The sequence below is a fragment of the Lynx rufus genome, unplaced genomic scaffold, assembly GCF_022079265.1.
Source record: "Lynx rufus isolate CCGP_SWC_20201006 ecotype Redwood Valley unplaced genomic scaffold, mLynRuf1.p SCAF_23, whole genome shotgun sequence".
Lineage (NCBI taxonomy): Eukaryota > Metazoa > Chordata > Mammalia > Carnivora > Felidae > Lynx > Lynx rufus.
Window position 1 is genome coordinate 16,434,114 of NW_025814838.1, and position 72,089 is coordinate 16,506,202.

A 72,089-nucleotide genomic window follows, 5' to 3' on the forward strand; every position below is an offset into this window, starting at 1 on the left:
CCCTGGGAAACATGATCTTCACAGGGAAGACTGTGCTCCAGAGAAGGAACAGTTTTTACAGGGATTATGTATGTATGTATGTGTGTGTGTATGTATAATTTTGGCATAAAGAATCATAGATCAATACGTCAGAAGTACATTACTGTAAAAGTTCAAAAAGATTATAGATTAACATGTAGGCAGGAGTCACAAGTTTTAACGTCATGGAATGCAAGGAATAGGGACATTCATCGATATCTGAAGGACAAGATGTTTTCCTTAGTCTCCTCATTTACAAAGCAGATGTACAATGCATGTCTGACCGGCCATAAATCAGGCTTTTGGTTTAAACAAACTTTATGTGCAGTCATGCTGACTTCGAAAGAAACCTAAAATGGCTTCCCTTATATATCAGGCCTTTAATGTGTTTTTTTTTCTCAGTGGATTCTACCCCAGTTTCCACTCAATGACCTGTGTCCAACGAGCCTGAGTTTGAATGGGATACAGGAATCTGCTGTTCTCCTAGACCTCGCTTCTGACATGATGCTTGTCACACAGTGTACATCTTGTAGCCTAGGATGTGGCTCTAGTATGTGAAAAGCAGCCGTTTCTGTTTGGCATGTCTCCAAACACAAACTGAGTACAGCCTAATGTCAGAGAAAGGACTTTCTGTGTTGATTATGTGAGAGAAGGTATGCTGGTCTCTAAGGTGGGACATCAGTCTGGAACCAGATGTGGAGGGAGAAAGTTGGCCACTGTCCCAGGGTCTGCTTCCAGCTCTCCTGGCCACTTGGCATACTTTATTGTGCTGTCCTGCCTGATGCCTGCCAATGAAAACACCAAGAATGGACCTAGGTCCCAGGGCCTAGTGGGTCCTTCAGAACACCTTGTCTTCTTTCCAGACCTGCATGCTCCCCACTCATAGCTACAGATTTGTTCTTATTCAACTACACTCAGAGCTTATACTCACCAATAGAAACACCTCTGACACTGACTACAAATGGCTCTGACTTCCTGGAATGGAACATGTGTCCTTGGACTGTTCTAAGAATCTAGACAAATAATCATCTCCAGTCTGCCTTTAGTGCATCTGATCATCACTCTGGGGTGACCATTCCAAGTTTTTTAGGACTCCCTCCTGGGATCTGCAACGATGCATCCTCAGGCCTGGAATCAGTTTTTGTACATGATACATGATACTACAACTTCATATGGGGCTTTATCTCTGGGTTGGGGAGGTTAATTATCGGGTGACATCCCTATGGGAACTCTTACCCTGCTAGAGCAAGTAGCCAGTGAAGTGGCTCAAGTCTTAGGGTCCAGGCAAGCCATTCTGGATGTCTTGGTTCAAAGTGGTCTTAGACAACAGAATTGTTCCTTACTATTCACTGTTGGCCAACCAAGGGGTGGACTGTACCCTGACCAAACTGTATTATGTTTAGGTCAACACTGATAGCAAGGTAGAGCAATGAGACTCCTATATGTAGAAACAGGTAGAACAGCTGACTAAGGGGCCCTGATCGGCAGCCTGGAAACTCTTCTCTTGTCTGCTCTGGAATCCCTTGATCCCTGGTTTTGGGGAGGACTTCAGGTGTTATGATCTTCCTTTTCCTACTTGTCCTTCTAATTATCTTTCATTGTCTCCTACAGCAAAGCCAGACACTGGCTCCACAGTCCTTATGGGCTCAACAGGCACAGGAAGAAGTCAGCTGGTGGGATAGAATATGACACCCAGCAGCTCTCCTCTGAAATCATGTAGACTGAGAAGCAAGGATAAACTTGCCCGGAGACTGCTCCCCCACAGACTGGCCTCCTAGGGAGGAAGTTGGCTTCCTTTGGAAAAGGTCTCTTTGGGTTATGGAAACTGGTTAAAGCTGAGCATGGAAAGAATGAACATTCTGGCAGGATGCTGATGTGGTGGAATAGAGCTGAAGGGGTATGTCCTATCAAATGGCTGTATCTGTAAGACTCGAACCACAGCCCAAGAGCACACATCTAGGGGAGGATAATGCATCCTCAGCCACAGAGCTGGTAAGCCTAGAGGCTAGGGTTCATCTGGACCCCTATCTGGCTCAGGTAAGTCGGTGTTCTGCTCCACACGGCCATGAGCACTGGAGGGGAGAGGGGGCAGATACCTCCTACCATCCAGTCTCTATGATCTCCTCCAGGCTTGGTGCATGTGCCTTCAGCCACCAATTCCTGTTTTCTCAATAACACCCATAAAATCATTTCTCTGCTTCATCCTGAATTCCTGGCATCCCAGGACCAGTCAAGGTACCATATCACCTTTTTAATGAATGAAAAGTGATCTGAGCTGTTCCCCAAAATAAGTTAAGAAGAAAAACAGCAAAAGGAGCCTGTCCACATGGCATCAAGACAGATTTAAGAGAGGAAAAGGGCACAGGATTAGCTGGGTCATTTGATGACTTAAGAGGCAAAAAAAAAAAAAAAAAAAAAGACTCGTGTTTTATTATTTGCATATTCTAAGGAGGAAATGAGGCAATAAATGGTAAAACAGAGACAGCATTTCTCCATCATTCACATGTGATAGGAACAGGAGGAGTTTTACAAAGCTTTCTACCAACAGTTAAGCTTTTTTTGTCCCACTGTGTTTCAGAAGGCAGAGATACAGTCTAAAGAACTTCACAGTTGTAAAAGTGAAGCTGTTGTAACTGAACCTTGTTGCTTGCTGCCCGGCACCCATTCCTTCCATTGGCATTTGTCCACTGGATTTCCTGGAACAAAAGCAGCTACAGATTTGGCAGGTGTACACGCTCAGTTTAATACAATCGTCAAGAACCATTTCATCCCCCAAAACTTGTGATTGTCTTAAGAATCTATATGTCCATGGGACCAGATTTGGCCTACACGAGGCAATTAGCTGCTGGTGAATTCTGGGAAGAAGATTTCTTCCCTTTCCCAAGAAAATGCAGGGGAAGAGGCTTCTAATCAGGATGAAATCTGTAGCCCTGGTTCTCCTGGCAGCCATTTTTTGACCACACTGGGAGGCAGATGTGTGGGAGGAAAAACTCCCCTCTACCCTCTTAGGTTCTGTAGTCGGGTATAAGTATTAAATTTGCATAAGATGGATTAACAGGAGAAAAACCTATGTATTTTATGTAATATTTTAACGTGTGCATGGGAGTCTTCAAGAGGAAAATGAAGACCCCAAGAAACCATTGGAGCCAAAAGTGTGCAAGGAGCAGTAAGTCATGGGGATGTGACAAGAGACCAAGGGGCTTGGGCTGGGGGCATTAAACTGTGGAACCATGACTAGGAAATATGTGGGGGGAGCTGATGGAAGACAAGGGTTATGTTAGCAGGTTGGTGTGTACAGATCCGTGTTGGAATTGACTCCTAGTCTTTGTGATAAGAATGTTCTTCTCTTCCTGGAAGAGCGAGCACCTCTCCCGTGTGAAGCTTTACGACCTGATTTTAGGTAGAAAGAGCCATCAGAAAGCTCTTTGGGTGTCTGCTGGCTTCTCAGGTGCCTTCAGCTCAAGGTAATCAATACGCCAAAGTGGTGAAGGAGGGTAAAACATACCACCTTCAAGTGTGCCACTTTAGCACGTGGATGATTTTGAGCCGAGGGCCATCGACACCCAGGAGACTCCAGAGAAACTTTTACCTCTTCCTTAACTGCCTACAGGAATTTAGATCGGGGGGTCTGGCTCAGAAAGATAGCTACTACCAGCGATAAATTTGTATCCGATTAAACCTGATGATCACACATCTGCTCTTTTGATCTTCCTGTGAATCCTCCTCTCTTGTGAAGCCCCAGGCCCCTGTTGCATCACTTAGATTAGGAAGGCATACTGCCGCTTACTCGTTCTTGTCGTATTTGGAATCAAGCCTGGTTTTACACTGAGCCCCTCCTTCTCCACCCGGTTGTAATAGTTACTGTGTAAAATCGGTTTTTGCCACCTCGCTGTCTAGCTCTGGGTTTTCTTCGATGGGTTCAATGGGTAAATGTATGAAAAGCACTTAAAATCCTACCCGGCACCCAGTAAGCCCTGTGTGGCTTAGTTTTGTTATTGTGAAACCCTTTTTATCAGTCTGTCAACTGATGGATAAAAAGACCCATCCCTGCTCCTGAGGTCCCAGAGCCAGCTGCAGACCTATCCCTTTCCCTTCTCTTCCCAAGTTGCTCTTCCCAGAGCACACCCACCCCCGGGGCACCTCTCCCTGCCCAAGAGGTGGGGTCCTGGTTTCCCTCCCAACCCAGGCTCTGAGTGTTCGCTTGTCTTGCTCTGTAATGATCTCTCTTTTCCCAAAGACATGTGATACTTTTCAGCTCCTTATTCCTTTTGCAGGGACTTTTACCTGCTCCACTCCCTTGCACCCAAGGCCAACCGGCTTTGTTATCCTCACAGGCAGGGCTCATTATCCATCTTCCCTGTGCCAAGCACCTGCCCCTGAGTAGAATAACTACACTCTCTTGCAGCTTTAGGGACAGAAGCTTGAGAGAAGTGGGGACTGAGAAGGCACCTAACTGGGGACCCCCCCCCCTTCGAATCGGTTTTTGAAGTCTGAGGTCACGGGGAAAGCCAAGGACTTTATAATGATTCTGTACTCCTTTTTGAGTTTTCACGGCTGACAGGGTCATAGATTTCTCTCCCTCCCCAGAGTGCACCCCTTCCCCCCACCTCCAGCTGTTTATGGCTACAGCTGTTTTTCTCTGGAGAAAATCAGAATTAATAAAAATCTGTAGTTATGACCTTCGTCAACAACCAGTTCTGGAGAGTGTCTGTGGACAGACCCAGTAACCAGACAAAAAACTTGCTTGCACATAGGGATTCAGTAGTGGCCATTTCAAAAGCAAAATCTATAGAAAGATACTAAAATTGAAGGATATTCACCACCACCACCACCACCAAAAATACATATTTAGAGTGATTTTTCAGTGGCAAAGGACAGAAATACAAGCCAGACTGGCTTAAGCAATAAGTATAGAATTTTTGACGCATGTAATTAAAAAGCCTAGAGGCACTGTATCCGGGCACAGCTGGATATAGGTGCTCCAATCATGGGATCAGATAACTCTTTCTCTCTTCTCTTTCTCTCTCTTCTCCATTTCTTTGCTGGCTGGACTTTTATCATCTATTTTATTCACCAGATATCTGTTGGGTTTAGTTGTGGCGGGCTCTGGGGATACTTCAATGAAAAAGGCTGACAGGGTCCCCATTCTCGTGGGAGTCATGTTTTATTAGGAGAGAAGGACAATAAATTAGTGAATGGATGTATACATAATATATTTCCAATTTGGGGTAATGATGATGAAAACAAATGGAGGCAAGGGCTGGGGGAAGACTTCCAGTATCTAGGGTGACAGGGAAGGCCTTTCTGTAAAGGTGAGATTTCCTGCCACCCTCGGGCATAGTAGAAGTCAGCCATGCAGGGATCTGGGGGGAGTGCATTTCAAGCAGAAGGAATAGCTACGCTGGGATAGACAACATCTTCCAGTGATGGGAAAACTGGTTCTGGGGAGACTGGCACAAAGTAGAACTGCTGAGGACCAGCTTTTGGGGTTAGGCTAATCCAGGGAGGCAACACTAATGGGTTTTGTAAATAGGGGTGTGACTTCTGTAGATAATGATTTATCATGTCAAAGATGGTGTTCATTTCTGCTTCAAGAACGGAATGGAGCTGGGTGGGAATAGTAGACCTTCCTGATTGTATCAGCAAAGGAGGCTGGTTTCTACCCACCTTAGCGTGTTTTGGTATTGGCTGAACTCACCAAATCATGGTGCAGGTGTCCATCCTGCAAAGGGAAGTGAGCCTCATAGCTACAAAGAAAATACAGTCTATCATCCTACTCTGTCAACAGATGACAAAAAGTATGTCACATTACACAGTTTTCTGCTCATGGAGTGTGCCTTTTCATGTTTATTGACGTGGTATAATGTGGCCATTTTTCAAAATGTCAGAGGCCATTATCTCAAACATTCAGGGTCCTAGCAAAGCTCCCTGCTCCTGTGAGCAGTACATGAAGTCATTTTCCAATTATAGCTTTTCTGAACGCCTTGTCTTTCCCTTTAAATAAAGTGTCTAGCCATATGTTCAATGAGTAGTATTCTAAGTTTTATATCTTGCCTCATTTTCTTTGGAATCTGTCAATGTCAGAGCTTTTTACAGGGTTACTGTAAAAATGTACTTGAACCTTGGTTGAGAGAATTGGCTTTTCTGAAGATAAAGTGATTTTTAAAAGAGGTCGTGTGGGAGTCTATGTCCTGTTTGCAAAAATAGTGAAATCCGGCCTTTCAACTAATTCCCTACTTGGAACCAAGCTCGGTTTTTCAGTACTTTGTTGACTGTGTTGCCCAAATTTAAACTCTGTGTGCGGTTCTAAATCATCTCATGCTTTTAAGAAGTAAGGTTATGGGATATTTTACCCAGAGACGGCCAGAGTTCAAGAAAAGCAGGGGCTCAGTAGAATACGTTGAAGGTAGAGAGAATGGAAACTGACATAATTTCCTGTCCTTGAATTAAACCATACCGGGAGCAGAAATACTCTGCTATGTTTATATTAAATAATACAGAGACCAGGCATAAAACATTTAGTTGTTGATTCCAGGAAATAGCCGCTCTTGCGAGATAAAGACTGTAAACCAGAGAAAATCGGTTGCTCATTAGGATTTGCCTTAAAACTTTCGAGTCACTGGGTCCGCCTACCCAGAGCAGTTCTGTCCTAAACTATGCCTATCCTTGATGGTTCCCTACCTTGCAAACCCCACCCTGAAATCATCCAGCCCGGGCTCTAAAATCCTACACATGCCCTTTGCTAACAAAGGAGATGAGAGTATGCCACCCTCAAATGTATCACTTTGGTGTAAGGACTATGGAGATACGGACTATGGAGATGGAGGTGCCTGGCTGGCTCAGTTGGTAGAGCGCACGACTCTTGGTATCGGGGTTGTGAGTTCGAGCCCCACGTTGGACACAGAGATTACTAAAAAATACAATAAAGAAAAAATCAACAGATGTAAGAAAAGTTCCCTGCCCTCCCCTAAACTGACTGAGTGCAGGGTGTGAATGTTCCTTTGAGGAGGGTACCCTCCCTCTCCACCTTCCCCCACTACCAGGGAGATAAAAGCAATTCTCATCATGATAGACGGGGAGTCTACAGCAAGATGAACTTGTAGAAACAGATCCTACTAAGATAACTGTTTTCCCATTGGTCTTCTCCATATATTTCATAGTTATTCCCCCATATTTTATTGTCCCTTGGAGCCCAAACCCATTTTCTTTTGTTAAAAGAGTATACAAGCCCCTGAGTCTAACTGCCTCTTGGAGTTTTCACTTCTTTCTGTGAACGCCCATGCATGCAAAGGTTAATCAGACGTGTGGCTTTTCCCCTGTTAATCTGTCTTGTGCTAGTTTAATTCACAGGCCCCAGATCAAAACTTAAGAAGGTAGAGGAAAAAAATTTTTCCTCCCCGACGCTAATGTCTCCACTTTGAGGTTCTACAAAGACCCTGTCAAGATGATGTCCTTCCTCATTCCAGTGGCTACAGTAAATTTAGCTTTGCTTAATCTGCGATCCTTGGAGAGGTGATGGCTGGCCTTATAGACCGTGTGTGCACAGTGTAAAAATGCAGTAAAACCGCCACCAAAATGCAGGGTTCCAAATGATAAGATTACATAAAATGTGTGTTTGTGTGTGTGTGGTGGGTGGTTGTCAGGATCGTGCACTTCCCCTTTGCACGATCAGTCTTTCGTCTCAGTTGTGATCCATCTACACTTATAAATATGGTGTAGCGTTATAAACATATGCAAAGTTTACTCTCTATAAAAAACGTTATGTGAAAAAAGTTATGTGAACTGATTGCACAAAAAGCTGTAATTCTTGCTCTCATTCTCTGACTCCCCTTCACAGTGTAACTTTGCAGCCCCTCCCATCAAGAGGCAGAGTACTTTCTCTGGCCCTTCCGTGTGGGCTGGTCCGATGTCTTGATTTGGCCAATGGCCTCCAGCAGAACTGAGGGAAGCCGGTTTTGGAGCGAGGTCTCAAGAGGGCCTTTTGGCTTTTACCGTTTCCCTTGGAACCCTGATCCCATCATGCGAACGAGCCCAAGTTAGCCTGCTGGAGAATGAGACCATGTTGGGAAATGAGTGAGGGTACCTCAGTCTTGCCAGCCCACTTCCCATCATGTGAGCGCCCAGCCTAGATCAGCAGAGCCACCTAACTGATGTCTGTGTGAGCCCAGCTGAGATGAGCGGAACCGCTCAGCCGAGCTGTATAGATGCGACTGCCTGTTGTTTTAAGTCACTGGGTTTTGGGGTAGTGTGTTGTGGGGCAGTTGCTAACCGATACGTAGAATGTGGTGGAGACTGTTTATTGCCTGGAAACATCTATTTCCTTCTCCTCTTCCCAACTGACAGAATATGAGTTTTGTTCAGATTCCTTGGCCTCAAAGAAGGTGGGCAGTAGCCAGTCACATTATCCCACGTTGCTGGCTACACGTGGGGACAGGCAGGCACATGAACCATCCTGGCTCCTCATGGGACCATCCCCCTGGTCAGTCACTACAATAAATCCAAATGAGCAAGTGAATAAAGATATGTGTCTTACTTCGTCCAGGTTGCTATGATAGAATACCAAAGACTGGGAATTCCTAGGCGCCACAGACTGGAGGAGGCTGGGAAGTCCAAGATGAAGGTGCTGGCATATTAGGTGTCTGGTGAGGTCTTGCTTCCTTGTTCATAGATGGCTGTGCCCTCGCATGGCAGAAGAGACAAGGGGGCTCTCAGGGGCTCTTTTTTTTTTTTTTTTAAATTTTTTTTTCAACGTTTATTTATTTTTGGGACAGAGAGAGACAGAGCATGAACGGGCGAGGGGCAGAGAGAGAGGGAGACACAGAATCGGAAACAGGCTCCAGGCTCTGAGCCATCAGCCCAGAGCCCGACGCGGGGCTCGAACTCCCGGACCGCGAGATCGTGACCTGGCTGAAGTCGGACGCTTAACCGACTGCGCCACCCAGGCGCCCCATCTGGGGCTCTTTTCATAAGGGCCCTCATTCATAAGGAACCCTCATTTATAAGGGTTCCACCCTCATGACCTAATCACTTCCCAAATGCCCTATCTCCTGTACCATACTCTTGGGGGTTAGGATCTCAACCTGTGCATTTTTGGGGGACGTAAACATTCAGTCCATAACACATGCCAGTCAGAATTCTTCCCTAGGGTGTTATCTGTGAGGGTAGAAATGAGAAAAATGTGACTGAGCTGCGGGCTCCATCGGATTGATCTGTTTTAGAATAAAGCATGAGAAGTGAGTGTTACATCTGAATATTTTAGAGAAAACGCATATCTGTGTCATAAGTTTACCATAACAATGAACTTAAATTCACCTCCTTCAACATACAAAGTGCACAACAAGTTAATATTGAGCCTTTAGACTTCAAGGTAGAGAAATGCCATAGGAAAAGATGATACATAATTATTTTTATGACTCCCACTGCAATGTTCCCTTTTGCCTGGATAAAACAGTTGAAGCAATGGCTGTTTATAATGGGTAGGAGAATCGGGTCAAATGAACTCATCTCCAAGGAGATTTAAAACCCTTTTGAAACCCTCCTTGATATAGACTGCATTTTTATGCATTTTCTTTGAACTTTATCATTCTGGGCTCTGTTTGCCAACTTGTCTTGCAGCCATACTTTAGATTAAAGCTCCATCTTCTGGAGAAAAACCGACATACATGGGCTAACAGACTCCATTTAGAAGTTACTGAGGCAATGTCTTTCTTAGTCATCTGAATGATTTCTCATTGGCAGCTCATTTTTCCCCCTTTCGAAAGCGTGTCATCTCGGCAGGCCAGTGAAAGTAGATGTAAGCTATTGATCACCTCCTCTTTTTCAAAGAGAGATTCATAGCACAATTTCATCTTTATATTTATGGTTTCTGCAGGAGGAGACCAGTTAGAATAATTTCCCTTCCTTAGCCATGTTCTTTTCTTTGATCCCTCGTATCGTAAAATAGGTCCTGGCTATTATTTTCTTACTCTCTAGAGAAATCAATTCCTCTGCAGCTTTTATTATATTTTATTCATGTGGTCTATTCTGAAGCTCCTTCTTGAATACAAATATTTTAAGGAATATTTTAGATCGATATGGTATTTTTGAGAGATTCAAAAAATAGTCATTAAAAACTAAACTTAACATTTTAAGAATAGTTTTAGATTTAAAGAAAAATTGAGAGGCTAATACCGACGGTGCACATATACCTTGTGTGGTGTCTGTCTCTCTCTCGTTCAGATGGCTTCCGCCAAAAGCGGGGCGACGATTGGGAGGAAGCTGGTGGTGGGGGCCCCCCCGAAAGGATTCACCGGAGAATAGAAGTTTACTGAATACGCTGCAGGGGAGTGGGCGGGCGGGCAGGACAGCAGAGGAGAGGCTGTCTGCTATGAGGCAATGGTGGGAACTGTTTTTAAAGGGAGAAGGTGAGGATGTTCCAGCAAATACTCGACGGCCAGGAGGAGACAAGCGACACGCACTCAGGGAATCAGAAAAGACTGTTTATTTCGCACCGGTGGGGGCCCAGCTCCACAGGCTGAGCCCTCAGCCCTGGTGCTGGCCTCCTTTTATGGGTGGGATTGCAGGGGCTCAAAGAAAAAAACGGTGGGGGGGGAGGATTTACCGGTTGTGCTACACAGGCAGTTGGTGGATGCAGGGGTGGGGGTGGGGGTGGGGGGTGGCAAGCAAGATTACGGAAGCCAAAAGCATGCAAGGGGAGTATCCGGTCTCAGATATCTGGCTGCCCCTCCCGCTCCCCTTTTTTTAATCTGCTCTTGACAGATTTCCTACCCATGAAGGTATGACAACTATGGAATTTTCCCTTTCTGGTAACTGTGCCTGGTTGTAAGGAGCCCATTGGTCACCTAGGGCTCATGGATACTTTGAGGGGGTCCTCGGATGGGCCTGTTTGTATTCAACCAGGGGGTCGCCATGGGCCCTTTTGTCTTGATCAAGTTTCCATTGCTCAAGGCTGTTGTCTAAAAGCTGCCTCTACGCCTCTGCTCGATTTTCCCAGTCAGTACCTTGTGTTAGTGTAACACATTTATTTCGATTAATGAACCAGTATTGATGCAGCACCATTCATTGGAGTCCATACTTTATGTAGATATCCTTAGATTTTACCTAATGTCCCTTTTCTGTTCCAGGACCCATGCAAGATACCACATTATATCTGGTTGTCATGTCTCTTTAGGCTTCTCTGGGCTGTGACAGTTCCTTAGATTCTCTTTGTTTTTTTTTAATTTTATATTTATTTTTATTTTTAAGGTTTATTTATTTTTGAGAGGGAGAGAGAGAGAGAGAGAGAGAGAGAGAGAGAGAGCAGGGGAGGGGCAGAGAGAGAAGGAGACACAGAATCCAAAGCAGGCTCCAGGCTCCGAGCTGTCAGCACAGAGCCCGGTGCTGGGCCTGAATTCACGAATCGTGAGATCATGACTGAGCCACCCAGGTGCCCCCAAAAGATTTCATTTGGAAGTAATCGCCACACCCACTATGGGGCTCAGACTCACAACCCTGAGATAAAGAGCTGCACACTCTACCGACTGAGCCAGCCAGGCGCCCTACTGCCATTTTTCATCCCATCACGACTCATCACGGTTGATGGTGACCCTGGTGTAGTATTTGTCAGGTTTTTCACTGTAAAGTTACTCTTGCAACTTTAAAGTCACTGTAAAGTCTCTCTGTGAACTTGTGTGACTTTTTTTTTAAAACGTCATTCATTCATTCATTCATTCATTCATTCGTTTTTTGGAGGTAGGAGAAGCCTAGCCCTCTGACCATGGTCTGTCTTCAGCTGGTGCTGTACAGCTGGGCTGCTCCCGGCCCTAGTGGAGAGAAGCAGTGGGTATCATGGGGTCCATTTGATTCCATCTATTTTATGCAGCCGTGGGGAAAGGATGACCTGGGAAGATGGTATGAAAAAGGGAGTCAAGAAGCCAGAGTTGGGATCTGTCTCTAGGCTTGGAAATTCTTTTGTCTCAGTCACCAGTATGCTGAAAGGTTCTTTGGGTGTCTTTGAGGATGAGATGAAATCAGTGTTCCAGAGTCAAGAAATCTGAGTTCTGTTCTAAAGAGTTAGGGTGCTTTGGCCAAGACAGACAGTGGGTAGCCAGCCTTCTCTGGACTTCCATGGAAAACGTATTGAGCAATCCTCATTAAATCCTCTACTAAATAACTTCACAGAGCTCATGTCACTGAATGATGAGGTAGACATTATACTCCTAATAAAAGAACAACCATAATGGGACGATTAATAACACCAGCAATTGTGTATTGATTTCAACCGTGTGCCAAGCGGTGGGAATTCCAAGTGACTAGACTCATCCCTTGGGCATTCAAAAGCCAGGGGTAAGAGAAACAGAGAGCCATGTGGTGGGAGAATAAGAAATATACAGTATTTGGATTTTGTTCCTGGTTGCTGACACAGAATTCCTAAAACCCTTGGACTTTCCTGAGTGATCAGAATGTCCTGTTATTTATAAGGAGCTCTTTGCCATCATACCTGAGATTATGCTAATAAGGTAATTTAGGATGCGGCCCCTAGATTGCCTCAGGATGGGGCCCTTAGATCGCCTCAGGATGGGGCTGGTCACCAGAGAGAGCAAGCAGTTTAGAAGATGGGGACTTTGAACCCCACCCACCAAACCCTGGGGAGGGGAGGCTGAGCTGAGACTGAGCTCTAGAAAAGCTCTTGAGAAATGAATTTCAGGAAGCTTCCGGGCTGGTGAACACTTCCAGATGCCAGGAAGGTGACACACCCAGAGAAGGCGTGGGAGCTCTATGCATACGTCTCCCATACCTTGCCCTGTGCGTCCCCTCCACTTGGCTGTGCGTGAGTTGTATCCTTTATCACAACTGGTAAACATAAATAAGGTGTTTTCCCGAGTTCTGAGAGCCATTCTACCCAATTATCAAACCTGAGGAGGGAGTCCTGGGAAGCTCTGATTTATAGCTGGTTGGTCCAAAGGACAGGCGGCCCAGGGCTTGTGACTCAACGTCTGAAATGGGGGCAGTCTTCTGGGATGGAGCCCTTTTAACTCGTGGGATCTGGAGTTAGTGTCAGAATTGGAATGAATTCCTCTGCACTAAGTTGGTGTCAGAGTTGGTTGGTGTTGGAAAGAATCTCCTACAAGTGCAATGGGAAAAAGAGTTGTGAGGTGGTCAGTCCAGGAGTCCAGGAGAGCTCAGGGGAGTTGAAACTGGAAGGGCAAGTAATGGGTTATTCCCCTCAAGAATGTGGAGGAGGAAGGATATTGCAGGGAGAGGAAGCAGTGTAGACAATACTTATAGACCACAATATTCCTATTGATAATATTTTCAGCATAACAACAGTGACTCTGTTTATCACTTACTGTGTACCACGTGACGAAATTAATGGTTTATAGACATTTTCTCCTTAGTCCCCAAAGGAACTCTTGGAGTTTGCCCTGTTTGTTACCTGGGTTTTTCAGATGCAAAAAGCCTCCGAGGGGAGGCTGCAAGTGGGTTGCCAGTGAGCAGCACTACTCCTGTTTGTGACCATAACAGAAAAGACAGTAGTTTTGGGGCCACATACACCTGGGTTCGTCTCCTGGTTCTTCAAGCCTCTTGGAAACTTCTGAGCCTCAGTTTCTTGATTTATAACATGGGAAGTTAATAATACTCGTCTGTTGAAGTGAAGATTCAATAAGATGAAGTAGGGGCGCCTGGGAGGCTCAGTCTGTTAAGCGTCTGACTTGGGCTCAGGTCATGATCTCGCGGTTCGTGAGTTCGAGCCCCGCGTCGGGCTCTGTGCTGACGGCTTGGAACCTGGAGCCTGCTTCGGATTCTGTGTCTCCCTCTCTCTCTCTGCCCTGCCCCTGCTCACGCTCTCTCTGTCTCTCTGTCAAAAATAAATAAAAACGTTAAAAAAGTTAAGAAAAAATAAGATAAAGCAATCTATGTGATGCCTAATAATAAAACGAATGCCTGGCAGAGATAATAGTTTACAAATGATGATGTTGCCTGTATCAGTCAGCATTTCTCGAGTAGTAATCAGCTTCCGAGTTTCAGTGGCACTTAGCAGTAAGTGTGTGTTTCTCAGGCATCTGCAGGTCTGGCTAGGGGTTGGTGAACTTGATTGGGTGACTGGGCTTCAGGCTGGGGGGCTGGTCTAGCTGGGCCTGGCTTGTGGCTGACACTTGGGCTTAGGTCGGCTTCGTGTGTCATCACTCCGGGGCCCAGGCCAAGTGTCAGCAGCTACCCATGGGAAGCCCCCTCAGGTGACGGCAGAACCGTGCCAGTGCCGTTCGGACCCTTTCTGGGGTGTTTTGTCAGTCCCACCAAGTAGTTCTCCAGTTCCCAGCACACCTTGACTGGAGGTCCAAAGATTTAACTCGATTCTCACACTATCGGCCTGGAGATACCCTTAGATCCCTTGGCTTAAGGATTTGTGGGGAGCAAGAATTTCCTGTCCCCTTCTAGGTCCTTCTAGCTGGACTAAGAATCAAGTTGACATGAGACAGAATAACAGGAGAAAATAAAGCTTAATAGCATACGTGTGGGGACTCCACACAGACATGGAAATTCCGAAGACAGGCGGGATGAGGTGTATAGGTCATCTTGAACTAAAGAGAAAGGGTGGGGGTCTGCAATTTCAGCCGGAAGGAATGCAGTTACCAGGGCAATTCAAAGGGCAGATGTTTGGGAAATTAGATCTTTGCCCTGCCATACGGATGGGTCACTCGGATAAAATTTATCTCTGTTAATAACCGTTATTCTTGGAAAGACCCCTAGTTTAGATTTTTCTGTGTAGTTAAGGGAGGGACAGAAAATTTCTCCTGAGCGCGTAGGGTCTTGATTGCTTTCAGGTCAAAACAGTCTGCATGCCAAGGTGACTCATCTTGGAGTGGCCTGCCCTTGGCCTCTGCAGTTCCACCCACCATCCCACCGTGCCGTTGGTTCACCCTCCCCCTCTCTGGAGGTTGTGGGCTTGGGGCTGAAAGTTCTAACTTTATAATCTGCTTGATCCCCCTGGCAACCGGCTCCCTTCCTTGGAGGCTTTCTGAAAGCCACCTCATTTCCATACACTCCGGTGTGGTTGAAAGGGACTTGTTATGCATAACAAAAGAAGGCTTCATTTCTCTAATCACTTAGGAAATTCCAAGGGTTTTAGGAACTCTGTGCCAGAAATGGGGATGAAGACCAAAATATGTATTTCTTATTATAAATCACAGTTCCCTATTTTTATTTACATCCATCATGTTTGCTGACATCTCATTGTCCAAAGGAAGCATCGAAGGAGCTGGGAAATATACTCCTTCAATGGAAATTGCGGAGGGGGAGAGAATATATGTATTTTTAATTACAGAGCTTTTTTTTTTTTTAATCTGAAACCAGCTGTACCCTTGGTTTTTATCATTCATCTATTTATTTTTTTATTTGTTTTAATTTCAGGTAGTTAACATACACAGTGATATTGGTTTCAGATATACAGTAAAGTGATTCAACACTTCCATACATCACCCTGTGCTCATCACAACAGGTGCACTCCTTAGTCCCCATCACCTACTTCCACCATCCTTCCCCCCACTTCCCCTCTGGTAACCGTATTTGTCGTCTCTAAGAATCTGTTTTTTGGTTTGTCTCTCTCTCTCTCTTTTCCCCCTTTTGCTTCTTTGTTTTGTTTCTTAAATTCCACATATGAGTGAAATCATATGGCAATTGTCTCTTCCTGACTGACTTATTTTGGTTAGCATTATACTCTCTGGCTCCATCCATGTTATTGCAGATGACAAGATTTCATTCTTTTTTATGACTGGATAATATCCCATTATACACACACACACACACACACACACACACACATATATGTATATACACCTACATCTTCTTTATCCATTCATCAGTCAGTGGGCACTTGGGCTGCCTCTATACCTTGGCTATTGTAAATAATGTGGCTATACATATAGGGGTGTATATATCCCTTTGGCTTAGTGTTCTTGTGTCCTTTGGATCGCACCCAGTAGTGCGATTGCTGGATTGTAAGGTAGTTCTCTTTTGAACGTTTTGAGGAACCTCCGTACTGTTTTCCATAGTGGCTGCACCAGCTTGCATTCTCACCAGCAGTGCCCGAGGGTTCCTTTTTCTCTACATCCTCACCAGCACCTGTTTCTTGTGTTGTTGATTTCAACAACGCTCCCTGTTTTTGTATGGCCTAGGAGCCAGGAATGTTTCTTACATTTTTTAAGGGTTGAAAAAATAAAAGAATACCATTTCAAGACATGTGAAAATTACGTGACATTCAGATTTCGGTGTCCACCAATCAAGTTTTGTTGGGGAGGAAACAATTTTTTCTCTACCCTTCTTGATTCTCTGTTCAAATAATCAAATTAACATATGACAAATTAACAGGAGGAAAGCAAATTTAATTCTGGGGTTCCTTAAGACTAGACAGACGATCAGGCATTTGAGGCTTTTATGCCATCCAGAGTTGAGCGGAAGGGATCAGGGTCTGGGACTTTAAAGGAGAGAGAGACAACTCACAGGAAGGTGAGGAAGAGTAAATGTTTGGTAAACAGATGTTTGCTGGGCCATATAGAAGCAGTGGGGCACAGAGAGGCCTTTGATCTCCTGGCCCTGCTGAGCCACCCCCCCCCCCCCCCGCCATTTACCACACCTGGTCCATATTTTTAGTAGTTGTCTCTGGTGACAGTTCTCTTTCTGGACCAGGACCTCTATCTAAATTCTTGTAGGCAGGCCGAGGTAAAAGTTTTTCTAGAAACTGCTGGGTCTTGGTCGCCTTCATCTCAAAATAGTCCACATGCCACAGCGGCACATTTTGGGGAGACTTGTTCTGAACCCCTTCAGTTTTACAGGAACGTAACTGAACTCAGGAGGTTCGCCGCCTCACATATGTCAAATGGAACACAATCCAAGGAAGTGTTGAAAGCCAAGAGCTTTCATTACTTGACGAGTAAGCAGACAGAGCGATAACTCTCAAAATACTGTCTCCCCGTAGGGTTACAGGAATCCCTTCTTCAGTGCGTTAGGGGTTGGGGGCAGGGAGCTTGGAGAGGCACCGTTGGTTCAATGGCACACGCCTAGCATGTCAACATGCTAGTGCACGCGTTGTGTGTTCAAAAAATGGCAGGAGACTGCCCATAGGAGATCTCAGTATTGTGATGAGCTAAAGGTCACGTCGGGTCAGCTCAGGGCGGGTCAGCTCAGGGGGGCTTCTGCGTGGGTCCTTAGTTCCAGGCTGGCTCAAACCGGCTCACCTAAGAGGCTCTCAGGCGAGACACCTAGGTGGGCATCTTCTTGGCTGGAACTGTTGGTTTCTTGGGTCTGCAAAACACATCCCTTCTCTGCTTTTTCCCCCTCCCCTTCTCCCTTCTGCCATAACACTCAGCTCTGTTATTGGAGAACTCCCTGATGCATCCTAGTTAAGGGGAGCACAGCCACACCCATGTGTTGGGTATTATCCAAGGTGGCTTTTGGACGACAGGAAGAGAGCTGAATAGTTGTGACAGAGACTGAGTGGCTCACAAAACCTAACAAATTTACCGTCTGGCCCTTTACAGAAAAAGTCGGTGACCCTTAATCTGTGGCATTCTTGGTAGTGATAAAGTCACACGCAAATACGAAATAAAAAATATTTTCAGGGCGCCTGGGTGCCTCAGTCGGCTGAGTGTCTGGCCTCGGCTCGGGTCATAATCTCACGGTTCGTGAGTTTAAGCCCTGCATGGTTCTCTCTGCTGCCAGTCCGGAGCCTGCTCTGGATTTTCTGTCTCCCTCGCTCTCTGCCCCTCCCCCACTCAGACTCGCTCTCTCAACAACAACAAAAAAACATTTTAAAAACCTTCTGGGGCGCCTGGGTGGCTGAGTCTGTTGAGCATCCAGTTTCGGCTCAGGTCATGATCTTGAGGTTCGTGAGTTCGGGCCCCGCATTGGGCTCTGCTCTGACAGCTCGGAGCCTGGAGCCTGCTTTGGATTCTGTGTCTCCCTCTCTCTCTCTCTCTCTCTCTCTCTCTCTACCCCTCCTCCACTCCAGCTCTGTCTCCGTCTCTCAAAAATGAATAAACTGAAAAAAAATTTCTTAAAAAAGTCAAAGCTACCTACTTTCTCTCCTTTTATCTTCACGATAGCCAGTGTGATAGGTTAGGGCATATGTTATTGTAAAAATGAGAGAGGACTTCCGCTGCCTCCACTCTGACCTCCGTCTGTACTTTCTAATTGATTAAGTTCTTCTTTACAGCTTATCTCTGAACTCAGGCAGAAGACTGGTGGGCAAACATTCAGGACAGGAGCTAAAACTACCTGGTCGCGGTGACACCTGCCCCCTGACACCAGCAAGATGCTGATGAATTGACCCCAAGGCCACCTGCACTGCCCACCTGCATGTACGCACCGGCCTTTGTCCCACATTGTCCTCACATAAACCTAGATGTACTGTCAGCACTTGGGAGATGCTAGTCCTCTGCCTTCCCAGTGGTGGCCTCCCTGCAGTAAACCCCTTGTTTTCACCTCCGCTCATCTCTCTGCCTTTGAATTTTGTCAGGAGTGGGTGGCCGAGCCTGGTGTGTTTGGGACTCCAGGTGCTCTTGTACCCTTGGGCCCTGGTTACAGTACAGAGTCCCAACTGCGGTTCTTGGTGGTGTTCTTTTGACCTCGCCCTCCCTCTCTCCTTTGGCCCCATGCTGGTCCTGTTTTGGCACTGGTAGGAAATTCCGACTTCACCAGTCTCTAGCCTGTGCGTAGGAACTTTCCGCCAGCCTCACCCCTTAGCCTCCTCAAAGGCCACACCTGCTCTCTCTGCCTCCCTCTTGCCAGTCCGGACCTGCCCGTGCCTACCCTGCTCTCCCCAGATGTCCTCGTGTGAGTAATCCACTTTTCCTTAAACTCTCTTGGTGTCTGGAGTGTCAGCAGCCTTGACGTTTTAGCTAACTTGATCATTACTATCTCTAGGACTGCTACTTTATTGGCTAGATTGGGTGATCGAGGTACCTCCATACTTAGCTTTTGTAACTATACTGTAAACCAAGGAGACAAGACAGAAAATGGGTGCTTAAGGGGTTGTTGTTCTCCCAGTAAATCTATACATTTGCCCATCCACCCATCTATCCGGCTACTGTTTTTGAACAGCTGCTATATGCCAGGTGCTGTAAATGGCGGCAACATCTTTATTCATCTCCAACTTTCAGAAGTGCTTTGGACCAGAGTTAATTCCCAAGACCTCAGGATGGTTTGTCACTCCTCCTCAGTATTGACTGTGGAAACATCCCTTTACAGGAAACCCAAAAGTCTTCATTGTTTTCTGGGTTGGTCAGGACGCTTTGGGAGGAAAGAAACTAAAACAAACAAGGATGTTCAGGGTAGAACTGGCCTCAGGAGATGGAAAATGTTTGTACCCTCTCTCACATACCAGTGTGATGCAAAGGATATTTTGAATACAGATGTTTTTATTAGAACGATATCAACACAGATGAATTGCCAGTGAGTGGGAAAGCATTATCCAAAGTGAATTCTATTAAACCAGTTTAATTCTGTGATCAGTGATCTACATGTGTCAATTAAGCTTGTCTTAATTTTTCTTAAAAATTTTCATTTGTTAATTTTGCTGAAATTAGTAGCATGGGAATCGATTCTTTTCCACTTAAGTTTTGCAATGAATTTTATTTAATCTATTTCCCCCCATGTTGCATATACTGCTTACAACTTACTATTGATTTCATTTTGAGACCATTATTTCTGCCAAGTCCTGTTTTCCTGGGATAAATTTAGCAGAGATACACATTTCATGGAAAAAAATGTGATTCATTTGTCAGGTTTTTTTTTTAATGTTTATTTATTTTAGAGAGAGAGAAAGAGAGAGAGAGTGAGCACAAGAAGGGGAGGGCAGAGAGAGAGAGAGAGGGGAGACACAGAATCAGAAGCAGGCTCCAGGCTCTGAGCTGTTAGCACAGAGCCTGACATGGGGCTCAAACTCACGGACTGTGAGATCATGACCCAAGGGCTGAAGTCAGACGCCTAGCCGACTGAGCCACCCAGGTGCCCCTCATTTGTCAATTTTTAAGCAGAAGTAAGTTTGGCCCTCTGTGATGTTTAGTTGTTTTCCGTGTTGTTTGCCTTGATAATTTATAACTGTAATATTTATTATTAATTGAATAAAATGACAGTCTGCATTAATTTCTTTTTTAAATCTCTTTTTTAAACTAAACAATTTTTTTTAATTTAAGAGAGACAGAGTGTGAGCGGGGCAGAGGGGGAGAGAGAGAGTGAGAGAGAGGGAGGGAGAGAGAGAGAGAAAGAGAGAATCTTTTTTTTTTTTTTTTAATTTTTTTTTTTTTCAACGTTTATTTATTTTTGGGACAGAGAGAGACAGAGCATGAATGGGGGAGGGGCAGAGAGAGAGGGAGACACAGAATCGGAAACAGGCTCCAGGCTCTGAGCCATCAGCCCAGAGCCCGACGCGGGGCTCGAACTCACAGACCGCGAGATCGTGACCTGGCTGAAGTCGGACGCTTAACCGACTGCGCCACCCAGGCGCCCCAGAAAGAGAGAATCTTAAGCAGACTCCACACCCAGCGTGGAGCCCCATTCAAGGCTTGATCCTACAACCCTGGGATCATGCCCTGAGCCAAAATCAAGAATCAGGCACTTAACCGACTGAGCCACCCAGGCGCCCCAGCATTTATTTCTTAGTTACTCTGTGAGGAAACTGTGAGCCGTTTTGTAGGCAGAGAGGCAGAGAGAGACAGAAATGGAGGGAGATGGGGAAGGAGTGGAGAGAGGAAGAGAGACATAGATGGGGAGGGAAGTAGATGATTCTAGAGCTCACCTGATCTCTGAATTAAGAGACGCTGGATCCATTTTCAAGATGTCTCAGAATGGAATTTGGTTCTAATCCCTTAAGAGAATGAATGAGTAGGACTCCAGGCACATCGGCTTGGGCAGTGGTCCTGGCTCTGCTCCTTCCTTACCACGTTGCCTCTGGCACGTCACTTAACATGTTCGAACCCCGGTTTTCTCATTTGCAAAGCGGAGATACCGAGAGCGCCGATCTCGTAGGATTACTGTGAGGATTAGAAGACTCCCGTGTTGAGCAGTGAACACAACGTTGGCACTTGGCAAGGGCTTGGTAAATGTTTGGTGGTAGAATAATCATGATGCGTAATAATAACTTGTTTCTAGTACAGAGACCCTTATAATGATTTTCCTGTCTTGAGGATTTGCAGAAAACCTTGTTACTGTTTTATTCCCTGACCAGTGGTTTTCAAGTAAATGTTCAACAACTTGCTCTTTCGGGAAAAGAAAGCCTCGATGTGTGTTCTTTGCCAACTTTTGTGGCATAAATATTTCTACCACGGCCAGTTTCAAGCTACCAACATGGTGTCATGGAACTCGGAATTGGGAAGAAATTTGCAGTAGCTACCCGTGATACAGCATTCCCGCCACATAGATACTGTAGCTATTGCGGGCATAACTAATCTCGAGGGTGTACATAATAGTAAAATGTGCTGAAGTAACTAGAAGGTGACACATTTTGAGTATTATCTTTCTCTTTTAATATGACCTATAATTTTTGCCATTTTATAAGTTCTAATAGTGGCTGTTTAACGATCAGCTTGCAACATTTCCAGAAATGTAACCATTGGCTCACATGAGACAGTTTGAATCAGGCCCCAGCACATCATTGCGGATGCCCCCCTGCTTCTCCCCAACTTCTGCATCCAGTCATCACCCGGTCCCATTGATTTCCTCTCCTAAATATCTCCTTTAATCAATTGTCTTCTGTCCGTCTTCATTGCCACCTTTCTGGTCTAAGACCTGGCCGTCTCTTGCCTGGATTGTTATAGACACCCTTCTAACTTTGATTTTGCATACATTTCCCACTGGTCCCATTCTTGATTATGAAGCTAGAGATGCATTTTTAAAAAATAGACCTTATTTTTTTAAGACCAGTTTTAGGTTCACAGCAAAATTGAGCAGAAGATAGAGATATTTCCTGATCGCTTCCTGTCCCCATACATACACAGCCTCCTGAGTTATCAACGTCCCTATCAGAATGGCACATTTTTATAACTGATGAACCTATGATGGAGTTCAGGACAGCCCCCTGCCCCCAGCTACCACTTTGGCGTGCAGATTATTTTGATCTGGAGGCAATCAAGACCCTACAGACTTGAGAAACTTTTGCCTCTCTCAACTACCTAGAAGAATCTAGATTGGGAGTCTTTCCCAGAATGACGGTTATTACCAGAGATAAATTTTATTTGAGTGACCCATCTGTATGGCAGGACAAACATCTCATTACTGAACATCCACTCTTCTTATCTCCCTGGGAAGTGCATTCCCTTCCTCTGAAATCCCAGAGCCCCTGCCCCTTTCTCCTCAGTTCAGGATGACTCCTATACCTCACGTTGCCTGCCTGTCTTTGGAATTTCCATGTCTGTGTGGATTCCCCATATGTGTCCTATTGAATTTTATTTTCTCCTGTTAATCCATCTCATGTCAGTTTGATTCTTAGTCCAGCTAGAAGGACCTGTGAGAGGGCAAGAATTCTTGTCCTCTGACACCAGCATGGCCATGTCATTATCCCCCAAAGTCCATAGTTTGCATTAGGCTTCACTCTTGGTGTCGTATGTTCTCTGGGTTTAGACAAATGCATAGTGACATGTCTCTACCATTATGGGGTCACACAGAATAGTTTCACTGCCCGGAAAATCTTCTGTGCTCCATCTCCTCATCCCTCCCTTCCCCCTCAGTCTGGTCAAACTGGCTACTTTCCCTTGGTAATATGCATTTAAGGTTCTTCTGTGTCTTTTCAGGGCTTGGTAGCTCCTTTGAGAGTTCTTTTAACATGCAAATCAGCTGTCCTTGTCCTCCTTCCAGCTCTTTTTGCTCTGCCCACGCATGAGCTCCTTCTGTCCTGTGTACTTGCCCCTCTCCCTCTGGCCACGACTTTGGCACTGGCCTCTTGCTTTCGGCTCTCACCCTTCTTAAGCATCATTTCATCAGGAGAGACTCCTCTGCTCTCTGCTTGGGTTTAAACCACCTACTTGAGACCCTTTCATTCTGTATATGGGAGATGAAACATGTGTCTGGGTGTCTGATAAATGCCCGTCTCCCTTATCTGACAGTGAGCTCCTTGAAGACAGGGATCATGTGTGGCTTTGCTCCAGCACTAACCGTCATATCTTGCAGTGATCCCTGCTCAATAAATATTTGCTGACTGTATGAATGTTCACCAAAGCTAAGTAACTCTGAATCTTTTTTTAAAAATTTTAAACAGTGTTTTATTTTTTGAGAAAGAGAGCATAAGTGGTGGGGGGGGCAGAGAGAGGGGACAGAGGATCGGAAGCGGGCTCTGATCTGACAGGGTGACAGCAGCAAGCCCGACGTGGGGCTCGAACTCATGAACCGCAAGACTTCAGCCTGAGCTGAAGTCGGGCGCTCAGCCAACTGAACCACTCAGGCACTCCTAATGAACTCTGAATCTTACAGACCTGCGGTTTCTTTGATATTATTCCAAATATCACTGTCCAGTGACATCTGAGGCCTAGTCTGGTCCCTGTTCCAGAGCACCTGGTTGGTTAAGATACATCTTACCTCATCCTTTGTATTGGGTTTATTCATTTTGCCAAATTATGCTCTTTATTTGTGAAGACCATTAAACTGAGATAAGAGATAAATTAAAAAACTGTGTGTGTGTGTGTGTGTGTGTGTGTGTGTGTGTGTGTGTGTTTGAATTTGTATTTCTCCTAGGTTGAATTTCCCAGAAACATGATGAATATTTATTACAGCATTAACCAGCCCACTCAACACCAAGTGCCGGCTTGGTAGGCATCGCCTGGATGATACCACCCATTCATTTTTTTCTTTTTGAGTCATTTGGCTATTAATTACCATCTAGGGTTTTGGACAAGACAGGAAAACCGTCATCTTATTTGTCGTAAATCCCTTATTTGCCCACAGTGCTCAAAAAGACATTACCCAAAGGAGGGAGAGGATTCATTAGAGTTGGTGGTGCATGCCAACTTACACTTTTTGCACTGGTTGTCTGTAGCACTTTGGGGCAGACATTAATCAAATTCTTGGCAGAGGCTTGTGGGATATTAATGTTGGTTGAGGATTTAATCCACTGTCTCCTTAAAGTGGGAGGAAAAGATACCAGATGCACTACCCAGCTCAGGCTGAATGAATCTCATGGTAATTTAAGTGGAAAGGATTTACCACTTCCCCTTTATGGGGGATGAAATTGAAGACCTTTGAGAGGCAGTCCCTCTTCTCATCAGCAGTAGAGCTGAGACTACCGTTTGAGAGTCCTGGTTTCCAGTTCAGATTGAGGAAATCTCATGGGCACAGCTTGTCTGGTTTGCTAGAAAGATCCAACCTCTAGATGTCGAGTGGAGAATCCCATCCATTTCCAGTGGTATTGATTATGTGCGATTTTTTATTGAGGGATCGATGAGTTTCTCTTTTATTTAGATAGATGGTGAAGACGCTGGGCTTCCTTGCCTGAGTGGGTTGAAAATTTGCAGTAAAACTTCTCTTTCCTTCCCTGCTAGCTGAGAGAAAAGTACCCACAGTGACAGGGAGACTGGACCATTACCTTCTCAGAAGTTCACATTTCAAAAGGGATGAATTCCAGACCTTTCCAAAAACTTTTCTGAGTTGTAAAATGGTCAAGAGACTTTTTTTTTTTTTTTTTTTTTTTTTACCTTTAAAGAGATTTACAGGCATACTGAAAGATTAGAGAAAGGATTTACAACCTCTGGGTTTATGGTTGTGAATGGAAGTGTTCTGGTACAGGGAAGGGGATAAGTGGTCACTTTCCATTTTAGCAGCCTGGAAATTCTTTTTTTTCCCCTTTGCAGGTGATACCCAATGCCCCCCAAACTTTAGGAGTGATTAGAACAGAAGAAATAAAATCTAAAGTTGTTTTACTTTTATTGGTCAATTTTTTCCAAAGTATTACTATAAAGGTAACACAGTTTCACTGTAAAGAGATTGCTGAAGTAAAAAAAAAAAAAGAATATAAGGAAACTCAAAATCATCCTTTGAGGTTCACTCTAAAAGGATGAACTAAATCTGGGACTGCTTGGAAATTATGTAAATATCCTGTTATAATTAACAGTGAACTCTTTTGTATTTTTCCATCATCAAAGCTAGCTCACTATAATTGAATAAAATGTATATACCCAATGAAATATCTTATCTAGACTAATTGCAAGAGAACCAAAGGAAGTGATTGTAATTATCATTAATTTTCTAATCACCATACCAGCATAACACTGTTATTTATGTAGCAAAATACCAGTGAGTGGAAGGCACAAGGAGGAAGGTGTCACAAAAGAAAGGGCAGCCTGAGAATTAGAGGTTAACCCTGTCTCTCTTCCAGTTCCTTTCCTCTGACGTCCAGTTGTGTGTTCCCTGCCCCCCCCACCCCCCGCCTGCCACCAACTGACCATCCCTGCTGCCTTCATTTATCCTATCCCTGGTTCTTCCTTCTACTGCTGGCAGAATGACCCTTCCATTTGGCAGATCACATAATTTGCCATCTCTTCCTCCTCTGCTACTCGTTTGTTCAACAAATATTTACTGAGCACCTATTATGTGCCAGCTTCTAGTCTAGGAACTGGGATACAACCATGAAAAGACAGGCATGATCCGCCCTGACGCTGCTCTTCTCTTGACTCTCCTCCTCCTGGCCCACCTCCTCTTCTATCCTTACCCTCGTTTGACTACTTGGGGCTCCAGAGCTATCCTCCAGAAATCCTCTGGATTTATTTCCTCTTTGTATTCCTAGGGCTGAGCCCCGTGGGCCATAATTCATACTTTTTTTCTGTAATAAATGAATGAATTCTTCTTTATTGAAATTATTTAATGAAAGCCTAAATGCTAGAGCTGTTGTGGAAGGAATTAAAAAAAGCCTCCTTGGATTCTTTCCATTTTTATCTCTGGTGGTTTTTTTTTCATGCTTATTAAAATATGAGCCAATATAATAATAAAGTCATTACAAAAATAAATAAAAGAGGAAGTAAACTCCTCCACACGGTTAATCTCCAGAGATAAGCACAGTTCACGACTTGATATGTACTCCTCCAATTCGTTACTCTTTTTTTTTTAATGTAGCGATGTCTATCTATATTCACATCTACATATGTATATTTATATCCTATATTTAATTTAAAAACCCGAACAGGATCATAGTAGTCAAACGAATCATCAATTGCTCCCCCCTCCCCCTCCATTTGATAGTATATCTTGAGTTGAGTTTCCTCTGAATCCCTTTTTTCCCCAACTTTAAATTGTATGCTTTTGAATCAAAGCCAGAAGCTCACTTACTTTCATTAACTAGTTCTCATTATTATAAAGAAAGCCCATATACATGGTAAGTGTCTTTAACAGCATAGAAGGGAATAAAATGAAATGTAAAGCCTCCCTCCTCTTCACAGCCTGTTCTACTCTCCAAAGTTAACCATTTTTAACAGCCTCTGGAGTATCCTTTCAGAAATTTCCAGGGCAGATAAATATATATGTACACACACACACACACACACACACACACACACATCCATAAAAAGAACTCACTTTTTTCATTTGTTATATAATTCACTGGAAAGAATTTCAAGTATTTAACAACTTTGTCTTGGGTAAATTTCTCTTAAAGAAGCTCCTGGCAAAGCAATAAAATCATCAGTCATGTCTGGAAATTGTCAAATACTCAGCAACCTAGCCATGGCACAAACTGCTTGCCGTTCTCTAAAAGCCATCCCCCTCCTTATTAAGAGGTCTGCGAGGTTGTTGCTGGTTAGGCTTCCCAGAATAAAAACTACATTTCCCAGGATCCTTTGTGATAAGATATGTCCACGTGACTACATTTTGTCCAGTAGGTTGTGAGAGGAAGTGCTATGGATAGCTTCTAGGTTATGCCTTATAAAGTAAGCTGTGTATCTTCCTTTTGTCATTTTTCTCCTTTCTGCCAGTTGGAATGTGGGCTTTGGGCCTCAGGAACAAGGATAACACCTTAGAGATGAAAACGCAATAAAATTAAAGGCTCCCAGGCTCCTGACAGCTTTTCAAAGCAGAACCACCAAAGCTGCTTGCCTTTTGGGGGGAAAGAGAAATACACTTTCATGTTTGCCCTCATAAGCCATTGTAATGTAGAGTTTCTGTTATTCATGGGCGAGTGTCTGTTCTTACTGTGAACATTATTACAAGATGTTACCATGTCCAAAGGTCCATCTTCTGAATCAGAGGAAATACCAGTGATGAGGGGTAGAAGCAGAAAATGTCCACCTTTAGTGTGGAAGGCTGACTGATAGCATGCATAGTTTCGATGAGGATCAAATAAGTAAGTGCTGGTTGCTATCCTCTTAAAGGTTCTCAGGACTGCCTGTGTATGTCACTGATAGTTAAAATCACACTGAATGATAAGCACCAGAGAAATGTTGCCAAGGTAGTTTTATGAGTAGAAATTTGAAGGAGACATTTATGATCTAATATTCCCTGCACGTTCCCTCCCTCTTGAGCACTAAGCATATAACCACCAGCTTCACACAGCAAAGGTGCGACTCTTTCTGCCCATGGGTCCTGTCCCCGAGCTACTTAAAGAAACTTACTGAATTGCACCATACAGTGTCTCAAGAATTCTTTCTTGGCCATTGTGTTTGACGACCCCCACAACATCAGGATTAAGTTTTAAAGTCAGGAATGTTTTAAATTCATATCACATGAGTGATGGTTAAAATTATTCTGGGAGGTTAATTCTAAGGGAAAAAATGTGAACTTCAACAAGGGGAGAAACAGAGCCATTTCTCCCCTAATTTCATCTTTAGTTTCCTCCCCAGAAAACAAGGGCAAGACCAGAGGGCCCCTTTTGAGCCGAAGACTTTATGCTCACGGTACATTTCCCAATTAGCCAGTAGCAGATTTTCTGCTCATTTGCCTCTGAACACGATGACTTTCCTTGGAGGCATTTGACTTTCCAACAAAAACTGAGGTTAATAGAGACAGGCAGCGAGAAGAAGTCATTTTAAATACAGGAGTGGCCAAAGCAGAAAGGGTGAAGATCCCAGTACGTAAGTTTCCCTGTTGTCTGATTGCATTATGAGTCACATCCTTGAAAGCTGGAAGGAGGTTCATGTCCCCGGCTCCTGACCAAGTGTCAGACTTGATTATTGCCTGGTGAGATAGTTCCACATCTTGGTCCTGACCAGACTTGGGAACAGTAGAGAAATGGGACCACAGGAAATGCCCGGGATAGGGATAGTGGAGATTTATTGAGAGGACCAAGGAGCAGAGCCCCGTTACCATCCACAGCAGCAGCAACAATAATACGGAGGTTAAGAGTTGCTAAGGTGATCCATCTAAAACTTGGAAATAAGGCAAAAAAAAAAAAAAAAATGACCACAGCCTGCCAGAACATCTAAAGAGCCCTCCTAAAGCTTAGCTGACACCCTCAGGGAATGCCACTGTGCACAGTCGATTCGTGCCCAGACATCTTACTGTTCTGTAAAATTAGTAAGGGTTGGTGATGTTTCTTTTCTGTCTAACAGGGATCATTAACCCAAAAATTATAGTTTCATTGCCCTACAGGATATTAACCGATTTTGTGTCCTAATTTGGTAATAGCAATCCTACCTTAACTTTCTTTCTTTCTTTTTTTATAAGTGTTTCCAACATTTCCACTTCCCACAGTGCAGTAGTCTTGTCATTAGTTTGCTTCTCTCATACATAAGTCAAATAAGACTTGGACACATGCATAATATCTGTTGGAATGCGAATTATTTAAAAACTTTTTTGTTTTCGAGACTTAACGCTTTGATGGAGTATAGGTTTGGCCTCAGGCATCCTGGTTTTGAGGACTGGGTCTGACACTGCAGCTCTGTGATCAGACACGTGTCATTTAACCACTTTGGCCTCATTCATAAGAAAAAGAATAAGAACAGAGCCAATTTCAAAGTGGAGCTGGGATGACAAGTCCGTGAAGGCTCTTAGCGCCATGACTGGCTCAAAGTACAAATCTGTTAAGGTGGCCTCTGTTGTCTGTGCCAGGAGTTGTGTGACCCAGATTGAGGTGGAAAGCTCCATCCCTCCTTTTCCTCCCCAGCCCCCTCCCTTTTTCCCTGAGTCAGCCCCTCCCCAGCCCAGGTAGCAGGGGTCTTTCACAAGGCGACTCAGGAGGAGAAAAGAAAGATGGGACTAGTAGTATGATAAAGCCCAGGTGTTGGGAACAGACCACTCCTGGCTTCCTGGGACGTCTGACCCGTGTGTAGAAACTCCACCTTAAACTGGGAATGAGACTCTTATCCCCCAGTCTCTGCCCCCAGGGGTCCCAGGTTGCCTTCATGAAGGTCTATTCTACAAAGCCAGACATAATGTAAACACTGAGAACTGACCCAAGCGAAGACCAGGGGTTTGGGGAGTTGAGTGCTTGTTGGAAAGACTCTGCCAGGTAGGGAGGGGGCCTGGGGGATGACTTGAGGTAACTTTAAGGCAAGGAGGCTATACAGAGAATGAACATCTTGGTCCAGATTTCCAAGCAAGTGAGTGACAGAGGCAAGATTTGAAGCCCCTCGCTTACAGAGCTGAAAGAGGCAGAGGAGGGGCTCCATTCACTTTCCCCTATTTGGAGAAAGTGTAGGGGAGGAAAAAAAATGTTCCTTTCTAGGTTCTTGTCTGATACCCCCTCCCCAATAATTAAGACAGATTAACAGGAGAAAAAGAAGTTTAATTACATTATAATCAAACGGAAGCCCCACAAAGATGTAAGACTCAAAGAAGTGACCAAAGCAGGAAGCTTTTATAGCTTTTAGGCAAAGACACAATTTGTGAAGAATTGACAAGACAAAGGGGTTCAGGCTAGGGGCAGTACGATGGTGAAGAAGTAACAAGTTTTGTTTCTCTATACAGTTTTCTTGGCCCTAACTTCTCTGTCTCTGGTGATAATGATGAGGTTTTGGGGATAATGATGGGGGTTCAAAGCCGACGGCCAAGAAAGAATTCTTGAAGATGTCTTTGGTGCAAAAAGGTGATTTTATTAAAGCATGAGGACAGGACCCATGGGCAGGAAGAGCTGCCCTGGGATTGGGAAGAGTGACTGCTTACATACTATGGAGCTGGGGGAGGTAAAGTCAAGAGGAAGTTTCTTTTCTTCTCCTTTTTAAAAAATATTTATTTATGAGAGAGAGAGACTGACAGACAAAGCATAAGTGGGGGAAGGGCAGGGAGAGAGGGAGACACAGAATCTGAAAAGGTCTCCAGGCTCTGAGCTGTCAGCACAGAGCCTGATGCGGTGCTTGAACTCCCAAGCTGTGAGATTGTGACCTAAGCCAAAGTCCAGTGCTTAACCAGATTGAGCCACCCAGGTGCCCCAAGAGGAAGTTTCTTTTTGTTTTTTTAAAAAATTTTTTTAAACATTTATTTATTTTTGAGAGACAGAGAGAGACAGAGTATGAGAAGGGGAGGGGCAGAAAGAAGGGGGAGACACAGAATCCGAGCTGTCAGCACAGAACCTGACGCAGGGCTCGAACTCACAAACCGCGAGATCATGACCTGTGCGGAAGTTGGACGCCTAACTGACTGAGCCACCCAGGCGCCCCAAGAGGAAGTTTCTTAAAGGCATTTCCATATGCTAAAGAAGACTCTACATTACTGGAAGCCTAGCTTTTGTCAAGCTGAGGTTGTTTTCCCTCTAGCAAAGTATTAACATTAAGACCATCGGGAGTTCCTAGACTTTAGGCTATTTATCAGATTGTTCTTTTTTTGTAAAATTACTAAGATATTGGTAGACCCATGGAGACTGTATGAGTTTAATCATTTTCTGTCCTCTCCTTTGTTCCTGGGCAGCCAGGAGTACGTGAGGAACATCCCACCCACATCTCCCACCTGGGGGGCAGGGTTTGCTAGCTTGCACTTTGCCCTCAGCTTGCCTTATGCTTCCTCATCAGTAAAGATGCCTTCTCCCCGCCTGGGACAGGGAGGGTACCTTTCACTTGGGTGGTTTATGTCCTGCTTTCAGGGGGACATAGGAGGCTCAGAGTGTTTTTCTGGCTATTTCTGAAGTACCTTTAATCAGAATAATCAGTATGGCAAAGTGGTGTATTTTGGGGGACATATTCTGAACCCCTACAAAAGCAACTAGACCTTCTAGAAAAGGTCTTTACATTCCTTTGGACTTGAAAACATTAAAACAAATTATTGTCGGGGTGCTTGGGTGGCTCAGTCTGTTAAGTGTCATGCGTGATCTCTAAGTCCGCTCAGGTGGTGATCTTGCGGTTCTTGAGTTCGAGCCCCGCATCGGGCTCTCTGCTGTCAGTGCAGAGCCTGCTCCGGATCCTCTGTGTCCCCCTCTCTCTGCCCCACCCCCATCAAAAGTAAATAAATATTAAAAAAATTATTATTATTAAAATCCTACAGACACTTAATTTTTGAATCCGGTTGACTTTTATTTAGCAAATCGGGAAGCATCCATTCTGGAAAATAGAAAGGAGCTCTGAAGAGCAGCCCAAAGCAACAGGCTTTCATAGCTGAGGTAAGCAGGAGGAAGGAAGTCATCCTAGGGAAACCCTGATTGGTTAACGCGGCGTGACCTTCCTTATTTGGAATAACAAGGGACCTTTAGGTCAAGTTAGGTATCCAGCTCAGCAGGTGGATTCTGACTGCCTGGCTTAGGTTTTGGGTTGCTTATGTAGGGTGCCAAGGTATTAGAACCAACTTAGTCCAGGCCTCTTTGTTCAATTAATTTAATGTTATTATTATTGCAATGCGCTATGCCTGGTGTCAGCAGGCTTTTTCTTCAAAGAGCCAGATGGTAAAGCTTTTGGTCTTTGTGGGCCATGCATTTTTGTGTTGCAACTACTCATTTCTTGCCATTGTGGCAGGAAAGTAGCCGTAGACAGTGTGTAAACAAACAGATGTGGCCATGTTCCGATAAAAATGGGCTGCAGGCTGGATTTGGCCCGTGGGACCGAGTTTGCTATGCCATAATGCCCTTCCCTCACTAAGGACCTGATAACGCATAAATGATTTTTAACCTTCCTAGGAACCTGTATCATTCCCACTTAACAGATTATTCCCGAGTGTTATTCCCACTAAACAGATGAGGCAATTAAGGCTTAGAGCAGAGCAAGGTCACCTTTCTGAGGTTTCACAGCTAGGAGGTGGAAGAGTTGGGATTTGAACCCAGAGGTGACCGCTCCAAAGACTGCACTCTGTTGAGTAATGTGAAGTCACATCCTAGATGCAAATAACATCTGTAAATTCAGCTATACTCACTCAAGGAGGAGAGGAAGGGAGAAAAGGAAGGAAGGAATTTAAAATAGTGTGGGGCATCCCACCTTCCAATCTGTGATCTGTGCTCTGGGGTGACTGTGCCATGGGGAGATGTGACCACGGGCCCCTTGGGCAGTCAGGGCCAGCACAGCTCTTGTAGAGTGAGAACTTGAATAGATAAGCCGATTGCTGCATACGAAGGGTTAGTTTAGTTTTAAGGTGCAACCTGGCCCCTAAATGTAGCTTATCCATACCATCTAACACATAACAAAGGAGATGGTGATGTCTCTCTTTACTGGAAGTAGGCAACGCTGGCTGGAGTGGGCCTAATAGAGATAGTGCAGGATAGTATTCTCCGAGTGGAGCCTTCAAGGGAATTCTGTTTACAGGTGGTGGTCACCTTAAGTGCTGACGGTAAACCTTGCTCCGCTGGGTTTAGGCTGTCTGCTGGTGGCAGGAAGGAGGCCCCAAGCTTGGTGGAGCCGTGGTATTCAGCTCCCTGGTGATAGTTTATGATCCTAATATTTCTTGGAAGATACAGATTCTTGCCTGTGTGCTAGTGAATCCTGAGTTTAATCAGCACAGGCTGCAGAAGTCACCGTGGGGCCGAGCAGGACCCAAAAGGGATGATGCATTGATCATCTGAGAGATGAAATGATGGTGTTGCATCCCATATAAACTGTTATTCTTGATTTGTAGATGTTGCTTCCTGCCACCAGTGATTTGTTTTCGGGGCTCTCTCTGACAGGTAGTGTAGCTCAGGCAGATAGCGTCGCATGTTAGAGCTTGAGGTTGGGAGGTGGGAGACCTGGTTTCCACCCCTCATACTATCACCACCTTGCCCTATCACCTCAGGTCTGTCTGTTTCAGGGCAGCAACGTTTTCATCTGGAGCTGATGTTGCCAGGGAAAGAAATGGATATTAGGGTAACAAGCAACCATAATGAGTATGTAGTGATTGAGTGAAGTATCATCATCACTAATCTTCCTCCTTCCCTTCTTCAAGCATTTTTCTAACTCAGTGAGGCAGCCTCATTTATTTTTTTTTTTAATTTTTTTTTTTCAACGTTTATTTATTTTTGGGACAGAGAGAGACAGAGCATGAACGGGGGAGGGGCAGAGAGAGAGGGAGACACAGAATCGGAAACAGGCTCCAGGCTCTGAGCCATCAGCCCAGAGCCCGACGCGGGGCTCGAACTCACGGACCGCGAGATCGTGACCTGGCTGAAGTCGGACGCTTAACCGACTGCGCCACCCAGGCGCCCCAGCAGCCTCATTTATTTATGACACTAGGCAGTCATGCACCCCGGCTTGTGTGCCTGCCCCCCCAATCCTGACCCTAGTGCCCTGTTCCCACCTGAGTCTTTTCCTTGCTCCTGAGTCAATGAAGAGCCATCCTGGCTGCAGGGGTGCTAACAGTAGTGTGGCTCTGCTGGAACCTTGACCTGAATGGAGCCAGGTCCACAAGGAGGTGCTGCACACCCCTAGATCACCACCTGGGCTGGCCCAGGGCTCAGCTGGCACGGGGCAAAGCCTTTCTCTGGACCAGTCTCATCTTTGCAGATGCAGTGCAAGATTGTATAGTGGGTGAAAAACAAGTACAAGTATTCCTGGCTGTCTAACTTTATTTGGGTAATGGGTGTTCCGATGGATGAAGTCAGACCAACCAGGGCTCACATCCAGTCTTCCTACTGTTCACTGGGTGATCACGGACAATGTAGTCAGCTTAGTCGAGCGTTTGCTTCTTCATCTGTAACGTGGGGATGCTATCTACCCGAAAGAGCTATTGCAGGGAAACAACACACCCATAAGACCCAGGAAATTTTCAGTAAGTGTTAAACTATGTGTACCTGGCTATAAACTCTCCAATGTGCTCATGGGGCCAGCCTTGAAAGGCAGTTCAAACTATGGTAAAGTATCAGCTGCTGGCTATCGCAAGACAGTTCTCCATTTGCCTCTTGTTTACACCATATGAAGCAAGGAAGTAACTGCCTTTTATTCTGGACTTTTCAGGGATGTTTGTGTAGTGAACAGCTCTGGGAGATAGAGGTGTTGACTTCAGGTCAAAAGGCAGGCGTGCTTACTGTCTAACGTAATTAAGATAATGGTGCTCTCTCTGGAACAAAAGGCCAGCTTGCTTACTGCTTGTTATAAAAGATTTAGGTTCCCCAAGTTCAAGAGCCCTCCCTATATTATCTACTATGGGTACAGCTGTTATTTGACCCTCTTTGTGTTGCCCTGTGAGAATTTGGATTGGGCACACTGGTACCAAAAATGTTAATACTCTGGCTACTCCCGAGAGTAACAATTGTTCTTTTTCTCTCACCCAGGAGTATCGTGTCTTTTACCAACATCCATTAAATTGTGGTTGGCTAACTTGTTAGCATGTAAGAGGGCTAAAATCTCTGACCCTTCACACGTCTTTTTCTTTAAGTTTATTTTACTTATTTTGAGAGAGGGAGAGAACATGGGAGGGAGTTAGAGAGGGGGAGAGAGAGAGAATCCCAGGCAGGCTCTGCACGATAAGTGTGGAGCCTGATGTGGGGCTGATAGTCACGAACCTTGAGATCATGACCTGAGAAATCAAGAGCCACCCAGGTGGCTTCACGGTTCTTTTTTTTTTTTTTTTTTTTTTACTTTCCGTAATTTATTTAATTTTTATTTTTATTTTTTAATGGTTTTATTTATTTTTGAGACAGAGACAGAGCATGAGCGGGGGAGGGGCAGAGAGAAAGGGAGACACAGAATCTGAAGCAGGCTCCAGGCTCTGAGCTGTCAGCACAGAGCCCAATATGGGGCTCGAACTCATAAACCGTGAGATCATGACCTGAGCCAAAGTTGGATGTTAAACCGACTGAGCCACTCAGGTGCCCCCATAATGTCAGTTTTAATCAACTTGCTTTTGTATTTACTTAGACAATTCTTTCAACAAGAGACTTGACATCCCTATGATGAATGGGAAATCCCAGATTGCTTGCTGTCGGAAGACAGCTTTGCAAATAAATACAATGGATACAAAAATAAGGTTATCAAATAGTAGGATACATTTGGCCCTGAAGACATTGGTCCTGTTCTTACTGTCACAAAGGGATGTTAGCCAGGATTAGAGAGGGGTCTACAGACAGACTACCACCAAACAGGCTTTTTCTGTGCTGTCATGGGCAGCACTGGGAGATGAACGAGAAGGGAGGGATTTCCTAACCATATGACCTGAGTCTGTCTGATGCCGCAGAAACTTGCTGCCCCTGAGTGTCCAAGTGCTGGAGGAGGTTTTGGTGGCCATGCTATGGGAAACGCTGGCCAGGATTGATGTCCAACCGGAAGGGCCTCCTGCTCCTTGAGTGTCTTCCTTGCTTCTACCGCAGCGGTTGCCTTGCCTCCAGCCTCTGCCTTCTTCTAGAACAGCCAGAGGGGGCTTTTCCAAACTCCATTCTGAGTGATACTCACCTCTCACTCACCTCTCACCTCACCAAGGTCTTTAACCAAAAGTCAAGATCGTCCACAGTTGCGGCTCATGTCCATCTAATACTTGTCCCACATTCCAGTCAGGGGGACCACTGACAGTTCATTCATCCATTCAGCAATTTATTTAGTGCCAGCACGTGTGCTGTTCTAGATGGGGTTGGGGGGCCATGGCCGTCTGTGATTTTATGGGCTCTAGGCACTTTTGCTGTCACAGGCCCTTTCCTCCATAAAAAAATATAAAATTGGGGGCACCTGGGTATCTCAGTTGGTTAAGCATCTGACTCTTGGTCTCAGTTCAGCTCATGATCTCCCAGTTCATGAGATCGAGCCCTGAGTAGGGCTCCACACTGATAGCATGGAGCTTGCTTGGGATTCTCTCTCTCCCCTGCTTGGGCTCTCCGTCTCTCTCTCTCCTTCAAAATAAAGAAATAAACATTAAAAATTTAAAAAAATATAAAATATTTTGCAGCTCTGGTGGCATAAAGGTGAATAAAATGCAAGCTGGAATAATTATTGTCATATTCATTTCTTTCTTCTGATTTTAAAGTAAAATTATTAATTTTTTTTAATTTAAAAAATATTTATTTTTGAGAGAGAGAGAGAGTGCACGTGCACCAGTGGGGGAGGGAGGGAAAGAGAGAGAGACAGACAGACGATCCACTTCAGGTTCTGTGCTGACAGCAGAGAGCCTAAAGCAGGGCTTGAACTCATGAACCATGAGATCATGACCTGAGCCAAAGTCAGACGCTTAACCAGCTGAGTCACAGAGGTGACCATGGGGTAAAATTAAAACATGATACTTAAAAGTATCATGGGCTGTAGGTGTTGTGAGCACTGTGCCTAATGGGGAATTTTTTCTTTTTCTTTTTGTTTTTAAATTAAAATTTTTTTTTATTTTAGAGAGAGAGAGTACAAGTGGAGGAGAGGGGCAGAGGGACAGAGAGAGAGAGAGAGAGAGAGAGAGGGAGAGAATCCCAAGCAGGCTCCATGCCGAGTGCAGAGACTGATACGGCGCTTGATCCCACAACTCTTGGGATCATGACCTGAGCCAAAATCAAGAGTCAGATGCTCAACTGACTGTGCCACCCAAGCGTCCCCTAATGGGGAATTCTGCCCTGCCTAGGCCACGATGTGTGAACACACGCCCCACCCCCCACCATGCCCGCCCCTCCCCCCCACTTACACACCCTTAGCTTCTATCCAATTCCGTGAGTGTTTCCTCCTGTTCATCTCTTAAGCCTTTGCCGACCTGCCTACATCTCCATTTATTCCCTTTGCTTGGCAATATTCACGTATGCTGTTTTTCATGTGTGGGATTTGTTCTTGGACGTGAAAACTGCTGTCAGTTGGATCCATACTGGGTCCTCCCGGCCCATGGAGGTGCCTTTTCATCATAACTCGTTAACTTTGATCAATATAATCAGGGGGTTGCTGGCCCATGTTTCCACCTTCTCCACTTCCCTTGTAGTCATTTTAGGGCAGCTGCAGCCAGGCCCAGGGCTCAGCCCTTCTCCCTTCAAGCCTTCAGAGTCATACGCCCGGTGCCTGAGTTTGGCTCTGACACAATTCCCTGTTTGTTTGTCCTACGCAGAACTCTCTGACTAATTGCTGGTAGTCAAAAGCCTCCAGCCCTGACAATAGGACATTAATGACTGGGAGGGGGACGACAGCCAAGTAAACAGAGCTCGCCCGATTGGCAGCCCCTCTGAGGCCGAGGAAGACACTGCCCAGCCCGACGGGGTGCCCTTCAGAGAGCTGGAGGGGCGGCAGCAAAGGAGGCCGACCAGCAGCCCCCGGACACCCAGGTCTCACATCAGCTTGTTTCGTTGCATAATTAATATCTACGGAGCCAACACCCTGTGCGTGCCAGGGCTCGACATAATGTGCGGGGCTGGAGGAAGCTTCTCCCGGTGGCCGTAGCCCTCCTCCAGAGGTGAGGCGTCCAGGGAATGTTTTCCCAGCATCGTGTTAACCCTTACCATTCTGCTGTGGAACAGTCTGCTTACTTAGCTGCTGCCCGAAGTTGTCTGCGAGTTCTCTGAGAGCAGACACCTGTATATTCTTGTATCACGCATGCGGTCTGGCACAGGGAAGGTGCTCAGTAAATCTTTAGATACCTTTGTGTCTTTGGGCCACGATAACAAAGATGCCACAGACTGGGTGGTGTAAACAAGGAACATCTTTCTCGCAGCTCTAGAGGCTGTGAGATCAAGGTGCTGGCAGATTCGGTGTCTGGCAGGAACCCCTTGCTGGCTCACAGATGGCGTCTCCTCGCTGTGTCCTCGCAGACAGGGAGGAACAAGGGAGCCCTCTGGGGTCCCTTTTATGAGGGCACTGATCCCATTCTTGGGGTCTCCACCTTCGTGATCTGATCACCTCCCAGAGGCCCCACCTCCTAATACCATCACATTGAGTGTTAGGATCTCAACATATGAAATCAGAGGGGGACGTAAACATTGAGTCCATTGCATTAGACCCTTACCTGAAATTTTGCCATTGTTAATTGATTCCATTAGGTTATACATTGCCCTTTTCTTTTTTTTATAATGGTGATTTTTTTTCTTTTAAAAAATGTTTATTTATTTTGAGGGAGAGAGAGAGAGAGAGAGAGAGAGAACGTGAGCAGGGGAGGAACAGAAGGAGAGGGAGACAGAGGATCTGAAGCAGGCTCCACGCTGTTAGCACAGAGCCAGATGCAGGGCTCAAACTCGTGAACTGTGTGACTATGACCTGAGCTGAAGTTGGATGCTTAACCGACTGAGCCACCCAGGCGCCCTTACAATGCCCTTCCTTAAAAGGTTCCCCCCACACTTTCTTAAGTAGGCTCCATACCCAGTGTGGGGCTTGAACTCACAACCCTGAGATCAAGAGTCACAGGTGCTAGAGACTGAGCCAGCCTCTAAAGCCGCCTCTTAAAATGCACACCATTGCAGTGACAAAAATACATTCAAGTCTTGGGTCGTTAGTTATTTAATTTTGTTAGTTTATTTAAAATCAGCGGTATATTCCCATGGTTCGGAGTTGTGAGTGGTTGATAACCCAGCATCAATAATATTGGGTGCCTATAAAAAGGAGCCTGGAAATAGACAGGGATGGAATAGGAAAAGAGCAAGCTGGCTTTGTGTTTGCTATCTTGTGTTTTTCCTTCTATTCTGTGTCTGTTTTATATTATGTGATCAATTTAAAAAAAGAAAACAAAATGCCTTTACTATCATACTAAAATCATCGATATCACTACATGATTAGACATGGTAAAACACCTTTATATTAGCCTATATATACATATATATTTATATATGCATGTATGTGTGTGTGCTAATAAAATATGTATATATGTATTTATATCCAGGTGATAGACTTAATATTAAAACACACACACACACACACACACACACACACACACACACACACACAACATCAAATGACCTAATTGAAAGGTTCATGAAGCTTCAGGCATGGCTGGATCTAGGTGCTTAAATGATGAAATAAACACCCATTAGACTGAGTCTAGAAAACCCAGAAAAAAAATGCATTTCCCAATAATTTGCCAAATATTTTCAGTCCTGGGAGTAATGCTGGTTATTTCTGCCTGGTTCCTATACTCCCTCTTGAGTACAGAGCAGGGGAAAATCAGGATGCTGTTATCAGAAGAAGGAGGGATAGATGCTGGGAAGGCAGAACTACATCCTTCTATGACATCTGCACATTCATGACTCATCCAAGGCCTGGGACACAGCCTAACAATCCATTTGGCTTTAGATTTACTTTCTGAGTGCTCACAGGTCAGAGAGGTTCAAAATTTCTGGCATATCATTAGGATAATTGAATTACAAATTCAGGGTGGAGAGAAGCATCAATTAGATACATTGACTAATTACCAACGAGCCTTACTTTTGGTGAAATCAGAGGATCTCGAAAGTAGGATGGAGATAGCCTTATTGGATTTACTCCCAAACCATGGTTCTACATGTGCCATTTTTACTGTAAGTTTGTTGGTACTTTTGGCCTCCTTACTTGGTTTGTAGTCACTGCGTTCCACTTGCCTTTCAGAGATGTGCCTCCCCATAGAGCACATAGACCCTACGCGAAGGCCCTCCCTTGGCCTTGCATGTACATAGCACCCACCCCAGAGGAATCTGCTCCATGGTGTCAAAAAAAGTTATTCTGAAGAACAATACCAAGGACTTGATTCAAGGGACTTGATTCAATGCCAAGGACTTGATTCGTGGCAGCAGGGGAGAGAGCCTGGCTCAGCTCTTAATGTAGGACAAAAAGTGGGGATTTAAAGCAAGGCATGGGTGGAAGAAGGTAGGGTCATTCTTCCTATACTGGCCTAACGGGATTCTTGCCCAAGGCAGCAGGTGAGCAGACAGCACTCCGGGATGGTGGCAGGCGAGGAATTTGATCACACGCGGAAGGTGCGGAATTTCGCTCAAATGAGGCCCTGTAGTGATGAGCAAGGAAACCCAAAGGTTCATGCCTACTTGAGAAGAGGGTTCAGAGGAACCTGACTCCAGTTTGCTTAAGGACTGTGTTAAAAGATAAACTAAAGCATGTTAAACATTTTAAGAGTTTATTTGAGCAAAAATTGATTGGCATCAGACAGCATCCCATCTAGCAGATAGAAAGGAGCTCTGAGGAGCCGTACAAAATGAGAGTGTCGCAGGCAGAAGGGAGCAGGAACAAGGAAATTGTACTAGGCAAGAACCAGGTTGGTTATTGCAAGGTCATTTTCCCTTGGCGGATGGCAGGGGTCTGTCAGGAGGGGGACCTCAATAGTGCCAAGCAGATGATTCCTGATTGACTGGTTTAAAATTCCATTTCTGGGAGAAGCCAACACTGTGATTAAGTTCCGTCTCGATTTGGTTATCTGAGGCTTAGCATAAGCAACTCCACTTTGTCGTCCTGTTTTTCAACAAGACTAATACAGAGGTCTGGGGAAACAATGTAGAGTTGCACAGCAGCCCTGATTCTTACGGTTTTGAGCCCAATTCTACAGCTTTGTTTTGATTCTTCAAGTTATCTGATACCTTCTCCATTCCTTTCTTTTCTTCGTGAGCTTGCCAGAGCAAATTTCCATTACTTGCACCCAAAGAACATCACTAATGTAACACCAGCTTGCAGTGTTATCTGAGCGGGTTTGCTGACTCCGCCGTGTGTTGGTTTCTTCCTCTGTAAAATGAGGCTGTGAGTTCCTACTTGATGGGTTGGTGGAAAGATTCAAAATGAAACGGCTCGGTGCAGTGACAGTGTGTTTCATATAAATGAATGGTTTGTAAATTAGGGATCCGTGGATGGGCTTCCAAGAGGCAGTGAATCTACCAGAATGCATAGGCTGAATTGTGTTTATGTGAGGGTATGTGCATGTACAATTATTTAATTAAATTAAAAAAATTTTTTTTTGAAAATCGTTAGATTTTCCAAGTAGTCCCTGACCCCAAATTATGTTCAGGGGTCCTTTGTAGCGCTAGACTGTGAGCTTTGTGAGGTCAGGAACAAGCCTATCCAGTTTCCCTCGCTGTCCCCTTCTAGCACAATGCCTGACACTGAATATGTTAGTTACTCCCAAGTGTTTGAGTGATGAACCTCCATCACTCATCACTCATCAAAGATGAACTTTAAATGCCCTGAGCTTTGGTTTCCTCTTCTGTACAACTGGAGACTTGCAGAGTTGTCTCTGAAATTCATTTCATTTGAACCATTTCATTGGACTATACGACCGCTAGCCCCTGGAACTGTGTATCCCAGAGAAGGGAAATGGCACGCCCAAGAGAGCAAAAACCGGGGCTCTTGTCCCTAGTTCAGTGCTCTGGCCTCTGTACACATGGGACTCTCTCACTTGGCCCAAAGGCTCCCGCTCTTACTGAAAGTCTGCTTGTAGGTACAACTGAGACAGTGGTTGGCAGGTGCCTAGGGTTAGGTCTTTGGGAAGGCAGATATAGGGGCGTGGCTGATTGGCAGTTGATCTGCTCTTCTGGCCCCTCCAAAGAAGTAGCATCCTAGTTTGGGGAGACTTTGTTGACTTCTCTTCCCTAGACTATCCCATCATTCTTACTGCAGAAGTGAGATACCTTTGTTTACCGATCACAGTGGCAAAGTTTGTACTGAGCCTGGAGCCAGTGTGTGGGGATATGTGGAGGGGAGATGGTTATGTTCTGTTGGGTGTCACTGAAAATGGCTAAGACTCCCCAAAGGAAGGACAACTTGGCAATACGAATCAGAATTTTAAGGGTGCAAACTTGTCCTCCCACTTCCAAAATTTCAGTTTCTAAAAACTCAATTTCAATTTTTGAAAAGTTTCTTTCAGTTTCAAAATTTTATGTAATTTTCACTTGGAGAAAATTTCCTTAAGAAAATTGTGTCAGCGCAAGGAGTTGACGTGTCAAATCAGACTCATGTGAATTCATACAGCTAATCTAACACTAATCCTACCTAGTGACTAAAAATTACAAGCAAGATATACATGCAGATGTTACATTCCTTTATGGAAGAGCCCAAATCTGTCAGTTGAAGCTTGCTAATTTCTCTGAGTTGGTTTTGGATTAATTAGGAATACCCAATGATGACTATGGATCGTCAACTCCAGGGGAAGCAATTTTGGCTTTGTGGTTTCTCAGTATGAAAACTCAGTGTGCTTAATTGTTTATCCTATCTAATTTGCTCAGCCACTTTTGGTGAGTCTGATTAATTAGTGTGGCTATCAAGAGGTGTTTTATACTCTTGGTGGCCTTGGATGACTTCTGGAACCTCCTGAAGTTGTTGCTTCAGTAAAAACAAGCCCAGGAGTGCAGGATGCGTGCTCATAGGCAGGGGGGAATTAGTACTTACTGATTTTGACTATTCTCATATTTAAAGGGAAACTATGTCCCACTTGGCATTTCTGTTCTTGTAAATGTGTTATTTTAGTCCTGCTTGACTGTCCGGATCCCATCAAGATATGAGTTAAGGACACAGAGTTTAGGAAAGAATAAAGCTCCCTCTTGGTTAAATGTCAAGAGTATGTTGAAAGATCCAAAGCAAACCATTCAGGTCTCTTGGAGCCTTTTTCCACCGTCCAAACTTATGTTCCAATCCCAGCCTTGGGAAGTTACAGTTCCCCTCTAGCGACCTTGGGAAGTTACAGTTCCTCTGAGCGGTCAGTCAAGTGAAATCGGGTAGAAAATAGAAATGCTGATCATTTCAGTGATCAGAATGGCTAACACTTAAGGGTATTTAGGCACTAATGGGTAAGACCAGCACCCGTATCATCTCAGTTCATTTAAAAACAATTTTTTTAATGTTTTATTTATTTATTTTTTTAAGAGACAGAGAGGGACAGAGCACGAACAGGGGAGGGACAGAGAGAGAGGGAGACTAATAATCTGAAGCAGGCTCCAGGCTCTGAGCTGTCAGCACAGAGCCCGACACAGGGCTTGAACTTGTGATCATCTCAGTTCATTTTAATAATGATCCTGTGAATTAGGTTCTATGAGTTATTCCCGTTCTACAGTCCAGGAAAGTAAGGCTCAGAGAAACTGTATCGTCCCCAAAGTCATGCTGCCCCCATTAGGCTACCATTCTCATTTAAACATTGCACAAGAAAGTAAACTTCCTTGGGGCGCCTGGGTGGCTCAGTCCATTAGGCGACCAACTTCACTCAGGTCACAATCTCACAGATCACGAGTTCAAGACCTGCGTCAGGCTCTGTGCCGACAGCTCAGAGCCTGGAGCCTGCATTGGATTCTGTGTCTCCCTGTCTCTCTGCCCTTCCCCTGCTCATGTTTTGTCCCTCAAATAAATAAACATTAAAAGAAAAGAAAAGAAACTTCCTTTTGTTTTCAAATAGCAATCGGCACCCTCCCTGTTACCTACCTCCTCTCCACCCCCAGTTGAATCCAGGTGACTGAGAAAAGCTATTAAGATTTGTTTTCCAACCTAACATGAAGTGTAGAAGTACAGGGTGCCTGGGTTTCATTGTGATATTTTGCAGTTTTTCTGAGGTTTTAAATTTTTTCAAACCAAAAAGTATAATTAAAAAAATACACAAAAAGAATCCAAAGCAAGGCCTCAAACAGATAGTTGCACACCCATCTGAGCAGCATTATTTACAACAGCCCAAAGGTAGAAACAACCTCGAAGTCCATCGATGGATGAATGGGTCAACACAATGGGGTCTATCTGTACCATGAATCGTTAGCCTTAAAAAGGAAGGGAGTTCTGATATGTGCTACCACATGGATGAACTTTGAAGACACCAAGCTGGATCAAATAAGCCAGCACAAGAGGGCAAGTGTTGTGTGATTCCACTTATAGGGGTACTCAGAGTAGTCAAATTCATAAAGACAGAATATAGGACAGTAATTACCAGGGGCTGGAGGGGAGGGAATAATAGGAGGTGGGTTTTTTTTTTTAATTTAAAAATGTTTATTTATTTTTGAGAGAGAGATATACAGACAAAGTATGATGGGGGAGAGCAGAGAGAGAGGGAGAGACAGAATCCGAAGCAGGTTCCAGGTTCTGAGCTGTCAGCACAGCGCCTGATGCGGGGCTCAAACTCATGAACCACGAGATCATGACCTGAGCCGAAGTCGGACACCTAACTGACTGAGCCACCCAGGTGCCCCTGGGAGAGTTGTTTTTAATGTGGACAGAGTTTCAGTTCAAGCTGAGAGAAAGTTCTAGAGATGACAACGTGAATGTGTTTTAATGCCACCAAAAAACGGTTAAAATACCAAATTTTATGCTATGTGTGTTTTACCATAATTAATAATGATAACAAAGACAACAGCATGAGCATTTGGCTTCAAAAGGACTATTTCATTCAACAAGTGTTTACGGAGTGTTAACGTGTGTGAGACGCGGTGCTGGGCTCTAGAGACAGATTTATTCATCGAGCTAAGGGTTGACTGGGGAGGGGGGCAGACATGAAACGGCCCCGAGGGTAAAAGCGCGATTCAAAAGTCAGCCCCTCAACACGACCACGTGTCACTTGCTGTGTTAGGTCACAATGGCAGCTCTGGCTGTTTCTCCTATGATTATAACCTTGAGGAGCGGGAGGAATGCCTTAATTTTGCTGCTTCTTCGCAACAACAGCTGGGGGGCGTTCAGAAGTGTTAGATGACGTGACCCCTGCGTTCAAAGCCTGCCACTGAGGCCTCATCACCATGAACTAGGACCAAAGTCCTTCCGCCAGGCCCTAGGGACCTCTCGCTTTTCTTCTCCCCCTCGGAAGGCTGTGGTCCAATGCCTGCTCACTCAGGGAGCCTTACCCCTGGCCTCTGGTCCACCGTCCTTGACCTGAAGAAGCCAGGGGAGAGAAGATAATAAAAGAAACGGTCAGGTCAGACCTAGCCAACAAGCTTCTTACTCCTCCTGGTGGGATTCACCACCTTGTCAGTCACACAGGACCCTGTGGTTAGAAACCCCTCTCCCGACCCCCCGGTTCAATGTTCTACAGTCACCATCTTTGAAATTCTTCAATAAGTTTTGAACAGAGCACCCCTCCTTTTCATTTTGCCCTGGGGCTGGCCTTGTGTAGCCGGTCCTGGGCCTTATTCTTGGAATGGAATGCTTTCAGCAGGCTAGACTTGCTTGGTTGAGTTTACTCGGAATGAATGGACTTTCGGAGAACGTCCTTGTCGACCATGTAATTATTGGCGTATAACGTGGAGATGTTGTGTCACAGAATTGTCCTGCCTGCATCGCTTAGAGGCCACATATGTGAATTCTGGCCAGGGCGTTTGTGAATCCAGGGCCTGGGGGTCTCAGACTCCTGCTTGTGCACCTGCGTCTCAGAGTCCCCTGAATCTTGTGCAGTCTTAGTAGAGCCTACTTTTGGGTGAGATCTGTTAGGGACTGTGTATATGTGGCCGCCCCCACCTCCTCCCCTCCAAATGTCGAAGGCCTGACCCCTAGTGTGGCTGTGTGTGGGGTAAGGAAGTAGTTAAGGTTACATACTTGCACAAAGAGGAGGTCAGTGAGCACACAGCAGATGTGTGCTCCCCTCCTACAAGTCCAGAGGAGAGGCCTCGTCCAAACCTACCTCGCTGGCACCTTGATCTGGTACTTTTCCGGCTTCCAGAAGAGTGAGAAGCACATTTCTGCGTTCAAGCCATCGGGTCTATGGTATCTTTCAGGGCAGCTGGAGCTCAGATGACCTCTGCTTCGGGTGGCACTGATGTGACAGTTCCAACTTGGTGCCCTCCCCCCTCGCCCAAGTCCACTGTCAGAAGTAGCCCCCTCCCCAGTCACTCTTCGGCTCCTGTCCTGCTCATTTTCTTCACACCGTTTGTCACTCTCTGATGCCACGTTCGTTAGATGTTGCATCCCTTTCCCGGGGTTGCTGTCACAAAGTACCACAGACACAGTGGCTTCAAACATCAGGAGTTTATTCTCTCATAGTTCCAGAGGCCAGAGGTCTGAAGGTCAGGTGTCCTCTGGGCCGTGCTCCCTCTGGAGGCTCCAGGGGACGATCCTTCTTTGCTTCTCTCCAACGTGGCTTCTGGCGGCTGCCAGACATTCTTGGCCTTCCTTGGTTTGTAGTTCCATCCCTCGAATCTCTGCCCCTGTCTTCACACAGCCGTGTCCCCTGTGTGTCTGTACTCAGATTTCCTGCCTCTTGTGTGGACACAAGTCATTGGCTTTATTGCCCGTCCTAAAGCCGCAGGACCTCATCTTAACTTGATTACATAAACAAAGACCTTCTATCGAAATAAGGTCATATTCATAGGTTCTCCGTGTTACGACTTGGACATATCTTTTGGTGGGGGGACATAATTCTACCCATTACAGAGGTTAGCTTGTTTTATTTACCCCACCCCTTCTCCCTAGGGTCTAAGCTTCCGTGAGGCAGACCTGATCCTCTCCTTTCCCTGTGGCTAGCCCCACTGCCAGAACCGTGCTCTCTACCCAAAACGGTTGCTCAGAAACAGTTTGTTGAATTAATAAATATGTTTGAAATTCAGATTGAAATATTCAGATGGAAGGTCTGGCATTGACACATCCCCAGCCTCCCTCTTACTCCCACAGTTTGGGATGTGTGCCCTGGAAAACAGCGGCAACCTTGTAAAAGCCCTAGAAGAAATGGTCCACCTAGAGATTTTGGGAAAATTTCAACCAGAGCAGGAAATAGCTTTTATAGCAGTGGATCAGTGGATGCATCATTATTAGCTGTTCGAGAGCAAGCATTAGTCTCAGAGATTTTATGTTTGAATATGACAAAATGTGTCTGTACCCAAAATAAATGAAACTCACAGAGAGATTTCACGTCTCCACTGGATCTGAATTAATGTGGGAAAGATGATACATTTTTTTTATATATATGTATCACATTCTCATTGACAGGAAGGATATCAGAAGTGTTACTATTAATGTAGTTTTATTTTTTTTTGATGTTTATTTTATTTGAGAGAGAGAGAGAGACAGACAGACACAGAACCCGAGGCAGCCTCCAGGCTCTGAGCTGTCAGAGCAGAGCCTGACGCGGGGCTCGAACTCACAAGCCATGAGATCATGACCGGAGCCAAAGTTGGACACTTAACCGATTGAGCCACCCAGTGCCCCACTATTAATGTATTTTTAAAGGTATTGGGCCCCACCCATGTTAAGTTTGATTACCTGGCCTCTGTCTTCCCCCATAAGATTCCTGGCCTTACACCTCAGAGTTACTAGTAAGTTCACTTTGCTGACCTGCCGGTCTCATCAACAAGCCTGATGTAGCTCAGAACAGAGAAACAGCTATGTAATTGGTCACAGTTCTCAGCCAACAGAACCTCAAGTTCAATAACATTTACAGTACCTTGAGCCCTTGTTGAGGACATTTGACTAAAACAAACAAACAAACAACCTTTTTTCCTGGGCTTTTTGGGTGAATTTACCTGAAACTACGTAAGTCAGCAGGACCTAGAGTTTTTGGAACAGAGACCTGGTTTAGAACCTTTACTACCTGTTGTGACTTTGGGCAAGACATTCAACCACTCTGACCCTTGGTCTTTTCATCTATAGAATGGGGAGTGTGCTCTGCTTTTTAGATTAAGCCAGGGTTTAAATGAGGTACAACAGGCAATGTTACTATGCCTCTGTTTACAAAGGGATCAAGTGATTTTGGGGTGGATTGGGGGAAGGGCAGTGTGTGAGGTGGGGATATTACTGTTTTGAATGTCTTTGGGCATTGATTCGTTAAAATTATGCAAGTTGGGCTGGCATCCCAGAAGTTTTCTGTTTGTTTTCAACCTATTTGGAACATACACGAGCATGAAAGAAGGCAAGGGATAGATTTGGTAACTCCCTATTATCGCCAGACGGTAACTACACCTTGACTTGTATGTCGTCTGGGTCAAAGGGGAGTGAAGCCATCTAGTATATATTGGGGATAGACAGGGACTCTTTCTCCCCATACGTCTCATACTCCTAGCAGATAATTAACCCAGGCATTCGTGGTACAAATGGGTCACTGAAGTGCGTGTTAAAACTTTTCTTAAAAATAAAAAATAGCATCCGCGATTACTTCAAGTTCCTGAGGCTGCATAGTGTGGTGTTGACCATGGTGCAAATGCCAGCTCCCGCCTTATTGGCTGTGTGTCCTGGGCCCAGTCACTTTACCCTCAGAGCCACAATGGGCTCCTCTGTCAAATGGAAATGATGCCAGCACCCAACCCTTAGAGGGGTGCTGGGAGGGTCTGCTGAGCTTGCCTTTGAGAAGCTTCTGGAACAGAATCTGACATCCAGTGATGGATGTCTGTTGTGCACGCTTCCCGCAGTGGTTAGTTTTGCTTACTGTTTATCCCGGTGGACATTGTAGCTGCAAACAAGGTGGGCATTTGTCCAAACACATTTACCTGAAAACTCTGGACCTGGAACTGAGTTTGCAAGAGGCGGGTGTCTTGATCTTTGCCCTAAGTGCCGTTGGACAGCATTGCCAGTGAGTAGAAACAGGCCTTGGGAAAAACTTCGTTTCTTGGGGTGTAGGGGCCAGGGCCTGTGCTGTGACAGATGCTTCTGTGGATGTGAGGAGTGAGGTTGCTGTCCCCTCTGTGGATGACACCTGCTTTGCCATGTCACTGTACACAACACAGCACATGGAGTGCCACACTTCTCTTAGAACATGGAACCCTTTGGTCAAGAGTCCCGAAGAGTGTATTTTCTTTTCAATCGCTGTGGGCTCTTTTTGGGGCTAAAATAAAATGTTTTCAATTAATTTTGGGTGCAGATGAACTTCCTGCGAACCATAGAAGCCAGAAACGTGTACTGTGGGCACTCCTGCCTTCCTAGTCAGTCACCTTTGCTTTGTCATCCCCAGGGAGGCGGGGCCACATTTTCCAGCGTGTCTGGGTGGGGTGGGGGGGCTCTAGTTGTAGGGAATGTCCATGGGAGGTGATCCAGAGAGTTTGGGAGCACTGCGTTAGATGCAGCCAAACTGGCTTGTTTAACGAACACGTGCCCTCATGTAAATATTCATGTATCCATTGATCATATGCTCATTGAGTGCCCCTTTTGTTCAGCATCGTTCAAGGAGCAGGGATACTGTGGTGAGCTAGACTTGGCCTCTGCTTTTCCAGAGCTTAGAATCCAGGCCTCTGAGGGCTTCTGTTCACCTAACATGCCTCATTGGCTCAAAAAGGAAGCGGGGGGGGGGGGTCTTATATTTTCTGGCCTGGAAACTCTGTCTAGGAGAAATACCTCTCAAGTTGAGTGTTCCTTGGAATGTGCCTTTAGGAGATTCTTGGGTTGGGGGTGTGGTGGCTTCATCGTGGGTACCACAACCACCCCCAAATTTTAGTGCGCTCAGGGATGATGAGACAGTGCCAGTAGGGTCAAGGTCATGTCTTAGAAAATAGGTGCCTCCCTTCTCATTCCAATCCACTGACCTTCTTTTGGCTAGTATGTGCAAGAGACCCATCCAGGTGCCAGGGGACGGGGGGTGGGGGGGGGTACAGCAGTTGTAAGTAAGAAAATAATAATGGAAGTGACAGTAGCTAACATTTGTTAAGCATTTCATGTATGTCCAGCCTTAGGCTAAGTGCTTGTTCCCTTAAAATATAATGCCCAAGGTAGCTGCTCTTCACCACCTGTACATGTCACATGAATTGCTGTATGTAATTCTTATAATGACTATAAAGACTTTATTGTCCCTACTTGATAGATGAGAACACAGAGCACAGAGAAGTGACTCTCAGCTTCCTCATCTGTAAAATGGGGATATCAGTCTGCTGAAGGCACCCAGCCGGGCACTGGCAGAGCCAGGATTGGGTAGAGCCCCACAGCCCTTTACCTGAACCCAGAGGTTCTCAACTGAGGGTGATTTTGTCCCCAGGGGGACAGGTGGCAATGTGTGGAGACATTTTTGCTTGTCACTCGTTGAGATAGGATTACTCTCGGCGCCCAGTGGGTATGGCACAGATGCTGCTGAACATCCTACAATGCACAGGACGGTCCTCACAACAAAGAATTAGCAGCCTCAAATGTCATTAGTGAGGAGGCTGAGAAACCCTGCGTTAGCCAACACATTACACAGGTTTTAGTTCCACCTGAGTCTCTCAGTTTAGTGGGGAGATGTGATAGATGCACACACTAATTCTCTCTTTCTCTCTTTTTTAAATTTACTTCCAAGTTAGTTAACATAGTGTAACAATGATTTCAGGAACAGAATTTAGTGATTCATCACTTACATACAACACCCAGTGCTCATCCCAGAAGTGCCCTCCTTAATGCCCCTTGCCCATTTAGCCCATCGCCCCCCCAACCCCGCCCGCCCCGCAACCCTCAGTGTGTTCTCTGTATTTAAGAGTCTCCTGTGGTTTGTCTCCATCTCTGTTTTTATATTATTTTTGCTCTCCTTCTCTTATGTTCATCTGTTTTGTATCTTAAATTCCACATATTTGTCTTTCCCTAACTGACTTATTTTGCTAAACATAATACACTCTAGTTCCATCCACATTGTTGCAAATTTCAAGATTTCATTCTTTTTGATTGCCGAGTAATTAATTGTCCATTGTATGCATATACCATATCTTCTTTATCCATTCATCCATCGATGGACGTTTGGGCTCTTTCCATAATTTGGCTATTGTTGATAGTGCTGCTATAAACATTGGGATGCATGTGTCCCTTTGAAACAGCACACTTGTATCCGTGGGATGAATTCCTAGTAGTGTAATTGCTGGGTCATAGGGTAGGTAGGTCTTTTTTTTTTTTTTAATTTTTTTTTTAACGTTTATTTATTTTTGAGACAGAGAGAGACAGAGTATGAACAGGGGAGGGGCAGAGAGAGAGGGAGACACAGAATCTGAAACAGGCTGCAGGCTCTGAGCTGTCAGCACAGAGCCCAACGCGGGGCTCGAACTCACGGACCGTGAGATCATGACCTGAACCGAAGTCGGATGCTCAACTGACCAAGCCACCCAGGCGCCCCAGGGTAGGTAGGTCTTTATTCCATTGGATATTCTTTCCTGCTTTGTCAAAGATTAGTTGGCCATACGTTTGTGGGTCCATTTCTGGGTTCTGGGTTCTCTTCCATTGATCTGAGTGTTTTTGTGCCAGTACCATACTGTCTTGATGATTACAGCTTTTTAGTATAGCTTGAAGTCCAGGATTGTGATACCTCCTGCTTTGGTTTTCTTTTTCAAGATTGCTTTGGCTATTAGGGGTCTTTTCTGGTTCCAAACAAATTTTAGGATTGTTTGTTCTAGCTCTGTGAAGAATGCTGGTGTTATTTTGGTAGGGATTGCATTAAATATGTAGATTGCTTTGGGTAGTATTGACATTATAACAATATTTGTTCTTCCAATCTATGAGCATGGAATGTTTTTCCATTTTTTTGTGTTTTCTTCAATTTCTTTCATAAGCTTTCTATAGTTTCCAGTGTATAAAGTTTTCACCTCTTTGGTTAGGTTTATTCCTAGGTATTTTATGGCTTTTGGTACAATTGTAAATGGGATCGATTCCTTGATTTCTCTTTCTATTGCTTCATTATTGGTGTATAGAAGTGCAACCAATTTCTGTACATTGATTTTATATGCTACGACTTTGCTGAACTTGTGGATCAGTTCTAGCAGTTTTTTGGTGGAGTCTTTTGGGTTTTCCACATAGTATCATGTCATTTGTGAAGAGTAAAAGTTTGACTTCCTCCTTGCCTATTTGGCTGCCTTTTATTTCCTTTTGTTGTTCGATTGCTGAGGCTAAAACTTCCAATACTGTGTTTAATAACAGTGGTGAGAGTGGACATCCTTGTTGTGTTCCTGACCTCAGTGGGAAAGCTTTCAGTTTCTCTCCATTGAGGATGGTGTTAGCAGTGGGTCTTTTGTATATGGCTTTTATGATCTTGAGGTATGATTCTTCTATCCCTACTTTCTTGAGGGGTTTTATTGATGCTGTAATTACCTTAATTCCCAAACCAGACAGAGACCCCACTAAAAAGAATTTCAGGCCAATATCCATGATGAACCTGGATGTAAAAATTCTCAACAAGATAACTAGCAAATCAAATTCAACAGTATATTAAAAGAATTCTTCACCGTGATCAAGTGGGATTCATTCCTGGGCTGCAGGGATGGTTCAATATTCAGAAATCAGTCAATGTGATACATCACATCAATACAAGAAAGGGGAAGAACCATATGATCCTGTCAATAGATGCAGAAAAAGCATTTGACAAAATACAGCATCGTTTCTTAATAAAAACCCTCAAGAAAGTGGGCATAGAAGGAACATAGCTTAACATCATAAAAGCCATACATGAAAGGCACACCGCTAATATCATCCTCAATGGGAAAAAACTGAGAGCTTTCTCCCTGAGATCAGGAACACGACAGGGGTGTCCACTCTCATCACTGTTGTTTAACATAGTATTGGAAGTCTTAGCATCAGCAATCAGACAACAAAAGGAAATGAAAGGCATCCAAATTGGCAAAAAAGAAGTCAAACTTTCACTTTTTGCAGATGACAAGATCCTCTACAAAAGAGTCCACCAAAAAACTACCAGAACTGATCTATGAATTCAGCAAAGTTGCAGGATATAAAAATCAATGTACAGAAATCAGTTACATTTCTATACACCAATAATGAAGCAACAGAAAGAGAAATCAAGGAATCAGTCTTGTTTACAATTATACCAAGAACCATAAAATACCTAGGAATAAGCCTAACCAAAGAGGTCAAAGATCTGTATGCTGAAAACTATAGAAAGCTTATGAAAGAAATTGAAGAAGACACAAAGAAATGGAAAAACATTCCATGCTCATAGATTGGAAGAACAAATATTGTTAAAAAGTCGATACTACCCAAAGCAATCTACACATTCAATGCAGTCCCAATAAAAATTGCACCGGCATTCTTCACAGAGCTAGAACAAACAATCCTAAAATTTGTATGGAGCCACAAAAGAGCCTAAATCGCCAAAGTAATGTTGAAAAAGGAAACCAAAGCAGGAGGCATCACAATCCCAGATTTTAGCCTCTACTACAAAGCTGTGATCATCAAGACAGTATGGTATTGGCACAAAAACAGACACATAGACCAATGGAATAGAATAGAGAACCCAGAATTGGACCCACAAATGTATGGCCAACTCATCTTTGAAAAAGCAAGAAAGAGTATCCAATGGAAAAAAGACAATCTCTTTAGCAAATGATGCTGGGAAAAGTGGACAGCATCATGCAAAAGAATGAACCTACACCACTTTTTTACACCAAATACAAAAATAAACTCAAAATGGATGAAAGACCTAAATGTGAGTCAGTAAACCATCAAAACTCTAGAGGAGAAAACAGGCAACAACCTCTTTGACCTCAGGTACAGCAACTTCTTATTTGATATGTGTCCGAAGGCAAGGGAAACAAAAGCAAAAATGAAGTATTGGGACCTCATCACAATCAAAAGCTTCTGCACAGTGAAGGAAGCAATCATCAAAACTGAAAGGCACTGATGGAATGGTAGAAGATATTTGCAAATGACATATCAAATAAAGGTTAGTATTCAAATTCTATAAAGAATTTACCAAACTCAACATCCAAAAAATAAATAATCCAGTGAAGACATGAATAGATACTTTTCCAAAGAAGACATCCAGATGGCCAACAGACTCATGAAAAGATGCTCAACACCACTCATCATCAGAGAAATACAAATCAAAATCACAATGAGATACCACCTTACACTGGTCAGAGTGGCTAAAATTAACAACTCAGGCAACAACAGATGTTGATGATGCAGCGAAAGAGAAGCCCTTTTACGCTGCTGGTGGGAATGCAAACTGGTGCAGCCACTCTGGAGAACAGTGTGGAGGTTCCTCAAAACATTAAAAATAGAACTACCCTATGACCGAGCAATTGCACTATTAGGAATTTATCCAAAGGATACAGCAGTGCTGATTGGTAGAGGCACATGTACTCCAATGTTTATAGCAGCACTATCAACAATAGCCAAATTACGGAAAGAGCCCAAATGTCCATCAAGTGATGAATGGATAAAAAAGATGTGGTATATGTCTACAATGCAATACTACTTGGCAATGAGAAAGAATGAAATCTTGCCATTTGTCACAATGTGGATGGAACTGGAGGGTATTATGCTAAGTGAAATAAGTCAGAGAAAGATATTATATGTTTTCACTCATATATAGAGTTTGAGAAACTTAACAGAAGACCATGGGGGAAGGTGAGAGGGAAAAGTAGTTCCAAACAGAGAGGGAGGCAAAATGTAAGAAACTCTTAAATACAGAGAACAAAGTGAGGGTTCATGGGGGGAGGTGGGAGGGGAAATGGGTGATGGGCATTGAGGAGGGCACTTTTGGGATGAGCCCTGGGTGTTGTATGTAAGTGATGAATCATGGGAATCTACTCCCGAAGCCAAGAGCACACTGTATATGCTGTATGTTAGCTAACTTGACGATATATGAGATTTAAAAAAAAAAAAAACAAGCACAGGAAAAAAAAAAAAGAAATGATGCTGTATTTTGCCAAAAATACTCTTGCTTTCTCTTGCATCTATTGAGAGGATCATGTGTTTCTTGTCCTGTCTTTTGTTGATGTGATGTATCACATTGATGAATTTGCAGATATTGAACCAGCGCTGCATCCCAGGAATAAATCCTGCTTGATCATGATGAATAATTCTTTTAATGCATTGTTGGATACAGTTGGCTCGTATCTTGTTGATAATTTTTACATCCATGTTCATCAGGCAAATCGGTCTGTCGTTCTCCTTTTTAGTGGGGTCTTTGTCAAGTTTTGGAATCAAGGTAGATGCTGGCCTCGTAAGAGGAGTTTGGAAGTTTTCCTTCCATTTCTATTTTTTGGACCAGCTTCAGAAAAATAGGTGTTAAGTCTTCCTTAAATGTTTGGTAGAGTTCCCCTGGAAAGCCCTCTGGCCCCCGGCCTCTTGTTTGTTGGGAGCACACTAATTGTAATGCAAGCCAGAAGACATTCTGTGGGAGCTGTAAATCGCCTTTACAGCCCACAGTCAGGCCTTTTTCTTTCTTTATAAACTCTCTCCTGCTACAGCCACCTCACTACCAGCCCCCCTCAGGGCCATTTCCCAGACGAGGGAAGCTACTCCAACCAGTCCCCAGCTTGACCCATGGTGCCTCCGGGCGACCTCAGGAGAAATTCCAGCCTACTGAGACCCCACTGTTCTTCCCCGTCCGGCCCTCACTGCCCCAGCTCCAGCCTCAGCCCCCTCCCCTGCCACTGCATACCCCTGCACCCAACCCTTGCTCCTAAGCAGTCCCAGCTCCCTATTGCAATCCTGCACTGCCACAGCCCACGACCTTTGGTGCAGGCTGCTCTGTCTGTCTGGGGCTCTCCTTCCTCTTTTGCTTTGCAAACTCCTCCCCCTGTAAGATGTGGCTCGAAAGTCCCCTCCTCCTTGATGCCTTCTTGGGTTTTCCGAGAGAGAGGATCGCAAGGCTTTTGCGCTTTTAGCTGCTTGGACATAGTCCTGGGAATCATAATTACAACTTTCTGACTTGTAAATCTCCCTGTCCATCTATCTGTCTGTTCCTTGACCTGTGGCTTGTAAGCCAGACTACATAATATCCTAGAGGGTTTGTTTAAAAAATAAAAGAAGAAGAAGAAGGGGAAGAGGAAGAAGGAAAAATAAAGCTACCCATCATAGCCTTGCCTGTCTCCTTCCCATTACTTTATGTTGTTTCTGTGCAGAGCGCTTCTATCATTTGATGTTCCTTGTTTGTTTGGATAATTACCAGGGAAACAGTATTGGGTGGTTAAGAGCTTAGATTTTTTGGTCCTGGGTTAGGATCTCAGTCCACTTGGCCTTCACAAGCGACATGATTTAGTCAAGTTACTGAATTGCACCAAGTCTCAGTTTCCTCATCTGTGAAATGGAGATAACCACACCTATAGCGTAAGGCGGTTGTAAGGATTAAGTCAGCGTGGGGTGTGGGGTGTTTAGAAGAGTTCCTCTGTACACGGGGGTTATTATTTATCGTCCGTTTCTCCCACCAAAATGTAAGCTCCTTGAGGGCAGACACTGTGACCGCTTTTGTCACTGTTGTTCACCCACCCCCTGGAGCAATGCCTGGCATACAGTAGGAGCTCAGTCAGTATTTGCTGAATGAATGCATAGGTGGGTAGTTGGATCAATGGATGGACAGATTTCTCGACTTGACTGTGAGGCCTTTGAATGCAGGGGACTGTGACATCCACCTCTTTCTGCTGAGCACCTGGCACGGGCCTGGCCCAGAGTAGGCGCTCAGGTGATGTTTGTTGAATGACTGTGTGACTCCACGAGCAAGCATTGGAAAGAAGTCCCCTGGGGATTTGATGGAAGATACAGTGGCTGGGGACAGATCTGAAAGAATTCTTGATGGACGTGATGTTTCCAAGAGAGGCCATACAGAGTCTGTATATGCAGGGACAGAGAGGACATTCTAAGCAAAGGCTTCGTTTGAGCAAAGGTTGGAAGGCATGGGGACGTGGGGTATAGTGTGAGATAGGGAATGTAGCCTGGTTCAGCTGTAGCCAGGGGGCGGGGGCGCTGCGGCTGGGAGCATAGTGGTTCAGTGTCCAGCTCTCCGCTTGGTCAGCCCTGGATTTTCGCCCCAGCTTGGTGCCTGGAGGGAAGCGATCATGTCTCTGAACCTCACTGTCCTCACCCTGTAGGCTTATCTTGCAGATTAAATACAGTGTAAATAACATGTACACTGTAAAAATTTCCTCATGGAATCTATATCGAGTAGCTGTCATGTGGGGGGCAGGTGCCGTCCGTGTTTCAGGGAGGCGTGCAGCCCCCAATGTAGAGCTCTGTAAACCTTTTCTATCACTATCGATGTTACTCGAAAAGCCCGGAAGTGGTGGTTTGAGGATTTATCACTGGGGCTTTGAGTGCCAGGCTAAGGCAAAGCATTGGAACGTGGCTTTGTGGACTTTCAGGGCTTTTGTGCATGGGCTTGAGCTGGCCTGAAGGCTGTGGGCACAGAATGCGGGGGAGAGGATGGTGTGGATGTGCTGGCTTGGACCCGTCTGGGCCACCTCTTGCGTGCAGCGTGGCAGGGCTGAGCGACCTAACAGCGACACCCCGGCTTCCAGCGTTGGTCCTGCTGTCCCTGCCAGAGCTAGAGAAGTCAGGGTCCTCTCCCAAGGGCGGACGGTATCTGCTTCCTCGTGGTCAGAGAAGGGCCCCCAAGAAGGTGGCATTGAAGCTGAGATCTGAGGTGGTAAGGAGGGGTGGGGAAGGCAGAGCTCAGCATTCCCAGCAGAGGGAACAGCACTGCATTCATCACGATGAAGGCATGAGCTCATGTGGCTGGAATTTTCTGAACCAAGATGAGAGGCCCACCATGAGGTTCGACGATTGCCAGGGCTGGGGAAGCCACCAGCGAGGACTCTGGATTTTATGCTTACAGCAGCAGGAAGCCTTTGGAGGAGTTTTAGGTGAGCACTTGCTAAAACCTCATTTATGTTTCAGAATCATCCTGGCTGTTGTGTAGAAAATGGATTAAGGTGGGGCGACGATGGAAACCCACCATGCTAAAGCCTTTATAGGCATGCATGCAACCCCCACAATTGATCCCATTTTACAGGGCGGGTAACTGAGCCCGAGGGAGGGTAGCAAGCACGCGGGCCAAAGACACACAGCTAGCAGGTTGGCAGAGCTGGGATTCGATCCCAGGTGGTGTCGATGCCGTCTCCTGCCCTGGAAGCATACTGTTCCGAGGGTCTGCCCTGTTCTTCACCTTGCCCTGGCAGCTCGGGGTGGAACCTCAGTAGAGGGAAGAGTGTGGGAGTGAGTGAATCTGGACAGGAAGGGACAGCACATTCGGCGCGTGCAGGGTCCGAGAAGTTGGGAGAGGAGGCGGTGAGAATAAGGTGGTGGTGAGGTGGTGGTCATCGGAATTAAGTGCTCCCAGGAGACACGCAGGACCCTGGAAAAGATGGTGGATGTGGCGAGTGGGAGGCATTATGGCCCCGGCTCAGGCAGGTCTGGGGCGGCCCGGGGAGGAGGCCACATTGCAGTGGATTAAGGAGTGAGGGGCAGTGAGGCTTGCTCTCCCGAGTCAGCCTTGGCAGTGGGGCTCTCCTCCCACGGGTGCGGGCCTGATGGGAACGCATGCAGGTGGGTGCAGGGGAGGCTGGGGGCCGGGGGGCTGGCATGAGTGCACGGCCAGACGTGGACAGCAGACTGGTGTGGGCTGTCACAGGGCCACACGTGCCTTTGGGGGGAGTAGAAGAGCCCGGTGGGGTTTTCCGCAAGCTTCTAGAAGTAGTACCGCATAAGAGCTCACACTTGTTGAGGGCCTGCTATGCGCATGGTGCACAGTGTGCTTAATCTTCCTGATAATCCCAGCCTAAAGAACACATTCCCAGTATTATCCTCATGTTGCACACGGGGAGACTGAGGCCCAGGTTAAGTCCCTTGACTAAGTGAGTCTATTATAGCGCTAAGAGGGAACCTGGGACTGGCAGGCTCAAAGCTCACACCCCTAACCTCTTTGGTGCTGTTGCCTTCATCAAAACATTCTTGTTAAAGGGTAAACACCTTGCTGGGAGGGGCTGACGCGTGGGATTTGGAGTCAGGGAGACCTGGGTATCAGTCCCTGCCCGGTGACTTTGGGTCCTTCCCACCCCACAGGGCTCCATTTCTTCATCTGCGAAGTGGGAATATGGAGAAAAGTGACTTTGTGAAGGTTGATGTGAGAAGCAGCCCGTGAATGGCAATTCATTCATTTTTTCATTCATGCGATGGTAGGTGTTGATCGAGCACCTGCCATGTGCCAGGGGATATGTTAGTTGTTGGGAACATAGTCATGAACTACACTAAAGTCCATGATCTCACGGTGCTTAAATCCCCTGGAGGAAGATAGGTAGCAAATGAGTAAATAAACAAGGAGATGATTCCGGGTGGTAATAGGTATACAAAGAAAAATAACACAGAGTAATGAGAGAGAGAAAGCATGTTGGCCAAGGGCCTTGCAAGCTGTTATCTGTGGAGCGAATGGCATGGTTATCATGATGCTCTGGCTTCTGCCCCAAACATTAGGGCCCAGAAATTTCAGCCCAAAGATGTTGCACCGTGGGGAATCCAGTCAAAAGATGGGGATTTGGGAGAAGACTCCCTGCCCTTCCATTGGTTATATTATCCTTAGCATGAAGAAACGGAGACTCAGAGGAGTTGAGTGATCTTCCTGAAGTCACGGAGGTACCCGCTAATGAGGCCAGGATTTGAACCTGGACCATTGGATTCTGGGACCTGTCACTTTCACCGATAGGCTACTGGAGTGAGCGGACACTTCTGGTTCAAGTGCACACATCAACCCTGGGAAGAACAATACACAGAGCTATTCGTAACTGTTGCATGAATTTCAGAGTACGAAGGGCACTTTAGCGATCATTTAGGGGTGCGGAACGTGAATATCAGAGAGGAGGTGTCCCTGTCCAAGGTCATACAGCTAGGCAGCCAGGGAGCTAAGTTAGGAGCCCGAGGACAGATGTCTCCAAAGGGTATGACGCTGTCTGTCTCCAGCACGAGGCTCATTTCAGGTGGCGCTTGTCAGCTGATCTCCCTGGTGGAGTCAGCCACGCCGGCTATCCACAGCAGCCGGTCTTTAGGGGCACGGACATTTTTATGCCCTTTATTCAGGCAAAACTCCTTCCAGCGTTTGAGAAACTTTGCATCTGGGGACACACTTCACGGAGCCCCGGGCGGCTGAGTCGGCTCTCGCTGGGTGACGATGACTCACTTTTATTGCCCCGTCGCTTTCAAGCCTGTGCCGCAGATAACCTTGCAGGGGGCTGCAGCTGTCCTGGAAGGTAGCCACTCCTGCCGCTCTCCCTCGCCCCGTCTGTGGCGAAGGTGGCGTCCAGTCTTCCCATCCTGTGCCCTCCTCAACCCTCCTCTACCCACCCCTCTCCTCTGGCGTCTGCAATCTGTCCTCCTGGGAAGGAAACTTGCCGCCATTTGGGTTCGGGATGAGTAATTGGTACTTAGGAAGAAAATAAAGATGCCAAACATGTCCACACATGTCTTAGTTACGCTTATATTTTTTCAGACCCTGATTTCACGTGGCCCCAAGCGTTCCGACTTGGGTTCTCAAGCGCTGTTTTCCATGCTCCTCCCTAGGTTGGATCTGGCTGGGGACAGGAGTGACTCCAAGTGAGCCCCTTGGCTTTGAGGCACCAGATGATGAAGCTTAGCAGAGAGAAGAAAAGGTGACCCCCGTGGGTGGCGATGTGGTGACCCAGATACTGGTAGGCAGCCTTGATTACAGCCCTCCTCTGGGCATCTCCTTTGTCAGAGCTATGTTCATTGGGATCTGGTTCCCAGGATGCAGTCGTCATCACCTGTGGTCACGTATCCACTCAACAAACAGCTAATGAGCATGCTGCTCATTGCTGGGGATGCTGCAGTGAGCAGGACACAGAAGGTGCCAGTATCATGGAGCTTAAGGTGTGGCTGGAAATAATCCTTAAATGATAATACTGGATATTACTGCATTACACCCTGGCAAGAGTGTAATGCACCCTAAGAAGAGTGGGGGCGCATTAAAAGGGGGACCTGACTCAAGCTGGGGGAGTCGTTAGGGAGTGTGTCTCCTTCCGAACTCACTGCCTAGCTGCGGACCGTTCTGGGTGGTTCTGTGACCCTGAGTCCTTTCCACATGCAACCAAGGCAGATGGAGGTGAGCCCACAGAGTGAGGGCGGCTGTGATGACTTAACCAGGCGCCCTTGCTCCCCAGCAGTTACTTGCTGTGAGTTAGCCTGGTAAGTGGGCACACCTTCCCTGGGCAAGGTCTTGTAACCCTGCTTGGGATGTGCTTGTCCTCAAAGTAGAATGTGAGATGTTCTCTCTGTCCCAGTTACAAACTGTTGACTAATGGCACTGAAGTTATCTGTGTCTTGTCTTTTCTTTCTTTCTTTCTTTCTTTCTTTCTTTCTTTCTTTCTTTTCTTTCTTTCTTTCTCTTTCTTTCTTCACCCACCCACCCATCTATTTTATCTTTCTGCCTATCCCCTACACCAACTTTTTTTTTTTTTTTTAACAAAACAAATCTGAATGCTGGTAGACTGAGGCCAGGGTTATCCAGGCTGGCAGTATTGACATCTTGGGCCAGATAATTCTTTGTCATCTAGAGGGGCTGTTCTGTGCATCCTAGGGTATTAACAGCACTTCTGGCCTCGACCCACTGGATGCTGGTAACACCTCCTTCCCAAGCTGGGGCAACCAAAGGATGTTTCCATACATTCCCAAGTGCCCTCTGGGAGGCACAGTTGTCCCAGGTTGAGAACCCCTGCTGTGGGCCATTAACGCTCCCATTGTCACCCCTGACTACCAGCCTCACACTTGACCTACTTTCCCTGTGAAGTTACCAGCATGGCCCCAGCTGTAGTTGCAAACGCTTGAAGACCCTGAGGGTCCCAACCGGTGTCATCTTCCGCTGGGCTGGGGACAGAGCCAGGCCTGTATCTGGGGGGCTGAGCTCCCTATTCCTGTGCACGTACTGCCATGTCCCCTGGGAACTTCCCCCAGGATTTATGCACCTCTGAGACTCTTCCAGCTGCCGTCTCCCCAACCCCAACCCCAGGGGGTTTGTCATTTCCCCTAACTTCCAGGTACAGTTCTTCACACACTGGTATGGCTTTGAGGATTTCTCCAGCCCTTCAGGGAGTTTATGGGACCACGTGGTGTTCCCAATAGGAAATTAATTGTTCTTTTAGAATTACAGAGTCACAGAGCTCAGTGGCACTTAGGGAAGAAACCAGTATTACATGCAGGTGGGGGATATTTCTACTTGGGGTCTCAGCCTTATCTGAATTCCTTCCAGTCCCTTGGAAACCGTCCAGACTCTGTCTCTCCCCCTTCTCCCGGACCTCCCTTCTTGCCTCTCTTTCAACACACAGTTATTTATCAAACAGGATCACCACCTGCCAGTGTTTGCTGTAAGTACTGGGGTGCAGAGGTACCCTCGCGTTCATGTTGCTTAAGGTCTACTGGGTATCCTCTTATTTTCTTGATTCTACAATGCTCTTGATTATGAGATGCACCACGAGTTGAAGAGTGGCCCCTGGTGGTAAAAGGAAAGGAAAAAACAGAGAAAAGGAGACAGTCTCTATTAAACATGAATACTTGGGGTAAGAAGTTTCAGAAACACGAAACTATATAAGTCTCAGTTTTGGAGGGCCCTGAAAAATACATCCTGTAGCCGAAGGTATGCGACGTGCTTAGTAACAGCCTTCCTAGAACCCAGTAGATGGGGCTTCGTGAAAGCAGGTGTTTTTAGTTTGATAGGGCTACCCTTCCAAAGGATGACAACAGAGGTGTGTTCTCTCATGTGTGTTTCTGGAGGCTGGAAGTCTTGAGATGAAGGCGTCTGCAGAGCTCCCTCTGAAACCTGTAGCGATCCTTTCCCGACTTCCCAGCGTCTGGTGGTGGCTGGCGATCTTTTGCCTTCCTTGGTTTGCAGCTGTATCCCTTCAGTCTCTGCCTTTGTCGTCACATGGCCTTCTCCCACTGTGTGCCCGTGGCCCAATTTCCCTCTTCTTCTGGGGACACCAGTCGTATGGGTTTAGGGGCCCATCCTACTCCAATCAGACTGAATAGTAACTAATTGTGTTTTCAGTGACCCTATTTCCTAATAAGGTCACAGTCAGAAGGTACTGGGGGGTTAAGGCTTCAATATATTTCTTCTGGGGAAACACAGTTCAGTCCCCGTAACGGTAGGTATCTATTGTACTCTGTTCTCGTTTCTGTTTGTGATGGTGTCTCTCTGTTTCTTTCTGAATCTCCTCCCACACTGCTGCTCCTTTCCATCTCTCCTTGCATGAATGTAATACAGACCCGAAATATCTTTGTATTTGCTATTTTGTGAAATGCAGTTTTATTTTAAACCAAGAAGCCCATTGTACTATTTTTCTATGGCCGCTGTGACAAAGTAGCACAGATTTAGCGGCTTAAAACAACATTAATTTATGACATGACAGTTCTGGTCAGAAGTCCAAAGTGAGGCTTATGGAGGCTAAAGTCAAGGGGTCAGCTGGGCTGTATTCTTTCTGGAGGCTCCAGGGAGAATCTGTCTCCTGGTCTTTCCTGGCTTCTGGAGCCTTCCTGCATGCATTTCCCCAGCTCCTGGCCCCTCCTCAACTTTCACAGTCCATCACTCCAACCTCTGCTTCCTTCATCATCTCTATTTTCTTCCCGCCTTCCTCTTATAAGGACCCTTGCTTTACGCTGGGTCTACCTGTATAATCCAGGATAATCTCACCATCTCATGATTGTTACTTAACTACTTTTGCTAAATCCCTTTGCCATTTAAGGTATCGTATTTACAGGTTCTGGGCACTAAGATGTGAACATCGTGGGCCAAGGACATTATTCTGTCATCATGGTGGGGCCACACCCATGGTGAACTGCTTTTACACGTGTTCAGAAGATCTCTCTCTAGAGAGGATGTCCCCTCATACAAAAGCTGGCAATAGAATAGGAATAAATACCAATCTAGGGGCTGGGATACCTACCTATAACTGTTTAAGGGGACTATAGATTTTGAACCAAAAATCAGGTCAATAAGGTCAAATAATAGAACATTGTATTCCAAGCAGAGAGTTCCTCAGATGTCTGGGCCATCTGGTCACCGTTGATTCCACATCTAACCAAATCTTGTCATTTCTTCCTCTAGACGTTTTCCAACTTTCCCACTTCCTTCTGTCCCCATGGCTGCCAACCTTTCTAAGCCAGTTTCGTGCCTCCCCTGGATGACTCCAGTGGCCCCCTAACTTGTCTGTGCAGCCACCCAGAAGCCCAGGGGATCTTTCTTGAATGCAAACTGGTCATGTTAGCCTCCAGCTGGCAGACTGCAGTAAGGCTTCAGTGCTTTCAAACTAATGTTCCAAGGCATAAGCATGGTCCCTACGGTCCTGTGTGGTCCGGCTGCTAAACTAAGTCTTCTCTACTGCCCCTGGTCCTACCAGCGGATGCTTCAGCTGACCCCTGTCTCCAGCCCCTCTCTCCTTCCCCAACACTTGCCCTTCCAGAGACCATCTGGCTAAATCCTTCCCCATCAAGGATGCCCGCCCCCCGCCCGGGACGACCAGAGACGTTCTCCCTATTGCAGCACAGATCCACCTTTGCTGTTATTACTCGTTTCAATCTGTCCACTCAGCACACTTTAAGCTCCATGGGAGCCGGGCTTGTCATTAGTGCCTGACACGTTGAGGGTCTCAACACATAGTCATTGAATTCTAGACAGATGAGTTCTGATTTCAGCTGACTCTGTGACTTAGAGCAAGTTTTATTCAACCTCTAGGCACTTTAGCTGCCTCATCTAGAAAAGTGGGTGGTAGAGGTATCTTACATTCATCACAGGTATTTCCAGTTTTTTCTTTCCCTTATCACCCATCTGTCTATCTATCCATCTATCTCATCTGTCATCTATCTATGGATCCATCCATCTATAGCCTGCCTATCTATCTACCTACCACTTACCTATCTCTATCTTATCAATCTCCATCCATCCATCCCTCCACCCATCTATCGTTGAGAAACACAGGTGAATGGACTGTTTGAGAGGCAGCTGTAGAAGGAAGAGTTCAGAAGCCAAGGAGGCCTGGCTTTGAATCATGATTCCGTGATTTTATTTGGTGTGACCTTGGACCAGTAGCTTAACCTGTCTGAGCCTCACTTTACTCATCTCTAAAACTGGGGACACTAACACTGGCAGCAGAGTTAAGCGGAACTGTGTATGTAAAGCATGGAGCCTGGACAGAGCGGCTGCTTTAAGAATGGTAGCAGTTAGTATCGCCGTTATTAAAAACATTTGACATGAGAGCGTCCGCTGCAAATCCTTCTCCTCTGTCAGAGACCTGTAGTTGGGCAGAGCAATGTGGTTGACTTCCTATCGCCCCAAACCCCATCTCTCCATCAGGTCCCTATTCCTCAGCACTCGTTCTGCTCCGGAAACTTGGCAGGGAGCGCGTGCAGTTATTTTCAGAGGAATGAGTGGGTAAAATCGGCAGCATTTCCCCCGGAGTGTCTGTGCCTGGGGAGTATGAGTTTCTGGCGCATCTGCTTTGTGTACAAAAGCCTTGTCCTCCCCCAACACCACCCCCTGCCTTAGAGGCTGAGCAAGGGGGGCGCCCAGGCTACTTCCTGCGCTCCCATTCCCTGCTGGGGGCGGGTTTGCTGACCAGCCTCCAAGAGCTGACGGGGGTAGGGGGGTGGGGTGGGGGGAGAGACAGGCTTCTGGATGAGCAGAGGAAAGAGGTCAGCGCTAGAGGGTCAGAGGCTTTGGAGGGACTTGACAGCAGAGTTCAGGGGCTTCTTCCTCAACCTGCAGCCCAGCCTGAGAGGATGATGAAGGGTAGTGACAATGACAGCAGCTATGGGTTGGTGGCATCCACTCCCCACTGTCTCAGCTCAGAATACCCAGTTGAGATCACTTTAACCCACCAGATGTGCGTGCGTGCGTGTGTGTGTGTGTGTGTGTCTTTCTCACTGACCTTTGAGGTGTCCGGTTATCTGGACGTTACCTTGGTCTCTTGGTTGTCAAGGGGAGGGGTGTGCTCTTGAGCTATCTACACGTGGCAGGAATGAAGACCTTGGTCCTGGGCGGATGCCTCCCTTGCCCTAGAGGATGACCTGAAGAGGGGCAGGCCGCAGGAGAGAGAGGGTGCCGCTCGGCTGGCATTTCCTGGGGATTGGCCCCACTCAGAACCACTCTTGGTTCAGGGCCCCTGGTGTTGGGTCCCTCCCCCACCCCTCTCCGGCCTCTCCTTCCTGCCCCTTTGCATGCTCCGAACCCCAGTCCTTCCTGCCTTCTTGTCTCTCACGGTAGCCTTTGTGGCCGAGTAAGGTGATCCTCTCTGACCATTAACAGTGGAGCTCACATAATATTGGCCGTAAAAAGTTCATTCTTGTTTCTGTAAGGGCGGGGAGGGCTCAGTCTTCACAAAACATAAGTTGTCTGATTTCCACTTCCTGTACTTGAGAGCCGCATTTTCAGGATGAAACAAACAGGTTGAATCACCGTGTTAGCCTTGATTCTATTACCTTATTTCACAGGAGAGACACCCAAGGCTCAGAGAGGGAAATAACTTGCCTAAGTTTGGCGCTTGGTTAGTAAACAGGCAGATCAGGGTTTGAATGTCGGCAGTGCGATAGCCACTGTGCTTTTCCTGCCTCTTTCGTGGCCTTGGGCAAATCAGCCTCTCTGAGCCTCCCTTTGCCCCGCTGTTCCGTGGAGATAACACGCATCCTGCAGGGAGGTAGTAGGATCACAGCTGTAGTGAGAACAGTGATGCTGATGGCGGATCCTGACGTATTGCTTCCCATTGGCCCCCTCGCAAGCATCTTTCACGTGTTGACACAACAGTCCTCTGCTGGGTGCGCCGATTGCCGGGTTAAAGTTGGTGACTGTGCGCAAAGCGGTTGTAACAGTGCCCGAGACTCAGTGGGCTACAAATGGCGGGCCTCCTGCTTCTCGCTGTTATGGACAGAAACGTGCCGTGAAGCTGGCCTTAGGTCTGCGAAGCCTCATGGAAGCACTGCCTTAATCAACCCCGGCTCCCATGTTTTGGAAGCTCTTCTAGCATATTCTCTCCAGTTTGGCTGTTGCATCCTCTTGGCACCTTCCAGAATATAGGCATTCCCAGACAGCAGAGAAATCATTTTTCTCTTCAAAGAATTCCGCTCTCCCCTTTGGCCACCATTTCCCTCCCCGCATCGGGGAACAGAGCCTCTGAGGGCAGCGTGGATCTGGGGCGGGCCGAAGGATCACCGCTTCCCATGTGGAAGGACCCCAGTGCTTCCCAGAAAGAACTGACCACCCCCTGGGAGAGAGGGAGCAGCCCGAGGGGTCCGGCCACCCGCCTGGGCTCCCACAGCCCCGGGCACGTGAGCAACATGCCTCTCTCCCTCCGCTGCTGCTGTCACCACTCCCGAAGCACAGGCCCCCTTCTCCAGGGGACAAATCTGGCGCTGGGGAGGCAGCATCCCACTGGTCTCCCAGCACCAGCTGGTGCACTGGGACCAGCCTCAAAACCCAGTTCTTGTTTCCTCGGGATTGGGTGGGAGGGAGTCCAGGCCTCCAAGGCGATGGGCGTGGTAATAGTGATTTCCACAAGGACAACAACAGTGACAGAAGCAGCTGCCATTTAATGAGTGTCAGACTCTTCCTCAGGCACTTTACAGTCATGGTCAGATTTAACCCTTAAAGCACCCTGTGAGGTGGGCATCCTTCCCCCATTGTACAGATGGGAAAATAGAAGCTCAGACGGCTTAACAGATGGTGTGCCCAAGATCACATGGCCCGAGTGAGGACTCCAACCCAGGTTTAGGTGATGACAGCCCGGGGTTCTCACCGTTAAACGACAGGGGATTCAAGGGTGCCCCCCACTGTGTAGCAGATGCTAAGAGCACGGGCTGGGCTCCGTGTCAGGCCGCCTGGGTCTGAAGCAAGCCTCTCCCACTTTCCGGCTGTGTGACCGTGGGCGGATTGCATCACTGAGCCTCAGCTCCCTCACTGGAGGATGGGGACAGTGAAGACAACCATGCCTCACTCATACAGTGCCATCGTGAGGATCACGTGAGACGGTGCTTCCGATGCCCCATGTCTTGGAACCTAACTGGGTTTCTCAACCTTGTCGCCATTGACATTTGGGGCTGGACCCGTCTCCGCCGGGGGCGTGCTGTCCTGTGTGCCCCGGCCACTAGGTGCCAGGAACACTGTCACTCCCAGTCGTGACAGCCGACAATGTCTTCAGATGTTGACACATGTCCACTGTGGGGGGAGAAACTGCCCTCACTTGAGAAGCTCTGGCACATAGTGAGTGCCTGTTACCTGGTAGGCATTTGATGACGATTATTCTGATCGGACGTGAAGCCATCTCAAAGTTGGTCTGCGGGAAGGTCCTTTTGGGAATTCCGTAATGTCTCTTGCAGCCAGGAGGGCAGCCTCTTGGGGAAATCTGCTCTCTGGCTAGGGTGGCTTGAAAACCATTCCAAAGAGCTGTGCTTTCTCCTTGGCAAGGAGCGATTGTTCCCAATTCCTTTTGGGGGGTTTGTTTTTATTTTATTTATTTTATTTTTACTTTTAATTTTAATTCCAGTGTAGTTAACATAGAGTGTTACATTAGTTTCAGGTGTACGATATAGTAATTCAACACTTCCACGTTTCACCCTGTGCTCATGATGGCCAGTGTCCTCCTTAATCCCGATCATCTATCCCCCCTGCTCTGCCCCTCTGATGACCATCAGTTTGTTCTCTTTAGTTGAGAGTCTGTTACTTTGTGTGTGTTTCTCTCTCATTTCCACCTGTCCCTCCACTCCGGGCTTGTTTGATATGCTTCTTAAATTCCACATATGAGTGAAATCATAATGGTATTTTTCTTTCTCTGCCTCATTTTACTTAGCATTATACCCTCTAGCTCCATCCAGGTCAGTTGCAAATGGCAAGATTTCATTCTTTTTTATGGCTGTGTAATATTCCATTGTATACACAGGCCACATTTTCTTTATCCATTCATCAGTCACTGGACACTTGGGCTACGTCCATATCTTGGCTATTGTAAATAATGGAATACTTACCATATCTCATTGTACATGAGATATCAGTGAGATAATACAATACCCATGAGTGCTATCTCATTGTAGTTTTCATTTGCATTTCCCTGATAAGTGATGATGAGCATCCTTTTTTTTTTTAAGTTTATTTTTATTTATTTTGAGAGAGAGATGGAGAGTGAATGGGGGAGGGGGAGAGAGAGAGGGAAACAGAATCCCTAGCAGGCTCCATGCTGTCAGCACAGAGCCTGATGTGGGGCTTGGACCCACCAACCGTGAGATCATGACCTGAGCCGAAATCAAACGTTGGATGCTTAACTGACTGACCACTGAGGCGCCCCTGATGAACATCTGTTCATGTGTCTCTTGGCCCTCTGTATGTCTTCTCTGGAGAAACATGTGTTAATGTCTTCTGCCCATTTTTTACTTGGATTATTTGTATTTTTGGATGTTGAGTTTTTTAAGTTCTTTATGTATTTTGAATACTGTTCCTTTATCAGATATGTCACTTGCAAATATCTTTTCCCATTCAGTGGGCTGCCTTTTTGTTTTGTTGATTGTTTCCTTGGCTGTGCAGAAGCTTTTTATTTTCATGGAGTCCCAACAGTTTATTTTTGTTTTTGTTTTCCTTGCCTCAGGAGACATATCTAGAAAAAAGTTGTTATGGCTGATGTCAAAGAAGTTACTCCCTGTGTTCTCTTCCAGGATTTTTATGGTTTCAGGTCTCACATTTAGGTTTTTCATCCATTTTGAGTTTATTTTTGTGTCTGGTGTGAGAAAGTGGTCCAGGTTCATTCTTCTGCATGTAGCTGCTGTCCAGTTTTCCCAGCACCATTTGTTGAAGAGACTTTTTCCCATTGGCTGTCTTTTTCCTGCTTTGTCAAAGATTAATTGATCATATAGTTGTGAGTCCTTTTCTGGGTTTTCTATTCTGTTCCATTGATCTATATGTCTGTCTTTGTGCCAGCGCAATACTGTCTTGATGATTACAGCTTTGTAATACAGCTTGAAGTCCAGAATCATGATGCCTCCAGCTCTGCTTTTCTTTTTCAGAATTGCTTTTGGCTATTTTGGGTCTTTTGTGGTTCCATGCAAATTTTTGGATTGTTTGTTCTAGCCCTGTGAAAATACTGGTGATATTTTGATAGGGATTGCATTAAGTGTGTAGTTTGCTTTGAGCAGTGTAGACATTTTAACAGTATTTGTTCTTCCAGTCTGTGAGCATGAAATGCCTTTCTGTTTTCTTGTGTCATCTTCAGTTTCTTTCATCAGTGCTCTATAGTTTTTAAAGGTCTTCCACCTCTTTGGTTTGGTTTATTCCTAGATATCTTACAGTTTTTGGTGCAATTACAAATAGGATTGTTTTCTTAGTTTTTGTTTCTGCTGCTTCACTATTGGTATAGAGAGGATTTCTGTTCACCGATTTCATACCCTGCGACTTTACTGAATTCATTTGTCAGTTCTAGCAGATTTTTGGTGGAGTCTTTAGGGTTTTCTATATATAGTACCATGTCATCTGCAGATAGTGAACGTTTTACTTCTTTCTTACTTATTTTGATTCCTTTTTTTTTCTTTTTGTTGTCTGATGGCTGTGGCTAGGACTTCCAGTACTGTGTTGAATAAAAGTAGTGAGAGTGGACATCCCTGTCTTGTTCCTGACCTTAGGAGGAAAACTCAGCTTTTCTCGGGATGGGATTATTTAGAAGTACCTGTTTCTTCCGTAGCACCATGATAACCCATAGGGACTATCCTTTAAAGTAATTTGGGTCTCTCTGTCATTTTACTAATTCAGGTAGCAATAACCGAGCACCTCTTGTAAGCCAGACTCTTGCCATATAAAGAGAAATAACTAACAGACCCTTAAAGTGTGTGTGCAGCACTGTTCTCAGTTTCCTCTTGGTGTCATCCCATGTCATCCTCAAAGCACCCCTATTATTATCACCATTTTTCAGACGAAGAAAATGAGGCACAGATAAGCTTAAGCAACTTGTTTATGGTTACACAGCCGGCAAGTGGTAGAACAGCAGTTCATACCCAGACGGGTCAGGTTCCTGGCCATTTTAATAATACGAGTTGGACAGATAGTAATAACCTGAACATCCTGTCTTGGGGGAGCTCACATCCTAGAAAGGAAGCCAGACAATAGAGCAAAGGACCAACGATAAAGGTAAACCCAAGATACTCTGGGTACCTGAGGGTGGAGAGAAGCATCTGAGCCAGTGTGGTCAGGAAAAGCATCCCCACAATGTAGGCTGGAACTCAGTTTTAAAAGACCAGGTGATGAGTGAGAAAATGCATTCTAGCTGAGGGACAGAATGTCTAGAGGCCCCCAAGTCCAGAGACACAGAGCAGTATAACATGTGTACTGAACTACAGAGTGCTGGAGCAAAAGAGTATGAGGCAGGGAGTGTGGGGGTGGGAACCTTGAGATGGTCGAAGGCCAGGGGCTGCCTAGCGGAGGAACTAGAATGTCAGAGAAACCCGTTACTTCCTGAAACACATCCAGGATGAACTGGGTTGGCAGAAACTGGTTAAATTAAAAGGACAGCAGGTACACGTTGGTTGCATTGAAAGAACGGAAGAAGCCAATGCCTTTAGAAATGTTGATCAGAAACTTAGCACAGACTGAGCGCCGGGAGACCTAGGCACAAGTAAGCTGTCCCTGGACCAGGATTGCTGGATTGCACAACTCCAGGGGGCGCCATCCACGTCCTGGTCCACGTCTATGGTGCCACCTGGAGCGGTGCTGTCCATCAGCACTTTCTGCAAACATGGAGCCATTCTGCATCCGTACTGTCTATTAGGGCAGCCACCTGCCATATGTGTCCACTGAGCATTTGAAATGTATCTCGTGCAACTGAGAAATTGCACTTTAAATTGTATTTAATTTTCATGAAATCTCATCTAGTTTTAGTTAACTAACACTGAAATCCCAGTAGCAGCCACTATTTGGATGCACAGGCCTGGAGTCTTACAGCACCCAGCCTGCGTGGCTGAAGGTTGTGGTTTTGACTTCTGTGTTTCTTGGGCACACCACACATCTCTCAGAACACTGCTCTTTTTCTTTGTGTCACCAGGAATGCTAGAGTGACACGTGCAGTGGAACAAATTAACAGGCATCTCAAAGGTAATTAATAACGTGAATGATGTAAAACAGCCCAAACCAACCAACCAGCAAACCAAACTCAAACAACCAGGCATCGAGAAACTTGGCGTTGCTTGATATCCATGGAACACAGAAGGATCAGCTGGGTGGCGTTGGTGGAGGTGGAGGTGGCAGAATTGGGGCAGTCGGTCTCTGGCCACACGGGATGGCCCTTCTAAGTCATGGTCTCTGACTCAACATCACATGGAAGCGTCTATCAAAGTAGATTGGTGACCACGTGTGAATGGAATTGATAGCCCCAG